Source organism: Panthera pardus, unplaced genomic scaffold (genome assembly GCF_024362965.1).
Source record: "Panthera pardus isolate Hobbes unplaced genomic scaffold, ASM2436296v1 HiC_scaffold_13, whole genome shotgun sequence".
Lineage (NCBI taxonomy): Eukaryota > Metazoa > Chordata > Mammalia > Carnivora > Felidae > Panthera > Panthera pardus.
The window spans coordinates 14,864,837-14,936,925 of NW_026526688.1; the positions used below are offsets into that span (position 1 = coordinate 14,864,837).

At 40.9% G+C, this 72,089-nt stretch overlaps 2 protein-coding genes and 1 long non-coding RNA gene across 3 annotated transcripts in view; 2 read left to right on the forward strand and 1 right to left on the reverse strand.

The window, feature by feature from the left end:
- CDKN2AIP (CDKN2A interacting protein) overlaps positions 1 to 272 on the forward strand; it is a 3,896-nt gene extending 3,624 nt beyond the window's left edge. The window contains exon 3 of the mRNA XM_019422328.2: positions 1 to 272. This exon is cut by the window's left edge and continues 1,848 nt beyond it. The gene's annotated coding sequence lies outside the window, so the exon portion shown is untranslated.
- Positions 273 to 13,943: 13,671 nt separating this feature from the next.
- Positions 13,944 to 47,761, reverse strand: LOC128776486 (uncharacterized). Its single transcript, XR_008421532.1, has 3 exons — positions 47,252 to 47,761; positions 29,804 to 29,968; positions 13,944 to 14,108 (listed from the first exon to the last, which is right to left on the reverse strand). It is a non-coding gene; the product is annotated as an uncharacterized LOC128776486 (long non-coding RNA).
- A 357-nt stretch (positions 47,762 to 48,118) lies between these two features.
- ING2 (inhibitor of growth family member 2) lies at positions 48,119 to 56,378 on the forward strand. The gene is made up of 2 exons (XM_019422326.2): positions 48,119 to 48,496; positions 53,458 to 56,378. Exons 1-2 carry the CDS (start codon positions 48,325 to 48,327, stop codon positions 54,126 to 54,128), a joined length of 843 nt encoding a protein of 280 aa, XP_019277871.1. The 5' UTR covers positions 48,119 to 48,324; the 3' UTR covers positions 54,129 to 56,378.
- The last annotated feature ends 15,711 nt before the right edge of the window (positions 56,379 to 72,089 follow it).

Below are 72,089 nucleotides of genomic sequence, written 5' to 3' on the forward strand. Positions count from 1 at the left end.
GTTGCCTCAGACTATTTTTATGAGAAGTTGTAAGCATTTTTTAGATATAAAGCAGTATAAAGTACTTAAGGTTATTTTATTCTGAAGTTGTTTAAAATTCACCATGATTTTGACCGCTGCAGATTCTTTAAGTGGGTTAATTTATGTTTGAGGTAAAATACAATTTACACTTTTTCTTAAAGACATAAATGTGGGTTTCTATATTAAGCATATTTTGTGACTACTATTAACAGATTGATTTGTTTAGATATTAAATGCTTTAAGCTATTTTACCTTTTCAAGAAGTCGTGTTTTTTTTCCCCCCCCCTAAGTCAGAACCAATTCCTGCAAATGGGCTTCCCACTACTAGTCATTATAAGTTACAGCCGGGTTATTTTTCATAGCTGATATGCAACTTTTTATGGATAGAGAAAATACAGTTTGCAAATCTAGAACTAGATGGTTTTTTGTGTTTTTTTTTTTTTTTTAACAAATCTAGAAGAATACTGGGAACAATGGAGAGCCATGCTGAGCTCTACCGAGCTCGTCCAGTTGCATGACATTTGTTAGTAATGAAATGGAATCCTGTGCCTGACATGATTCTGATTGTATTACTCTATTGTGTGTTCTCTTTCATTTTTCTTCAAACTCTGGCCCAAGTTGTTCTCTTTCTGGCCTTCTATCTAGCTGCTGCACTTTGAGCAGTAGTGGTAATAATGTCCTGAGAAAAATCAAGAAATGACCTTTTATGTGCCTGTTATATTGGAGTGGGAAAATTGAACATAAGTAGCATCATTTTAAGGATGAAGAAGTTATTTCTATTTTCTATTCTAGAAATAGACAAGGGTACTTACACATTCGAAATGATCACCTTTCGCTTTACCAGATAATCTTTAAAAATGACGACATTGATGGGGCGCCTGGGTGGTGCAGTCGGTTAAGCGTCCAACTTCAGCCAGGTCATGATCTTGCGGTCCGTGAGTTCGAGCCCCGCGTCGGGCTCTGGGCTGATGGCTCAGAGCCTGGAGCCTGTTTCCGATTCTGTGTCTCCCTCTCTCTCTGCCCCTCCCCCATTCATGCTCTGTCTCTCTCTGTCCCAAAAATAAATAAAAAACGTTGAAAAAAAAATTTTTTTTTAAAAAATAAATAAATTTAAAAAAATGACGACATTGAGGATATAAAATTAGATACCAAAGTCCATATTCTGTAAATAGGTTGCCTTCATGTTGTGAGAAGCAGTAACCTGAGCGTTAGGAAAGTACTTCTAATTACTCGACTTTCCTCAGTCTTGGAGTGTGTATTTTGTGGGACAATGATTTGCTAGAAAAGCCAAATATTACAAAGGATAAATAAATTTCTGTAATGTGTCTAGTTAGGTGGTTTGGTATTTCCTAAATTGGCTTGTTTCAAGTTAATATAAAGAATATTGAAAATATTTTAAGTTATACTAACCTTTTGATATAGTAGACTTGGAGAAAGCTGCTTCTTATAAAAGCATTAATTTATAAACATTTGCTATAGCCTTATTAACAGCTTATAAAATGCTCTTAATCAAAATGTAAAGAATCCCAGATAGAGAAACAGATTTTACGATAGTTCGAGAAGAAAACAAGCTTTGGTAGGAATCTGTAATTCTTGAGATAGAAACTTGTCTCCCTTTGGGAATTCTGCCTTTTAACTTCATCTGTAGAATAAGACAAATGGCCCTCGAACTATGAGGGTTAAAGGAGATAATACACTTAAAATGCACTATACGATAGTTTATTTGCTTATTTATGTATACTCCTTCCCTCAACCTTATGAGTAATTATTCTTATTTGGCCCGTATTTCAGATGAAACAAAGTAATTTGGCCAAAGAATGAATTCAAGCCTGTATCTGTCTGCAGAACACAAGCTCTTACTATGTTGTCTTAATTCTCATTTCTCTAAATGCTAAGATTTCTGAAACTCCCAGATTGCAGTTTTCTACCAGTTTTATTAAGTGACAACATCTTTTCAAAGCCTTCATTTCCTTGGAATGAGTCACATCAATAGCTCTTCTGCTTATTAATCCTTCTCCTTGGTATTTAACATGTCTTGAATATTCTCAACTAGGGAATTAGTCCCATATGGGTTCAACTGACATTAAAAAAAAAAAACAACCTTAAAATAATTTGCAGTCTAGTTGAGTGAATAAAATTATCAAGATGGGAAATAGTGAATTTCATTTTTAAATCACTGCAGTGAGATGATATTCTAAAACTGGTTTTTCTTAACGGTATTAAAAGCAGGATTTTTTTCTTTTTTTTTAACAGTAAAGTTAGTTGACTTTGAAGAATAGTGATGTGAATTTTTAACCCAAATTCTTGGGGCCTGCCACTGCTTCCATTGGCTATTGTAATTGTCATAAAGGTGTGTAATTCCAAGGCTTTTTATATGTATTATGTACATATTTATATACATTTGTATTTGTATGTATGTATAAAAAGCCTACTCCAATTTGAATTATGTGTGAAAGAAGGACCATCGTTTTTCCTACCAAGGGCAGCTTTTTTGGGGGGACAGAATTCTCCTTGCTGTTTAGATCCCTGAGTAATGGCAGTGAGAAGGTAACCAAAGCATCAACTGGGAACCAGAGCAGTCCTACAACTGTGTTGTAGTTTAAGGGAAGCTTGTAAGCTTTTTCCTCAAAAATTGTGCTAAAGTCCTACATTGACTCACTTCACTGGCAAATCTCTTCGTATCAATTTTAGCCATGACTTTTGAAAAATAATGTAGTTGATGAATAGAAATACTCTTTGTAGCTTTTTATCATTTAAACAAAAAGAGACTGAAGAAGGATTATTATCTGCAAATGAACATTAATTTTTAAAGTTCTATCTGTTGTTTTGCTGTTTATAGAGCAAAAAGGAAAGAAAGAAAGAAAGAAAGAAAGAAAGAAAGAAAGAAAGAAAGAAAAGAAAGAAAGAAAAAGAAAGAAAGAAAGAAAAAGAAAAGAGTAGTGAGGGGGCAAAGTTCCAAAAATAAGTTGACTAACTTGGAAAGGGGGAAAAAAAGTAATACTGAAAAGGAAGGATTACATACTGGACATTCTTTTAAAAACTAGAAATTACAGGGGCTCCTGAGTGGCTCAGTGGTTAAGTGTCTGACTTTGGCTCGGGTCTTGATCTTGTGGTTCATGGGCTTGAGCCCCGCATTGGCCTTTGTGCTGACAACTCAGGGCCTGGAGCCTGCTTGGGATTCTGTGTCACCCTCTCTCTCTGCCTCTCTCCCGGTATCTCTCTCTCTCTCAAAAATAAACATTAAAAATTAAAAAAAAAAGAAAAAGAAACACTAGAGATTACGTATATCAGTACTTAACAGGAAGCAATCAAATACCTTCTGTGATTTAGAAATTTTTATGAGTAGAATCAGAATCCTCCTTGGCAGTCATTAAGGAGGCAACCAAATTAGCGCAAAATAAACAGTAAATACACTGAACTATAAAACCATTATATAGAAGTGGAGTGTATATAGCATGAAAAGGAATATAAAGATAGGCCAAAATGGTAAGAATCACTTAGTGTTTTTCTTATGGCTGTTGTCATGTAAATCAGTTTACCAGGGCTTGGACACTGAAATGATAAAACTCCTGAACATGTAATTAGTGTTCAAACTTGAGCCATATATCCTCAGAGAAAACTGGGAGCCCTGGGTGTATAAGACAGGAGCAGGACGATAGTTCAATGAGAGTGGCCACCATTGAGTTTCTTCCTTAATTCCTGCAGAACCTCTTTGGACCATGAGCAGAAGGGGGTTTAACAACCATGGGACCCAGTGTAGACAAGCTTCCTTCTGCAACAGGCATTAGAAAGTCACTAGTTTACTACAAAAAGAAACTAATCTGTTTTTAAGTAATCTACCATATAGAATTTATAGTTAGTAGGGACTCAGGTAAGGCTTAAGGGACCGTCACATAAGTTAACATTTAACTAATGCTAAAAATAGCTATCACTTAATTTCTTACATTTTTATTATGAAATATAATTGCAGAAGTCCGTAAAGTCCAATAATAATTAATTGAATACCCATATAACATTACCTAGCTCAAAAAGTAAAACTGTCGCCACTGCGAGAACTCCCATGTGAATAGCTACCATTTATTTGGTGCCTACGATGTGTTGTTGGTTTACCTATGTTTGTTGTTTGTTTTTTTAAAGTGAGCCCTATACCCAATGAGGGGCTTGCACTCCAGACCCCAAGATCAAGAATCACATGCTATGCTGACTGAGCCAGCCAGGTGCCCCTACCTATGTTTTATTTGAGCCTCCCTGAACCCAATGGGGTGGGTTGGTATTGTTGATCCTATGTTACAAATGAGAAAATTAATCACCATTTTGAATTGTTTCCCTCAAATAACAGAACTAGTGTCTGGTGAAGCAGGGACTCAAATCCAGTATCCTTACAGAAGACTAAATGATGACTTAGTTCCAATTTGGGGCAGTGACTGTGAATACCAATGAGACACGCTGTCCCATGACATTTGTTTCCTGTGTTCCGGAAAATAGTAAGTGTAATCATACTTTGAGGAAAATTTAAGAAATTTTATTTGACCATTTAAACTAGGAAGCTTCCAAAGAAGTAAATATTAAAGGAAACTGCTCAAGTATGTATCTGAAATAATCATTTCCTAATATTTCCTATAAATTTTATTTGTAGAGGCAATCTACAGAGGCAATCAAAGGGACAATTTACAGAGGCAATGGTGTAATCAGTGATGTAACCAGTGGTTGAGGCAAATTGTCATGAATCCTGTCTCATTACTCTTCACCATGTGTATATTATTATTATTATTTTTTTTTTGGACACTGGCTAAAGAAAAATGGTTTTCACGAAATGAAAAAAGAGGTCCGTGGAAGCATTTCTAGTTTATCTTACCTGTGTGTACAGATAGTGGGCCATACTCAACGTGGGGATTCTCAAATACACTCAATAACCTGCAGTTGGGAAACCAATATGGGGTAAAGTATGTGTGTCTTCTGTCCTTGTTTTTCATTTCAAAATATTCAATGCAGTCATGAGAAATATGACATAGGTAAAATAAGGATACTATTTTGAAAATATTTGTTCCTTTTCCCTTGCAATTCACATCCTCTAGCATTCATTCTGCTATTATAGTTCCTATAAGGAAGGAGAGGATAATATGACTTTAGGGAATAGCAAGGAAGTTAAATCCACTCATTCTAGCCTGGGTAGATTTTGAGGAGGAGAAGGGTGAAGAAGGAAAGCAGGTGTTTGAGACACGTGGGTCCTGATCTCTGGTCTATAGCATGAACTTCAACTGTCAGAAATGAGGCTGCAGTAATGACAGTTTTCATTTAGTGAGGATGCCTTGTTTATCCCAACGGCCATCAAAGAATGCATCACTCCTTAGCAGGATCTGAGAGATCCAAACAAAGAGGGCTTGAATAAGAAATGCTGAAGGCATCAGGACCGAAACTCCAGAGCCACTGAATTGTACAACACCAGGGGGCGTCATTCCCACGGAATACGATGGATGTCATTTAATACAATGAAAGATGTTGTGGAACAAGGTGGACCTTTTTGGAATCCCTGAAATTGTTGTATGAGTAAACTTATTTTTAAAATCATACTTTAAAATTTTAAAATATATATTAGTTGTTCTGTGAAGCATGGATAGCATATAAATTTTAACTGTTCTTGTTAAAGAACGAATGTTAAAGTTATGTCGACCATACGGGGGGCACTTTTTATACATACTTGGTCATGGGTTACTTTGCCCAAAACATTGTTCTATAAGAAGAATTATTTTGAGACCATAGCCTAAAATCAAGTATCAGGTGAAGCAAGGCTACTTGGGTTAAGGATTTTTTTCTCTATTCACAAACCTTGGGGAAAACCTTCAGGAACTAGGCAGATGAAGAATTATGTCAGTTCAGGTATGGAATAACACTGAGAGCCTGCTCGGTGTTCTCTCCTGCAGATAGATAAAGTCCCTTAATTATCGAGTTTGCGTCTATACATTCGATGTAAGCCCACCAACCCTTTCTCAGTTTCCCTTTGATCCGTGTGTCTGCTCCATTAATTCTCTCTCAGTTGTTCCTTTGAGCTAACATAAATCAAAGATTGTAAGAGTTTTACTTTCTAAAACCATGGAAGATAGCACGTACTTCAGAAGTCAGACATCCCATAAATTTCAGTGTGATGTCGCTTCTGGGAGAACAGTGAAAGAAAATTGCTGACCCTTTTTGATCTCTGTCAGTAGGAAGAAAGAGGGGAAAGACTGGTACACGGAAAATAATCTAAGTTCATCTCCATCACCTCTGTTCCTGTGAAATGGATCTATGAATTTTGTGTAGACTTTGGTGGTTTTTTAGAATTTAAATTCTATCCCTTATTTTAAGGAAATCCATGCCATCATCTATCAAAGCAAAGCTTTCCTACTGAGTCTTCACCTACAACAGTCAAACTAAAATAACATTAACAGCATATTGAGTTTCTATTGCTGCTGTAACACATTTACCACAACTTTGCTGGCTTAAACGACACGAATCTGTAGGTTAGGAGGCCAATGCAGGTCTCCGGGGGCTCAAATCAAGTCGTTGGCAGTCCTGCGTTCCCTTCTGGAGGCTCTGAGGAAGAATCTGTTTGCTGGACTTCTCCAGCTTCCAAGGGCTGCTTATGTTCCTTGCTCCTGACCCTCTTCCTCAGTCTACAAAGCTAGAAATGGTGGGGCGTGTCCTCAAATGGCATCACCCTCACCCCGCTTCTGCTGTCACATCTTTTTTTCTGCCGCTGGCATCACCTACTCTTCTTTTTCTGCCTTTCTTTCCCACTTATAGGGACCCCTGTGATATTAGGTTCACACAGATAATCTCCCTATTAAAAATGTTTTTTAATGTTTTTAATTTATTTTTGAGAGAGAGAGAGACAGAATGTGTGAGAGAGAGAGATGCAGAATCTGAAGCAGGCTCCAGGCTCTGAGCTGTCAGCACAGAGCCTGCCGCGGGGCTCAAACTCGTGAACTGTGAGATCGCGATTTGAGCTGAAGTCAGACACTTAACCGACTGAGCCAACCAGGTGCCCCAATTATTTCCCTATTTTAATATCATCTGATTATGTGATCAGAGGATCAACTTTATTAATTCCATTTGCAACCTTAATTCTCCTTTGCCGTGTAATGTAACATATTCACAGCTTCCAGGCACTAAGACATGTTTACCCTGACGGTCCATTATTCTGCCTACCCTATAGGGATTTGAATTCACCACTATCACCACCACCATTTTTCTTAAGAATGTTGGCTTTCTACCTTCATAAGTGAAAAGCGTTGACTACCTTGCTGCTGAGCAAGATGCAGAATGGAAAGTGGTACAGCTTAGAGATGAGTGCAGCTTGATAAATTGATGTGATTAAGACGGATATACTTATTTTAAACAATGTCTGATCACAAGTAGTTTCTCTGCCATTTAATCAGAGTCTAATTAGGGAGTCTTTTTCTACTTCAAGGATCCTTAAATAAGAATGACTTTCTCTTCAGGGTCAAATAATGGAAGTAAAATAACAGCTGCAATGGCAAGCAAATTCTTGACAGTTTTTCAAGACTTCTTTTGAGGCTAGTAGACAGGGTAGAATTGCATCTTTGCCATAATGAGGCTGGTGGGTAGGGTAAGAGCTATAAAATAAATGCTCCGTGCCTAATTTCATGTACATATTGCCTGACCCTGATGTCACAAATGTGAAATGCCAACTTCTCATTGCTGAGAAACATACATGTTTTAGTTTTAATTCATTTATTTAAATTCAAGTTAGTTAACATACAGTGTAGTATTGGTTTCAGGCATAGAACCCAATGATTCGTCACTTACATATAACACCCAGTGCTCACCCCAGTAAGTGCCCTCCTTAATGCCCATCACCCATTTAGCTCATCCCCCCACCACCCTTCCAGCAACCCTCAGTTTGTTCTCATCAGAGAAAGATACATCTCAAATTTTTTTTTTAAGATTTTATTTTTAAGTAATCTCTGCAGCCAATGTGGGGCTTGAACTCACAACCCCAAGATCAAGAGTCACACGCTCCACCAACTCCAGCCAGGTGCCCCAGATACATCTTAAATTTATAGCTTTTAGGTATAGCTGAACAAATAGCCAGAGAGTATATATAATTATTAAAACACATGCTTAGACATTCTTTAGAGCCATAATGGTTAAATACATCCTAGGCATTTAAAAAATCACATTGACAGACTTCAGATATCTAACATTTCATTGTAAGTATTCTAAAGAGGTAAAAGGGAAGTATTCGTGATGAACATGACAGCACATTTTGCTCAACATAATATGTATACTTCTAAAATCAGAGTGGTTTTTTTTTTTTAACATTTATTTATTTTTGAAAGAGACAGAGCACAAGTGGTGGGGGAGGGGCAGGGAGAGAGAGACACAGAAACTGTAGCAGGCTCCAGGTATAGTGATAAACCCATATGTCATTTAAACATTTTTTTAACATTTATTTATTTTTGAGAGAGAGAAAGCATGAGCAGAGGAGGGGGAGAGAGAGAGGGAGACACAGAATCCGAAGCAGGCTCCAAGCTCTGAGTTGTCAGCACAGAGCCCGACCTGGAGCTCAAACTCACGGACCATGGGATCATGACCTGGGCCAAAGTCGGACGCTTAACCGACTGAGCCACCCAGGCACCCCAGAGTTACGTTGTGTTTTTTTTTTTTTTTTAACTGCAAATTTATAGAACACGAATTTTGTGTGCTTCAAAGAAAATCTTTATTTGTAAAGAAGATTTTTATTTCATTATTCTACCATTTTCAAAAAAATTTTAGGCCACCTCTTTTGGAAGGGCCTTTTGTTCCAGAAGCATATTCTTTGGAATTGCCTCAGTTATTTAGTGGTAGAAAATGTCTGTATTTTGTGGATTGATTCAATTTTTTACTTTTACTTGAGCACAAAATGCACTTATCAGATGGGGCCTCAAATTAACTCATCAGTTTTGATGACTCACAAGTTCCCACTTAAGGGCTCTTGTGTCATTTGTCAACTGGCTTAACAGAAAAGTTCTTCAATCTTGCCGTTTCTTGAGTGCCTGTATCAGTTAGAGTTCTTTCATTTCAGGCTACAGGAATTAACTCTAAAATGGCCAAACAAAAATTGTTAAAAAGTTACTCATTGAATCAAAGGACAAGTTAAACCACCAGAGCTCAAGAATTTAGGCAGCAGCTGCCTGTAAGAGACTCATTTCAGACCTAAAGACACCTGCTGATTGAAAGTGAGGGGATGTAGAAACATCTCTCATGCAAATGGATAGCAAAAGAAAGCCCGATTAGTAATACTTATTTTGGGCAAAATAGACTTGAAAACAAAAACTAGCAAGAGACAAAGAAGAACACTATATATTAATAAAGGGAACAACCCAACAAGAAGATATAGCAATTGTAATAGTTATGCACCCAAAATAGAAGCACCCAAATACATAAAACAGTTAATAACAAACATAAAGGAACTAATCAATAATAACACAATAATGGTAGGGGACTTTAACACCCCATTTATATCAATCGACACATCATCTAAGCAGAACATCAACAAGAAGACAATGGCTTTGAATGAATCCACTGGAACCGATGGATTTAACATATATTCAGAACATTCCATCCTAAAACAGCAGAATACACATTCTTTTCAAGTGCATACAGAATAATCTCGAGAAGAGATCACATGTTAGGCCACAAGACAAGTCTCAACAAATTCAAGAAGATTGACATCATACCATGCATCTTTTCTGACCACAATGCTATGAAACTAGAAGTCAACTGTAAGAAAAATTCTGGAAAGACCACACATACATGGAGGTTAAACAACATGCTACTAAAGAATGAATGGGTCAACCAGGAAATCAAAGAGGAGATTAAAAAGTACATGGAAACAAGTGAAAACAAAAACACAGCAGTCAAAATCTCTGGGATGCAGCAAAGGCAGTTCTAAGAAGGAAGTTTATAGCAATACAAGTCTGCCTCGAGAAACAAGAAAAATCTCAAACAGCCTAACTAGAAAAACAACAATAAACAAAACCTAAAACTAGTAAAAGGAAGGAAACAATAAAGATTAGAGCAGAAATAAATGATATAGGGACTAAAAAAAATCAATGCTGCAGATCAATGAAACCAGGAGCTGGTTCTTTGAAAAAATCAATAAAATTTATTTTATTTTATTTTTTTCTTTATCAAGAAAAAAAGAGAACTCAAATAAAATTATAAATGAGAGAGGAGAAATAACGACCAATAGCACAGAAATACAAACAAACACAAGAGAATATGATGGGGGCGTCTAGCAGACTCAGTCAGTAGAGCCTGAGACTCTTGACCTTGGGGTTCTGGATTTGAGCCCCATGTTGGGTAAAGAGATTATTTAAAAATAAAATCTTAAAAGAAGAACATTATGAAAAACTATATGTTAACAAATTGGACAACACAGAAGAAATGGATACATTCCTAGAAAAATATAAACTACAAAAACTGAAACAGGAAGAAATAGAAAATTCAAACAGACTGATAATCAGCAAAGATTTTTGGATCTGTAATCCAAAAACTCCCGACAAATAAAAGTCCAAGACAGATGGCTTTATAGGTAAATCCTACCAAACATTTAAAGAATTAATATCTACTGCTCTTAAAACTATTCCAAAAAGCTGGGGCACCTGGGTGGCTCAGTCGGTTGAACGTCCGACTTCAGCTCAGGTCACGATCTCAGAGTTCATGAGTTCAAGCCCCACGTTGGGCTCTGTGCTGGCGGCTCAGAGCCTGGAGCCTGCTTTGGATTCCGTGCCTCGCTCTCTCTCTGCCCCTTCCCCACTCATGCTCTGTCTCTCTCTGTCTCTCAAAAATGAATACACGTTAAAAAAAAAAAAAAAAAAAAAACTATTCCAAAAAGTAGAAAAGGAAGGAAAACTTCCAAATTCATTCTATGAGGCCAACATTATTACCCTGATACCAAAACCAGACAAAGACACAACTGAGAAAGAGAACTACAGGCCAATATCCATGATGAACATAGATGCAAAAATTCTCAACAAAATACTAGCAAACTGAATTCAATGATACATTAAAAAAATCATTTACCACAATCAAGTGGAATTTATTCCCAAGACGCAACAGTGGTTCAATAATCACAAATCAATCAATGTGACAATCAAATCGATAAGAGAAAGGAAAAGAACCATATGGTCATTTCAAGAGATGCAGAAAAAGTACATCCATTCATGATAAAAACCCTCAACAAAGCAGGTTTAGAGAAAACATACCTCAATATAATAAAGGCCATATACGAAAAACCCACAGCTCACATCATTCTTAATGGGGGAAAACTGAGAGCTTTTCCCTTAAGATCAGGAACAAGACAAGGATGTCTGCTCTCCTCACGTTCATTCAACATAGTACTGGAAGTCCTAGCCACAGCAATCAGAACAAAAAGAAATAGGGGTGCTTGGGTGGCTTAGTCGGTTAAGCACCTGACTCTGGATGTCGGCTCAGGTCATGACCTTTGGTTGTGGGATTGAGCCTGTGTTGGGCTCCACGCTGAGGGTGGAGCCTGCTTGGGATTCTCTCTCTCCCTCTCTCTTTCTGCCCCTCTCCCGCTCGTGTTCCCTCTCAAAACAAACAAACAAACAAACATTAAAATAAAATGAAGTAAAAGACATCCAAATCAGTAAGGAAGAAGTAAAACCTTCACTATTTGCAAATGGCGTACTCTATGTAGAAAATCTGAAAGACTCCACCAAAAAACTGCTAGAACTGATCAATGAATTCAGTAAAGTCACAGGATATAAAATCAATGAGCATAAATCTGCCACATTTCTATATACCAATAATGAAGCAGCAGAAAGAAAAATTTAGCAATCTCATTTACAATTGTACCCAAAATAATAAGATACCTAGGAATAAACCTACCCAGAGGTGAAAGACCTGAACTCTGAAAACTATAAAACGCTGATGAAAGAAATTGAAGAAGACACAAAGAAACGGAAAAACATTCCATGCTCATGGATCGGAAGAAGAAATACTGTTAAAATGTCTGCACTGCCCAAAGCAAACTACACATTTAATGCAACCCCTATCAAAATACCAACAGCATTTTTCACAGAGCTAGAACAAAAAATCCTAACATTTGTATGGAAGCACAAAAGACCTTGAATAACCAGAACAATCTTGAAAAAGAAAAGCAAAGCTGGAGGCATCACAATTCGAACTTCAAGTTCTATCACAAAGATGTAGTAATCAAACCATGCAGTGCCTTGGTGGCTCAGCCAGTTAAGCAACAGACTTAAAAAAAATTTTTTTTTTAATGTTTATTTTTGAGAGAGAGAGAGACAGAGCATGAGCTGGGGAGGGACAGAGAGAGAGGGAGACACAGAATCTGAAGCAGGCTTAAGGCTCTGAGCTGTCAGAGCCCAATGCAGGGCTTGAACCCACAAACCATGAGATCATGACCTGAGCCAAAGCTGGACACTTCACTGAGCCACCCAGGCGCCCCTAAGCCATTGACTCTTGATTTCAGCTCAGGTCATGGTCTCACGGTTTTGTGAGTTTGAGCCCCTCATTGGGCTCTGTGCTGGCAGTGTGGAACCTGCTTGGGATTCTCTCTCTCTCTCCCTCTCTTTCTGCCCCCTCCCAGCTCATGCTATCTCTCTCTCTCTTCTTCTCTCTCTCTCTCAAAATAAATGAATAAAAAAGACCAGTATGGTACTGGCACAAAAATAGACACATAGATCAATAGAACAAAATAGAAAATCCAGAAATAAACCCACAATTAATATGGTCAATTAATCTTTGAGAAAGGAGGAAAGAATATGCAACGGGAAAAAGTCTCTTTTTGGCAAATGGTGTTGGGGAAACTGAACAGCAACATGCAAAAGAATGAAACTGGACCACTTTCTTACACCATACACAAAAACAAATTCAAAATGGATTAAAGATCTGTGAGACCTGAAACCATAAAAATCCTAGAAGAGAACACGAGCAGTAACTTCTTTGATATTGGCTATTGCAACTTCTTTCTAGATGTGTCACCAGAGGCAAGGGAAACAAAAGCAAAAATAAACTGTTGGGACTACATCAAAATAAAAAAGCTTCTGCACAGCAAAGAAAAAAAACCAATAAAACTAAAAGGCAGCCTTCAGAATGGAAGAAGATACTGGCAAGTGACATATCTGGTAAAGGGTTAGAATCCAAAATATATAAAGAACTTATAAAACTCAACGCCCAGAAACCAAATGATCCAATTTAAAAAATGGGCAGAAGACATGAATAGACTTCTCTGGATATCTCCAAAGAAGACATCCAGATAGCCAACAGACACATGAAAAAGATGCTAACCATCACTTATCATCAGGGAAATGCAAAACTACAGTGAGCTACCACCTCACACCTGTCGGAATGGCTAAAATCAATAACACAAGAAACAACAGGTGTTGGCCAGCATGTGAAGAAAAAGAAACGCTCGTCCACTAGTGGTGGGAATTCAAACTGGTGTAGCCACTGTGGAAAACAGTATGGAGCTTCGTCAAAAAGTTAAAAATAAGAACTACCTTATGATGCAGCAATCTCACTACTGGGGATTTACCCAAAGAATACAAGAACACTCATTCAAAGGGATACATGCACACCTATGTTTACAGCAGCATTATTTACACTAGCCAACATATGGAAGTAGCCCAAGTGTCCGTCAGTTAATGAATGGATAAAGAAGATGTGGTATATATGTATGTATATATGTATACATATAAATACACACAGTGGGATATTATTCAGTCGTAAAAAAAGAATGGAATCTTGCCACTTGCAATGACATGGATGGAGCTACAGAAGTATCATGCTAAGCGAAATAAGTCAGAGAAAGACAAAATACCGTATGATTTCACTCACATGTGGAATTTAAGAAACGAAACAAGCAAAAGGAAAGAGAGAGAGACGGCACCTGGGCGGCTCAGCTGGTTGAGTATCCGACTCTTGATTTTGGCTCAGCTTAAAATCCCGGGGTTGTTGGATCGAGTCCTGCATCGAGCTCTGTGCAAGCATGGAGCCTGCTTGAGATTCTCTCTCTCTCCCTCTACCCCTCTCTTCCTCTCACTCACTCGCTTTCTCTAAAAAGTAAATAAATAAATAAATAAATAAATAAATAAATAAATAAATTTTAAAAAGAGAGAGAGAGACAAGTGAAGAAACAGTCTCTTGGGCTCCTGGCTGGCTCAGTTGGTAGAGTGTGCAATTCTTGATCTCAAGGTCATGAGTTTGAGCCCGACATTGGTCATGGTGCCTATTTTGTTTTTTAATATTTATTTATTTTTGAGAGACAGAGAGAGAGAGAGCACGAGCAGGGGAGGGGCAGAGAGAGGGAGACACAGAATCCGAAGCAGGCTCCAGGCTCCGAGCTGTCAGCACAGAGCCTGATGCAGGGCTGGAGCCCACAAACTGTCAGATCATGACCTGAGCCAAAGTCGGGCACTTAATCAACTGAGTAACCCAGGTGCCCCCTATTTTTTTTTTTTTTAAGAAAAGAAAGAGTCTCTTAGTTATAGAGAACATACTGATGGTTACCAGAGGGGAGGTGGTGAGGGGATGGTTAAATAGGTGATGGAGAGTAAGGAGTGCACTTGCCATGATGAGCACAGGGTGATGTATAGAAGTGTTGAATTACTATATCGCACACCTGAAACTAATATAACACTGTATGCGAACTAACTGAAATTAAAATAAAAACTTTAAAAAAACCTACATTATGCTGAAAAAGGAAAGAAGAATCTAAGCAGCAAAGACAATTTTTCTTCCTTCCTTCCTTCCTTCCTTTCAAGTAAACTCTATCCCTGAGGTGGGGCTTGAACTCATGACCCCAACATCAAGAGTCGCGTGCTCTGCCATTGAGCCAGCCAGATGCCCCAGAGACAGACACTTTCATCAAGATACTGTCATTGAAACAATTCAGTTCTGGGGCACCAAGCTTTATGTTCTCAGGAAAGAGAATCCAAGTTGCTAAGCTTAGGTTACATGTCTGTCCCATGGGGTGCGGGTGGGGGTGCATGAATAATTTATGGATCAATGTCAAGAGTACACTTGGCTCCATGAAGGCCCAGACACAGATACCACCTGCATAAATCAAAGTTTACCTTTTTTTTTTAAGTTTATTTATTTATTTATTTATTTTGAAAGAGAGAGAGAAAAAGAACAAGCAGGGGAGGGGCAGAGAGAAGGAGAGACGGAATCCCAAGCAGGTTCTGTGCCATCAGTGCACAGCCCATTGTGGGGCTCAAACTCACGAACTGTGAGACCGTGACTTGAGCCGAGATCAAGAGTCAGATGCTTGACTGACTGTGCCACCCAGGTACCTACCCCTCAAAGTTTACTTTTTTAAAGGATATAGAACGAAGTTAGCACAGTTGGGATACTCTGCAGAGAAATCAACAATATTTTCCGAGGACAAAGAGAAGTTGAAACTTCTGGACCCAGACCCTCAAAAGATAATGTTTTGAGTTGGCGAGGGTCACATCAGACCTTCTGAAGGCACAGCTGCATCCCTCGGGCCCCCATTTCTGTGGCAGAGGCGAGAGGTCTGAGATGCAGCCTGTCTAATACGTTGAAGGCTGCCGTACCCGAACCAAATGCGCCCCATGGTAGAATTACGTTATGCACACTATGATTTCTAGGGCTCAATATATAGTACTTTTAGGCCTGGAAAAACTTCATCCGTTGTCTTAGCTTTCCCAAGACAACATGGCTTGAACAAGAACATACTTGAATTCAATGCTGTAGGACCAGAACAAAGTCAGTTACTTATGTGTCCCCAGGACTCTAGCCCCTGGACCAGCTGATGAGGCTGTCCTGAGCCAGGCACCTGGACCGATACCTCCTTGAGACCATATGGCGGGGTGTGGGAGCAGGCAGGGGTGGGGTACTGGCGGGGGTAGGGGAGGAGAGTTTTTCAAAGTCCTCGTTGCCTCGAGGATTCTTCTCCAGAGGGATGTTTTAACTACAAAAAGGGAAAGATGTGCTGGCCAAAATAGATGTCCTGTGGAGTGACTTATGTGAATAATTGGCTGTCGGGACCTCCCACAAGTTCTTCCTGTGCGCCACACTATAAGAAGATAGTCATTAAAACCAGCCAGCTTCCCGGGTCCCAGAGCACACTCTCTCCCCATTCTCAAAGTCTTTTCTCCCTAAAAGGAGCCCAAACAATTATGTACCAGAAAAAAAAAAAAAAAAAGTAGGCAAGAGATGTGCCTCGGAAACTCCCCCCAAAACCTGATGAGAATAATGCAGTGTGGGTGCTTTCCCACGATGGATTTTCCTCACCATGGTTACTGTGGATTCCCTTCTACTGGATTTCGAGCTACTGTCACATCTAGCTGACGCAGCTCTTTGCTGCTACCCTAATTTTTTGGTCGTCGCTGACTTCCCGGAGAAGCTGTTCTCACTAAAATAATCTCCAACGTTTTCTTCCAGTCCAACAGTTGAGGGATGGGAACCACAAACACACTGCATGCTCTTAAATCTGATATAATCTGTGAGAAAGAATAAAGTATTCACTCTTCCCTGCTTTATCAGTAAAAGGTACTTGTGATGGAAGTCACAACTGAAGGACAGCACATAATGGACAGGGCTGCCTCCTTGGGAGAGGAGAGAGGCAGCCCCAGAGGATTACCTGCTTTCGGGAAAAGTCCATCTCACGAGAGTCCGATTCCAGCCTAGCTCTTTAGCGTTTCCTACCTGCCAGGGGAAAGTCTTCGTGTTGCACACAACACCCCCATCTTACGGAGCTGGGGAGAATACTTAGCAGACAACTCATGAGTGTTCTTGAGGCACAGGACATGTAGCGCATCCTAAGCACAGGCTGACTTGTGTCTTTAGCACTCAGCCTACCATCAGGCATGTTCGCCCGTGTGATCCAAAATACTTACTCTTCCTCAAAGGGATTTTTGTGCCTGAAACTTAGCAGCCTGAGGAACCCTGAGGTACACAGCAGGCATAATAGACCCAATGGGTCACATTACAGCCAACGAAGTCAGTCCGAGACACGTTTGCATTTGCTAAGAAATCTAGCAGCATAAGAGCACTAATTTGGGGTATGAAAATGAAAATTCTATAAAGCTATGGAAAAGACTGCAATTGTAAATTCGCTAATTGGGAAAGAATTCACAAAGACGAGCTATAGAAAAGCATGGCCCATAGTAGCACAGATGGAATAAACATAAAGCCTTCCAAGGTAAAAATTTAAATGAAATTGGCACTTAAATTAATGTGTGTAATTTGGGAACAAATATGAGTTATGCATCGTGTGTTTATAAGGTTTTGTTATAATACAGAGCAATTTCCAGAGTTTGAAGTTGATGGTGTGAAGCTGGCATGGGGCACTTATTTTCCAGGAAATAATCCAAAACCATAAGAGAAAATGAGCAAAAAATAAAAATGTGTGTGTATGTGTGTGTGTAAGATAGGGAAAGAGAGAGAGAGAGAGATTAGGAGACAGCAGAAATGCCAGATCACAAAATAGTAGAGGGACCGTGGAAAGCAGTGGGGATCAATCAGGGATGAGCATAGAAGGATATAGAGAAAAAACACCTACGGTGTCGTAAAGCCAGCAAACTACACTTACTAAAGTGAGGATACACCATGAAGCGCGGAACTTAAATCCTTTGTTTTGATAGTGGAACAGGGTACGTGCACCAAAAGGTTCAGTTCTCATGGAGGAAGCAGCCTGTCTCTGTAGCAACAGGAGAAAAGAGATACGGCATTATGAAAACAAACAAAAAAACCCACCTAAACCTACAAACAAAACTGTAGGTTGTAAGAAAAATCCCAGCCAGGCAGCAACATGGTTTGGGATCCTCTGCAACAGAACTTTCTACAAATAGCTGGTCCAGAAATAATTTGTCTGTTTCAGAGATGAGTAAGCAAAAAAAGAAAAAAAAAAAAAAAGAAAAGAAAAGAAAAGAAACCATATAGGATCTATAAAAGTATACCTCAGGAAAAAAATTAACAAGATAAGGAGGAGAAACAGAAAGAAAAAAAAAAAGCAATAGTCAACAACTGCAGAAGAAAAAATGTTTGCATAGAATGGATAAGAATTTGGATCATTGCATAACTTCATGAATTAAAAGCAACAACTTAATTATTTTTTTAATGTTTTAATGTTTTATTTATTTTTGAGAGAGTGCGAGCGGGGGAGGGGCAGAGAGAGAGGGGGACAGAGGATCCAAAGCAGGCACTGCGCTGACAGCAGTGAGCTCGATGTGGGGCTTGAACTCATGAACTGCTAGATCATGACCGAAGCCAAAGTAGGATGCTCAACAGACTGAGCCACCCAGGTGCCCCTAAAGCAACAGCTTTAAAAAGCAGTTAGTCCTCTGAAGCAGCAGCTTGAAGCAGAGATACCATAACTTGGACAAGAAAGAATGAGGAATGGGAAAGAATACATAAGACAGAAGCTGGGGGAACTCCGGGAACAAGTAGAAGAAAACAGGACAGCCATCAAAGGAATGGAAGAAAACCGGTAGTGGTGAAGGGAGATTAGACGCAGCGGCTGACACAGGAGCACAGAGAGCAGAGAGCATAAACGTGGGTGGAAGGAAATGCAAACCACGGTTAAAATGGGTTAGAGAGAGAAAATGACAGACGGGGAGAGCAGAGAAAGGAGATTCACCATACGCGTAGCTGCATTGTCTCGAAATGAAAGTCCAAATAGTTGGACAGGACAAATGATAACATTTCAAGAAAACATTTATGAAATAAAAGAAAGCTGGAATCGATATGTCAGAAGAGGACACTGCTTTTCAGGGAAAACTGATCCATAGTAGTAAATATTTAGATATATCCTAGTAAACTTACTGGACTTGAAAGGTTTAGAAAAGAATCCCCTGGGTGTCCAACCAAAAAAGATTAAGTCACTTATAAGAAAAAAGTTAGAGTGACCTCAGACTTCTTCACAGTAAGTCAGCACTTAGAAGACATTAAACAGGAAATGTGACCCAAGAATTTTTTATCCAGGGGTGCCTGAGTGGCTCAGTCTGTTGAGCATATGACTCTTGATTTCAGCTCAGGTCATGATCCTGGGGTCATGGGATTGAGCCCCATGTTGGGCTCCACGCTGAGTGTGGAGCCTGCTTAAGATTCTCTCTTGCTCTCCCTCTGCCCCTCTCCCCTGCTCATGCTTTCTCTCTCTCTAAAAAAAAAAAAAAAAAAAAAAAAAAAAAAAAAAGAATTAAAAAATTTCATATCCAGGCAAACAATGATTCTGATATAAAAGAAAAAGACAAACAATTTTTAACATCCAAGAATTCAAGGAATATTGTCCCTATGAGCCCTTCATAAGTAATATACTAGGGGAAAATTTAACCAGCAAGCAATAACCGGGAAAGCTAGGGCATAGGTATTGGCAGTGATCATTGACTCTATTTAGTAGTATAACAAAGATGAAAGCAAACTTGAAGATTAAAGTGGCAGAAACAAAAGTAAATATTACATTTTTTGATAACATAAAAATGATATAATTAATGAAAGTCGGGCCAGAGGCTGAGAAAGAAGTTAGGAGGTAATAAGTATACAAATTTCCTCATCTTTAATAGATGGGCTCAAAGGTTGCCAAAGTTGGCAAATCAAATAATGGATTTTTTTTCAAGTGTTCAAAGGTAAACATTGAGAAAGACATTCAACGAAATTTGGGAATAGTATATATAATAGTGTGATGGTTAATTTTGCCTGGGCCAGGGGGTGCCCAGGTATTTGGTTAAACATTGTCCTCGATGTGTCTGTGAGGGTATTTCTGGATGAGATGAATATCTGAATAGGTAGCCTGAGAAAGCAGGTTGTTTTTCTCCACTCTGGGTGGGCCCCAACCAACCCATTGAAATCCTGAATAGAACAAAAAGGTAGAGGAAGAGAGATTTTGCTGTTTCTGCCTGACAATCTTGGAGCCAGGACATCAGTCTTCTCCTGCCTTCAGAATCAGATTTGGATTGGAGATCATACCCCTGGCTCTGCTGGTTCTCAGATCTCTAGACGAAGGACTAGAACTGTACCACTGGCTTTCCTGGGTTTCCGGCTTGCTGAGTGCAGACCTTGGGACTTCTCAGCCTCCAAAACCATGTGACCCAATTCCTTACAATAAATCTCTTCATAATGTACATATATTCCTATTGGTTCTGCTTCTATGGAGAACCTTCACTAATACAAGAATTAAAAAATACTGCCGAAAGAAGTCAGAGATTAGAGCATACTATGAAGTGAGAAAGGTAAACTCTGAGAAGAAACTCAAATCTTACTTCCTATCACAGGAAACACACACACACAAAACAAAATAGATCATATGCATCATCTTGAAAAAGATTTAAAAAGAGAAAGCACAAGGGAAATAGGACAGAACCAACACCAAATATATCTTATCAAAAAATGTTAACGAATCAATTTACTGCTTTTTAAAAATAGATGTTTATTTATTTCAAGAGTGTGTGTGTGTGTGTGTGTGTGTGTGTGTGTGTGTGCGTGCACTCTTGAGGGGGGGAAGGGGCAGCGAGAGAGGCAGACAGAGAATCCCCAGCAGGCTCTGTGTTGTCAGCGCAGAGCCTGACTTAGGGCTTGATCCCATAAACGGCGAGATCATGACCCGAGCCAAAATCAAGAGTCTGAAGCTTAACTGACTGAGCCCCCTGCAGGCGCCCCTATACCTTTATCTTTTGAAGAAAACATTTTTCAGAATGCATCACGAAGCAAATACAACCCTATGGGGCACTCAGGAGACATGACTAAAACAAAATTATGCCGAAAATTCAAAAATAAAAGGATGAGCAAAAATATATAATCAGAGTAAAGAATATTAAAGGGGGTGCTATGTGGGGTGTTTACATTGCTTTGCACATAGAAAGTACTAGGAAAGTGACAAAAACCAAACTACCCAAGAGAGCAGGAGTTGAGATGTTATCAGCCAAGAATGCAGGTGTGCCCTCGAATGGCCTTGCTCAAAAGGAAAGACGTTCATTAAATCTTGTCTGGTGACTTATTCGCAAACTGAAAGGCAGGAAAAGGATTAATCTTTCTCTAAGACAGGAATTCAGATAAATACATCATGTATTAAGCCAACTTGGAATGGTGTTAGCAATTGTTGGCCTTGAATATAAACAACTTGACTAACGTCACCCATCCACATATCCGTGCGTGTATACTAATTACACTGGTATTAAACTACGGCTGTGGCGATATTTAGGATTTTCGTTTTTTGTCCTAAAAACAATTCTTTCACATCGGTAACTCTTTGATGGTTTTTACCAGGGACAACAAAATACAAACTCCGTCCTAATTTTTTTCTTCCGTTGCATACAGGAAGAGTGTCTGGTCTGATAGCAATTCTACAGCATTTCCCTATCCATTTCCAGGCTGATCACAGCCTGTGGCTTCACTGCTAGGCCGCTGTACTCCAAGACAGCTAATTGGTGCAGCACCAACACCCCCTACACGTGAAAAAGCGCTTGCAAAAAACCAAGCACAAACACTGCTTTAGTCTCTCCCAAATGCTGGAGCTTTCCTAGGTCTTTGGAGAGCGAGCCCACGGTGTTCGAAGAGTAAACACTGTCTTGTGTATATCCGAAGCGGTCTTGAATTCATTTCCATCCACGCTTAAATGTTTTCTGGGATCACAAAATAATGAAGGGAAAGAATACAAATAAACTTTGAAAGAAGCTGGAGTGTCCAAGGTTGATATCGGGGTATTCCGATTGACCAAAGGCCTGATACGTCATACCTGCGGGTCTCAATTCATAAGGCACCTCCCCAGAGAGGCCTAGGCTGGACCACATCATCAGTCAAGTAGTTCCCATGCACCCGCGTTGTCTTTGAATGGTTTCTCAACTGGCATGCGGGGTAGGAGGGGGGCGGTGCTGGGTTCTGCAAAATGTCGCTAGGGGTCCTATAAGCGCGTGTGACTGGAACAGAACATTTGTTTGAACTTTGCATGCTGTTCAACCTCAGCACACATAATGATCAATTGTACTATTAATTTCGTTAGAGGTCTCTGAGCCCCTTACGGCAGGGCACAGTCGGACAGTGCTCATTTAGTTGAGTCCATTCTCCGTTTTTGACACTGGATAAAGGGGTCCACTGATAATCTGATAATCAGTAGGCACTATTGCAGGGGGGCAGTGGGGTGAGGGGAAGACCGTAGGCTGCTGACACCAGCTCCCCAGTCTCCCCTTACATGCCACCGACGGACAGCAGCAAATGTGACTACTGGTTAGAGTATCGCGGCGAAGGGGCACCTGTGTGGCTCAGTGGGTTAAGCGTCGGACTTCGGCTCAGGTCACGATCTCACAGTTCGTGGGTCTGGCTCTGTGCAGGCAGCTCTGACCCTGGAGCCTGCATCAGATTCTGTGTCTCCCTCTGTCTCTGCCCCTCCCCAGCTTGCATTCTGTCCGTCTGTCTGTCTCTCTCAAAATAAATAAAAATTAAAAAAATAAAGACTATTGTGGCAAAATGTCCTTTCAAAGGAAGGAATCTTGATGCGCTGTGACTCAGCTGCCCACCCCCGCTGCTTTGCTGATGTAAATGCTGCAAAAGGTAGATCGTGCAGGTAAAAGTGAATTATTACTTTCTTGTGCTTGCAATTCTCTCGTTTGGTTTTTCACTATGCCCTTCTGTTTCATATTCATTTCGCTTTTTGTGTGACAGCCTAAGGTAGCAATTTTGTTCTGGAGAATAGATGAGATTGACGGACATCAGTTTACACGAATGGACGATTCTAAATAAGGGTTCGTACAACTCTCTGAGCCATTTCACCGCTAGTGAAATGAAGAATACCCAAAAAGTAACAGTGAGAGTTATTTGTCAATGGGTTTTAGGGGGGCTGGCAATCCAAGTTGGCCTCTTTGTATGTTGTCAGACAACTTAAAAATGCAGCAGTGGCTCCAAAAAAAGTGAATAGAACTTAACTACAAACCACGGCTGTTTGAAAGGTACTGACAATGTCCCAACACACTGCTTTCTTCACAGAGAGGTGCCGAAGTGAAATGAAATGATAAAGGTTCGGAGTGATTTTACAAGAAGAGTAAACCGCATTTAAACAAAGCCCAGTTCACCTGAGTATGTTCTCAGAACTGAAAAATCGGGACAAAGGCACATAAGTCTGGTATATAAAGCAACCCGGCCGCTTAGCAGAAGGAGAGTTCCCAGCCTGGTTGTCTGAGTTCAAAGGGGGCTTGCAGAAGGACTTTTGAGAAAACAATAAGACAGATTTTCCTGGTGCTTCAAAGATAAAGAATGTCAGCAAATACTGCATCACATGAACTAGCCGAATGAGCATCTACCAGGCCCTGGAGAAAATGTTTCCACTTCAAGTAACAAGATTCCTGGGTTTTGGTGTTTTTTTTTTTTTTTAACATTTATTCATTTTTGAGAGAAGAGAGAGAGACAGAGAGTGAGGGGGGGGGGGGAGGGGAAGAGAGAGAGGGAGACCCAGAATCCGAAGCAGGCTCCAGGCTCTGAGCTGTCAGCACAGAGCCCGATGTGGGGCTTGAACTCACAGACCCAGAGATCGTGACCTGAGCCGAAATTGGACACTTAACCGACTGAGTCCCCAAGGCGCCCCACATTCTTGGGTTTAAAAAGAAACTGAATTTTTGGAACAATCACACTGAGAAGGAAAACCTTGAAATGTTTCCACTGCTGTTTGGCCTTAAGAGTGAGGAAAGATATCAGTAGGTCTCAAGTTTTCCTGAAAGCCACCCGGAAGAACCCACGGCAGAACAGGGGGAACAGTGCCTTCCCTCCCTTTCAATGCCACCGAACACCTGGGGGAGGGATCCTTTCTCTGAGTCTTCTCTGCTCAGCTTGAGAACTTGACTTTGAGACAAGAGAAAGAATTTTGTCAACTACAGCCTGAGGGTACACTCTGGATGAAATTCCTGACCTTTTCCTAGACGTGTTCTGGATGTCTGCAAAAGAAAAGTATCCTGACTCTCATGGGCCAGCAATGAAAAATTTGCCGCAATAGTCGACTTCTTTCTTTTATGAGTAAGCTTTTTGTAGCTTAACAAACATCAAGGACAAGGACAGACAGATGTGGTCCTGCTTCAACTGAAAATGAAATCTGTGGGTACATATTTCAAATTCACTCCAGGATCAAGTATTTGCATAAACAGAAATAAGCACTGGTGTCTTTTAAAGAAGGAAATTTTAGTCTTTCTTTTTAGTTTCAAAAATATTTTTTATGCACAAATAGGCCTATAAGAGATTAAGAAACCAACACACGTCAACAATAATTTTGTAAACTGTTGTGCTGATGTGATCATTTCACTCAATAAGGAAATGTTTTTACCGAGTCTTCTATAAAATTGTGTTCTGGAATCTATTTTTATTAATATTGCTTTGACTTCTGGTTTCCATAGCTTTGCTATTCAACATGGTCAATACATTTTCATGTTAAGGAACATTAATTAAAATTGATTTATAACCTTAAGTTAAAGTCATTCTACTGAGACTCCCTTTTAAAAAATTAAACCCCAATTTTGGCTTCAGCCAGTTACTTATTTTACTGTGTTTGCCTTATGACTTTTAAACATTTATGAAAAAGAAAGAATGATTTATCTTAAGAAAGGAAAGCTAACTTGAACTATTTTTTAAAAGAACATTTGGCTAAAAAGTAACTTTTCATTTTAAAATGGGGGAGACTACTCTTGCACATAGCCATATTATATAACATATACCATATCTTATTACCCTCTTAAGTAGTAGAGATTTTTAACAAGAGTTGTAGGCCAACTTGGATGAGGTTTAAAAAAATCAAGTATGAAATTAATAAGAAGGAAAAACTTGTTTATTCTACCTACACTACTGTTATCCTACAACAGCCTTAATATCTCTTCGGGGAGAGGAAAACCACAAGTCAAACACAGAAGCTCGGTGCCCGGCCAGGAGCATTGCCTGGGAAGAGGTTAGGCTTGGTGAAATGTCCAGTGACAAGATCCTTGAGCCACCAGGGGGCAGCATTAGGGCGTTGATTTCTTAGGAACTAAATGAAGGAAAAGGCAGATACACATCTTATTCAACAAAAATGTATTTGGCATCCTACGTGCCAAACACTTAAGAAGTGTTTACTGCAGAATGAAATGGTGTTATAGCAGGTATCAAAAGCAAAGTTCCCTGCTTCCAATTTTGCCGGTAGTTTAGGTCAATAACATCGTCTCTTCCCAATACTCATGTCAGCCTTTTAACAAACATTGTGTTTTTCTCTTACTTCTCACTTTGAGCCCATTTTTATGTTATTAGTCCCACTTTGGAAAAGACGATAGTTCAGGCAAGGCTATGATCATTTCTAAGTGGAACAAAGAGAGTGTTCCTTTGGCCTCTCCTTTCTTAAAATTATATGTATCATTATAGAGTTTTCTTCTACCAATGCCATTGTAGGAATTTATTTATATATTTTTTCCCACTAGGCCTTCAAAGCCTGCATTGTTATTAAAAAAAATTTTTTGAGGTTTATTTATTTTTGAGAGAGAGAGAGAGAGAGAGAGAGGCAGAGAGAGAGGGAGACACAGAATCCGAAGCAGGCTTCAAGCTCTGAGCTATCAGCACAGAACCTGACATGAGGCTCGAACCCCTGAACCGTGAGATCATGACCTGAGCCAAAGTCAGACGCTTAATTGACTGAATCACCCAGAAAGCCTACATTATTTATCATCTGGTGCCATACAGAAAAAGTTTGCCAGCCCTTGACCTAACCCACTATTATCTCTTCCTCGCACAAACTCAGAAGATTCCAGACCATGTACCATCTGGCTTCTGTCTTACTTCTTCACTTACCATGGCTGCTTTTCTCTTCCTCAAACACATTAAATCCTTCCCCTCTTCAGGACTTTCATATTTGCTGCACCCTTTCCCTGAAATGCCTTTAAAGGTTCATTGTCATTCTTTAGGTCTTATCTCAAATATCACTAACTAGAATGACTATTTCTTACTCCCAGTTATTCTTTCTACAAAATCACCCTCTTCGTTTCCTTAATCATTATCTCAATTATCTATCTTTTGCTTAGTCATTGTCTGTTTCCTTCATGGGAATGGAAGCTTCATGAGACCACTCACCTTATTGTCTTGTTCATCAGGCTGGTACATAATAGTACTTAATACTTTTTTCGTTGTGCTAAAATACATAGAACATGAAATTTACCATTTTGAAGCGTACGATTGATTCAGTGGCATTAAGTAAATTCACATTGTTGTGCAACTTTTATTGCCATTTATCTCCAGAACTTTGTCACCCCCCACCCTTCTACTACCAGCCCCTGGCAGCCACCATTTTACTTTCTGTCTCTATGAATTTGACACGGCACGAATAAGTGAAATCGGACAGTGTGTCCTTTTATAACTGGCTTATTTCACTTAGCACAATGTCTTCAAGGTTTATCCATAGTGTAGCATGTCCCAGACTTCCCTTCCTTTTTAAGACCAAATAATATTCCTTTGTATGCACACACCACATTTTGTTAATCCGTTCATCCATTAATGAACACCGAAGGAAACTTAATTAAAAAAATAATCTTACCATTAACGAACACCGAAGGAAACTGTTAATTAAAAAAATAATCTCATCAACAGTAAACTTTCCCTGGGTCACTTAAATTAAGCTTCACATTACAATTACAATTAATGTACAGGTATTTATTTTTGACAGAGACAAGAGTGTTAGTGGGGGAGGGGCAGAGAGAGAGGGAGACACAGAATCCGAAACAGGCTCCAGGCTCTGAGCTGTCAGCACAGAGCCCAACGTGGGGCTTGAACTCACAAACCATGAGATCATGACCTGAGCGCTTAACTGACTGAGCCACCCAGGCATCCCAACGTACAGTTAGTATATGCTTAATTCTATATTTAAAATTCCCACTAGCAAAACCAAGAGAATAATCAGCAACAAACCCCAGAGATTTTATAATAAGACAGCCATTAGAAAGCATTAAGGTGGGCAGCTTTTTTTTATTCCAATTTTTTTATTATGGAGTTTATCACACATACATACAAGTAAACAAAATAATACAATGAACTCCCATATAATCATCACTTACCTTGACAACTACCAGCTCCCTGCCAATCATATTTCATCTATAACTTCATCTGCTCCCTATATTATTGTGAAGCAAATCATTTTGTCTATAAATATTTCAAATGTTTCCCTAAAACATAAGTAAAGGGTTTTGATTTCTTAATACTTTATTAGGAGGATAAGTTTTAGCTGAATTTGTTTGTGGTGTTATCAGATACATGTCTGTAAGTTTGTCATACAATTTGATGGAAAGCATTCCTTAATAAAACAACTTTTGAATTGAGTATTTTAAAGGGATTTATAAATGCCTGAGTATCTCAAGAATGCCAACCCTGAAGGAAAATATTTGCCAACATTTGGCCACAAACAAAAATTTTAAATGTTGGGCTACAAGGTGACTGTACTTATTCAAATGACTGGCACCTGAGCAGGGACCTGGACACGAGGTCTATGGTTCTCTACCTCAGTGAGTAGAAAAGTCATGAAGAGCTTGGTTAAAAAGCAGATTCCAGGGCCCTGTTTTTCTGGATTTCTGATTTAGTAGGACTGGGCAGAGATCTAGAAATATGCATTTTTTAAAATGTTTGTTTGTTTGTTTGTTTGTTTGTTTATTTTGAGAGAGACAGAGAGCGCGCACGCGAGCAGGGGAGGGGCGGAGAGAGAGGGAGAGAGAGAAGCCCAAGCAGTTTCCGCACTGTTAGAGCAGAGCCCGGTGCAGGGCTCGATCCCACGAACCATGAGATCATGACCTGAACTGAAATCAAGAGTCAGACCCTCAACCGACTGAGCCACTCAGGTGCCCCGAAAAGTGAATTTCTAATAATTGCTGGAGATAATTCTGACGGAGGACATCCAAGACTGCCTAAAAACCCTATTTCAAACTTTAGGACTCATTTGCTGGATGGTTTTGCCATGTAACATTCGTGCCTTTTAGTATTCCCTTCGGTAAAAATTTTCAGGCACTGACCAAATCAATGTACCACAATCTAGCATTCCCTCCCTTTTAATTCTCTACTTTGAATGATATGCATTTTCTCCACAAGTTTATACATGATCATATATGGGTCTCCCTTGTGAGTGTCATTAGTTTTCACGGGCTTTGGAAATTTTGATTACTTTATTGGTTTCCAGAACAACAATCTTGGTAAATCAGGATGACATTGGCCTGAACAATTTACAATATGAATAAGAAAATATTATCTGTTTTGGTAATATTCATAAGTTCTTTTGTATCAGACTATATTTATTGTTACAGCAGAAATGAATACAATTTGGCTCAATTTTCTTAATTTAAAAACTGTACCTAAATCAGCAGTGCTTGTTAGTTATTAACAGCAATCTTCTTAGAAAATCATTTTATGCTACCTAATTAAAATTTCAATTTCACAGTGACGTAGCCAAGGCAAAAGGAAAACCTGAAAGAATCAGTGGCCTAAACATGAGAAAAAATGTAACAGAGGAAAATAAAGAATAAAGGGAAGCTGGATTTTAGTTACTTATATAATTGCGTTAAATGGCAGCGGTAAATTGAAGAGGGTCATAATATGCCCCCCCCCAAAATATGCCACTTTGGGATAAGGGTTATTTTGAACTGATAGCAATGGAGACTTTCTGCCTAAAAGCAAGGCATAAATTTTCCTTTGTGAAGGTGTCTCCTGTTGTACCAGAAAGGGAGAAACCTTTACCACAGGAGATGGAGAAAGCACCGAGACAAGTCTGCATAAACAAAACCATACTAGGAGCGCCTGGGTGGCTCAGTCAGTCAAGTATCTGACTTCAGCTCAGGTCATCATCTCACAGTTCATAAGTTCGAGCCCCGCATTGGGTTCTGTGCTGACAGCTCAGAGCCTGGAGCCTGCTTCAGATTCTGGGTCTCCCCCCATCTCTGTCCCTCCCTTGCTTGTGCTCTGTCTCTCTCTCTCTCTTTCTCTCAAAAATAAATAAACATTAAAAAAAATTTCAAACCCATACTAAATAACCCTATCTTCCAGTAGTTTCCCCTGTATATTTACTTTCCCACAACTTACCAAACCCCTTTTACTTTGTCACTTCTCCACAATTCATTACCTTGGTTAGGATGGTTTATAAGCCCCCTGAGATTAACTACTTCTTTGGATTTTCACTTTATATGAAGACCACCATGCACATAAAAAAATTGAAATATTAACATCAAATAAAGTGTGTATGCCTTTTGTGAATCTTTTTCAGTCTAATTCTCAGGCTCCAGACATGAACCTAAGAGTGTAGAGAAAGTTTTTCCTCCTCTACATATTTATTTAAGAACTTAACCCACTAGGCATTTGTTCACACAGTTTTTCCTTTAACCGGGTACAAATAGTGGTATAGTAGAAAGAGCTTTGAAGTTAGACTAGCCTGGATTGAAATCTTGAATCTACTATGTCATGCATGACCTTGGGCATTTATTTGAACTCTGTATCTCAATTTCTTCATCTATAAAACAAAGGTGATAAGACCAGCCTAATGTAATTGTTGTAAGGGTTAAATATTTGAAGTACAAGAAATAGCTGGCACAAAGCAGTGGAGCCTCGGTAACACTTAGTTCCTCTAAATTTTGATGTGTATCTCTGTTGTTAAAGCAGAGGCTGTTGGGAAGAGATAAGAGTTTAGGAAGAAGGATGGACAGAATGTGAACCTTGAGCTTCTCTCAACCACCCAGGCGCCCCACCCTCATTTTTATAACCCCTCCCCTCTTCAAAAAACCCACCACCACAACAAAAAGTATTCAAAAACTATATACACGGAAAATACCTGTAGTGAAGGCATTCTTTGTTATTGATTAAAAGGAGATCGAATCACTTCAGGTTTCAGATTTGTAGGTGGCAAGATGGAAATTTCCGGATGTCGGTTAAAGAGCCTGAGATTTGTGTTTCGTCCAGCGGGAGAGGGCCTCCTCTGACTCCACACGGAGAAGGCCTGCAAAAGAGAGTCAATACCCCTTCAGTAGTAGATTTAGAAGGACTTGAGCCAGAAAAAGCCCTTAACTGAAGCCTCAGATTTCTGTATCTTAAAGTATGGAAGAGAGAATCCTGGCTTAGACCTTGAGGGTAACTCCACATTACCATAAAAGGCCTTGATACGACTATTAAAGAACACTTGATTTTGAACAGGACTATATTCATACGTTTGGTCATAAGAGATTTAAACCTTATAACTACATCAGATGACTTCTCATTCCCTGAACCTGGCAAGAGTTTAAAACTGCTTCTTTCTTGGGGCTTCAGATTCTCTCTCTCCCTTTGCCCCCTCCCCTCTGTGAGTGCTCTCTCTCTCTCTCTCTCTCTCTCTCTCTCAAACAACAGACAAACAAAACCCAACAAAAACCAAAAATTGTTTCTTCCTGTAGCAGGTGATTTTGTCCTTCCAAGACCACTACTAGGAATATGTGACTGTATTTCCCACAACAACTCAGGCAATGTGTTTTCCTTCTCTTGCCATTTCTACCATTCATAGGGTCTTACATGGTCCGCTGCACAGGGACTTTTTCTTTTTGGAGCTCCATTAAGTGCATTTATTTATTTATTTTTTAGTAATCTCTACACCCAGTGTGGGGCTTGAACTCACGACCCCAAGATCAAGAGTCTGATGCTCTTTGACTGAGCCAGCCAGGCACCCTGGTCAGGATTTTAATTAACTCCAGGCTCTATGGCCCTCATCTGATCCTCAGGAACTATTCAAGCAACTTTAGGCTGGACACACTTAAGAATGGTGGGCTGATCCCAAAACATCAACAACCCCATCTTCCTTCCTTCCTTCTTAGGAACTAGCTATCTCTTCTTTGTTTTTTAGATTTTCTAGGTGTGAGTTGGTTCATGTACTGTGTTTCCTTAATGACAGGTGAATATTTTAGACTTTCTGAGACTTTCCACTGAAATCCCTTTCTCTTGACCTTGAGTATTCCCCACTCTTACTCTCTGGATGACTCCACAGCACAGCCATTTCTAAAATAATCTCCACAAATCATTCAGCTTTTTTGAATCCTTAATCTATGCTGAAATTTTGGCATGGTGGTCTGTTTAGAAGAAAACTTACAAAGAATTCCTCCCTCTGCTAAAATTTTGACAGGAAGAGTGTCATTTAAACATTCTATTATGTATATACCTGTATTACATAGAAAATTTCTGGAAATGTCTGATGAGAAATTGGCTTTCTCTGGGAAGAGAAGCTGGGAGGCAGAGGTCAGGTATGAGGCTATAATTCTGTTCACTGTATATCCCTTTTTACTACTTGGATTTACTATGTACATATTTTTAAAAAATATTTTTGAACGTTTACTTATTTTTGAGAGAGAGGGAGAGATAGTGTGTGTTCAGGGGAGGGGCAGAGAGGGAGAGAGGAGACACAATTTGAAGCAGGCTCCAGGCTCTGAGCTGTCAGCACAGAGCCCAAAGCAGGGCTTGAACTCACGAACTGTGAGATCATGACCTGAGCCAAAGTCTGACGCTTAACTGACTGAGCCACCCAGACGCCCCACATATATATTTTTTTAAATATTTGAGTTAAGAAATTTAGAAATAAGGAGGTAAGAAATCCTGCATATATGAATATTACTACTATGTTCTTGGTTGGGACAACATATTTTAATTGTTCCGTTCACTAAATTAATCTATAAAAAAACTAATCTATAAAAAAACAATTGTAAAATTGTTCAGTTCACTAAATCTATAAATTTAGTGCAATTCCCAGCAAATAGTTGCACTTAAAGAAAATGATACTTTCATAAAAATCTAAACTTTATAAAACTAAGTAAAATGAGTATTTGCACTAAAAGAGTCTTTTAATTTATATCAGGATAATGGGAAGATTTTTATTAGAAACCAGAACACCTGGCTCCACCATTCAATAGTTATTTGACCTCAGACTAGTATCTAGCCTAATATTTACTTAAGCTTATTCCATCACTGTGAAATGCTGTCTACTTTAGCATCAGTGTGAAAATACGCATGAAAATATTTTGTGAAATATAGAATGTTGTAAATAAATATCCGAGGAGCTACTAAAACTCTGTTTTGATGTAACATAGCAGCTTCCCTAATAATTTTTTAAGAATGGATTTATAAAAACTGAATTTATATATAATTTAAAGGGAAATAGGGGTCAATTACTTTCGAGCAAGGTAGGAGGTAAAATTATACATATCAGAAGATTCTGAAGACTTTAACAATAGGGTTGGTAGTCGGCTATGAGCAGCCCCTATCTGCTCTTTAGAAAGGATCATTACTTCCTTCAGTGAGAAATGTTCATAGTTTCAGGATAAGTGTTATTTATCACCGTACAAAGTAGGTCAAATTTAGGAAAATTTTATTTTTTTTAATGTTTTTTAACATTTATTTATTTTTGAGAGAAAGAGACAGAACATGAGGGGGAGAGGAGCAGAGAGAGAGGGAGACACAGAATTGGAAGCAGGCTCCAGGCTCTGAGATGTCAGCACAGAGCCCGATGCGGGGTTCAAACTCACGAACTGTGAGATCATGACCTGAGCTGAAGTCGGACAGACGCTCAACCGACTGAGCCACCCAGACGCCCCTAATTTAGGAAAATGTTAAATGTAATCAGCCAAAGAGAGGAATGGAAATTTAACTTTGTAAATAAAAATATGATTCAACAAAAGGAAAGATGTCCATCTCCAAATTCACAAATAAAAATTTTTAGTTCATTCTTCTGTAGTTGTTAGCCAACAGTTAGGTGTTGGGTTGTTGATGGGACTGTTAACACCTACCTATCATCCTTTCTTTTGTTCTCCCTCTCTTTTCTCCCTTCCTTCCTTCCTTCCTTCCTTCCTTCCTTCCCCCTCTCTCTTTTTCCTTCATGTTCTATCAGTTCTAGAGGAAGAGATGTTAAAATTACCAATTTTGATTATGGAATTGTCTATTTCTCCCCTTAATTCTGTCCATTTTTGGTTCATGTATTTTGAAGCTGTCTATTCATGTTTTCTGCCCATTTCTTAACTGGATTATTTTGGGGGGATGTTGAGTGTGTAGATTTTGGATACTAACGCTTTATCTGATATGTCATTTGCAAATATCTTCTCCCATTCCATAGGTGCCTTTTAGTTTTGTTGTTTCCTTCACTGTGCAGAAGCTTTTTATTTTGATGAAATCCCAATAGTTCATTTTTGCTTTTGTTTCTCTTGCCTCTGGTGACATGTCTAGTAAGAACTTGCTGCATGGCGCCTGGGTGGCTCAGTTGGTTTAGCGTCTGACTTCGCTCAGGTCATGATCTCACGGTTCGTGGGTTCGAGCACCACGTCGGGCTCTGGGCTGACAGCTCAGAGCCTGGAGCCTGCTTCAGATTCTGTGTCTCCCTCTCTCTCTGCCCCTCCCCTGTTCACGCTCTGTCTCTTTCTGTCTCAAATAAATAAATAAATAAATAAATAAATAAATAAATAAATGAATCGAGGTCAAAGAGGTTGCTGCCTACATTCTCCTCCAGGGTTTTGATGGTTTCCCGCGTTGGGCTCTGTGCGGACAGCTCGGAGCCTGGAGCCTACTTCAGATTCTGTCTCCCTCTCTCTCTGCCCTCCCCCCCCCCCCGGTCACACTCTGTCTCTCTGTCTCTCAAAAATAAATAAATAAATAAATAAATAAATAAATAAATAAATAAAACAATAAAACTTGTTGCAGCTGAGGTCAAAGAGGTTGCTGCCTACATTCTCCTTCAGGGTTTTGATGGTTTCCTGCTAAGTCTTTCATCCATTTTGAATTTATTTTTGTATGTGGTATAAGAAAGTGGTCCAGTTTCATTCTTTTGCATGTTGCTATCTAGTTTTCCCAATGCCATTTGTTGAAGACATTGTCTTTTTTCCATTGGATATTCTTTCCTGCTTTGTCAAACATTAATTGCCCATATAGTTGTGGGTCCATTTTTGTGTTTTCTATTCTGTTCCATTGATCTATGTGTCTGCTTTTGTGCCAGCACTATACTGTCTTGATGACTATGGCTTTATAAAATATAGCTTGAAATCTGGAATCGTGATTCCTGCAGCTTTGTTTTTCTTTTTCAGGATTGCTTTGGCTATTTGGTGTCTTTTGTGGTTCCATACACGTTTTAGGATTATTTGTTCTAGTTCTGTGAAGAACTCTGGTGGTATTTCGATGGGGATTGCATTAAATGTGTAGTTTGCTTTGGGTAGTATAGATATCTTAACAACGTTTGCTCTTCCAATCCATGAGCATGGAATGTTTTTCCATTTCTTTGTGTCTTCTTCAATTTCTTTCATACGTGTTCTATGGTTTTCAGAGTGTACTAACAGTTGTTTTAAAATCCCTGTCTCTAGGGGCGCCTGGGTGGCGCAGTCGGTTAAGCGTCCGACTTCAGCCAGGTCACGATCTCGTGGTCCGTGAGTTCGAGCCCCGCGTCAGGCTCTGGGCTGATGGCTCGGAGCCTGGAGCCTGTTTCCGATTCTGTGTCTCCCTCTCTCTCTGCCCCTCCCCCGTTCATGCTCTGTCTCTCTCTGTCCCAAAAATAAATAAAAAACGTTGAAAAAAAAAAATAAAATCCCTGTCTCTAATTCCAACATCTAGTTCGTTTTGGAGCTGATCTCCATGGATTGACGTTTGGGTCACATTTTCTTATTTCTTATTATATCTAGTAATTTTAGACACTATACTGAACATAGAATGATGTACTTTAGAGATGCTTGGTTCTATTTCTCTAAAGAGCAGTAATTTTTTGTTTGTTTCAGCAGGCAGTTGACTTTGCCTAAACTCAAACTCTAACTCAGTGCGCTTCTTTTAGCCTTATCTGTGCTTCTTGGAGTCCACCCTACACATGTATAGTCTAGGAGTTAGCTAGAGATTTGGGAAGTTTCTGCAAAAAATTTAAGCATCCTCTCTCTGGCTCTCTCTTTTCTGGAAACTCTCTCCCCCACTTTCCAATACTGTCTGGTTTAATTGCCTTCTTTTCATCTCATTGGTAAGGGAAGGGAAGAATTCCCACCCTATGTTTATGGGAGTCACCTAACACGTGACACCCAGCACTGGACAGATAAGATCAACAGTAGTTTACTAGTACATATATTCACAGCCTGATTGGAAGATACCAAACCCCATGTAGGGCCACATGGAAATTATACCCAGGAGTAAATAACCAGGCACTGTGGGAGGCAGGTTTTGTAATACCAAAAGGATGAGGTAGCCCCTGGGTTCCATGGAAGGATGTGACTGGTTTGAATAATTCCACAAGCTTGCAGGGATAAGGAGGAAATATACCGGGTTTCTGAGACAAAGGAGGGTTATTTGACGAGGGGACCTTATCCACAGGAGGAGAGTGGAGAAGGGAACTTGGACTTAGGCCACTGAAGACATTCATGATTTTACCAAGGCAGTATATGTTAATTTTAGACCCTATAAGACACTGTGGTTGCCCTGGACTCCGTTCTCTGGTTCTCCAAGTCAATATGTCTGCAAGTTTCTAAGTTTGGGTCAATCTACATGACTGGATGCTGCAGGCTAAAAGACATAAAAATAGGAAACTCTTGAAGTGCCATTTCATTCTTCCAAGTGTTGACTTCTCTTAAGAATTCGCCTTCTTTTGCTTGCTCTCCAGTGTCTTTTCGGTATTATTTTTATATATTGACCTGATAGGAGCTATTTGGCCATCAAAGAAGAAGAGCTCTTAAAATTCATTCTTAATCTTTGGATAGAAGCAGTCTAAGTAAATAGCTACAGAAATTATCAGATATTGTTTATTGATGAAAACAGGAATTAGCGTGGAGTTTGGAATGATACTACATAATTCATAGGTGACATAACTATAGATCTCAAATAATCGTTACATAAAATATTTTAATTTAGTACAAATTTTTATTCCACACAAAAAGTTCAGTCAGACTTGAGGTGGACTAAGCACTTACCAGATAAAACCCAGAAAAAAGCTTTTTATTTTACATTTTTTATATAGTGCTTTATATAGAAGTATAAATGGGGGAAACAACGAAAGCTACTATTTGACAAGCTGGTCCCATATTTCTTCTTAAATATGCATCATCTCCCATAAATCTTGACTGACTCTAACCAATGTTAATATTTTAATCTGCCTTCCTTCTACATTTATCTCTAATTTGCTTTTATTTATACTTATGCCCCTAAGCATTTTTACCAACACTCTGTGTCCTATATCCCTATAGAGACTATAAATGTCTCCTGGACATGAGCCAAAGACTTGATTTAGTTTAAATCCACACACACAGATACACACTCACATCTGTTAATTTTTTTTTTCCAGTAAATCCTACCAAGATTTGGATGGACAAATTGGGTTTTAAATTTCCTCAGTACTTTGTGTATCTGTGCTCCCAGAAGGACTCACAAGACTCAAGAGGATGTTATACACATGACTAAAATTTATTACAGCAAATGGCAGAGGGCCAAAGCAATGGGAAAAAGATCCATTGGTGAAGTCCAGAGAGGTTCAGCATAAACTTCCAAAGTCCTTTGCCTGAAACTATACAGGAACGATCTCTCTCTCTCTCTCTCTCTCTCTCTCTCTCTCTCTCTCTCAGAAAACTATAGGCATCTGTGGAATGTCTCTGCCCATGGAAACCCATTTGAGTTTCAGGGTCCAAAGCTTTTATGGGGGCCGGTTAATATACATATATTCTGCTACGCAATCAGCCATGGCAACTGAAACTCAGGACCACAACAATGAAACCAAGTGCACACGTTTGTGCAAAGCAACCTGACAAGCCGGTATGGCATGATCCATTGTTCCAGGTGTATGTAACAAAATCATCAACGTTAACACAAAAATACTCCAAGGCCAAATTCCCAGGGTTGGCCAAGGGTCAATCATGGTTCCCTTGGAGATATGCAAGGACTAAGCAAATACCGGCTGCATTGACTTTTTCCTCACAAGGGTCTATATATATCCTTGATATCATCTATTATCAATTCCTGACTTACTAATAGAAATAATACAAGCTAAGTCCTGGCATATGGGAAGACATTTTTAAGACAACTGTGTCTCTAAATCATTTCCTCTAGTCTCTCTGCCCTTCCCAACACATTCCCAGCCTCCAATTTCTATACCTGGGTGTTCTTTACAAACAAACAAGCTGTTCAGAGGAAGCAATAATTTGTGCTGTTTGGAAGAGGAGGCCTAAGGTTGATAGAGCCCAAAGATGTAAACACTACAATTATATTCTTGTATGACTTAAATTCGTATCTTCCCCCCACGAACCTGCCTTGCCTCCTGGATTTCTATTTCACACAGTATTGCCAGGATCTGCTTATGGCCCCAGCCACAATTCTAGATGACTTTTCTCCCATCCCTGAAATATAGTCACTAAACTCAGGTGATAATACCTCCTAGAATTTTCCTGAATCTATTTCATTCTTTCCATATGACCTCATTTCCCTGTTAATTGCTCCTTTCATGCTTCCCCTTGCCTCTCGCCATGGGCCATTATTCATTACGGCAGTGCTGTCACTCCAGTTTTTTTCTAGAAAGCAACATGCCATACACTGAAGAGTAACTTTCTGAAGAAGATCTCTTCTGTAAGGTATTGTAATCACTCAGGTCACTATGCTCAATTGTTTTCCTGTATGTTATGTATCTACTAATATCTATTTTATTGGGAAAAATTAATCTATATCCCAAATTGAAAAATATGTCTGGTGGGACAGAATTAATTTCTTGGGAGTTCTTTGAGTCATGCGACAGAACAAATAAGAGCTGCTTCCTGTACATCATCCTCTTTGCTTTATGACATCTGGGCTCTTCTCCCAATCTTTTTCCTTTCTCATCTGCTATGTTCAGAGTCTTCTTTATTAGATACTTCTGTTACATTTCAATCCCATAGAGAAGACCACAGCTCAAGGGAAGGACTCTTTCTTGGGTAGATATATTGCATAGGTCCCTTCTGAGGTCATAGGCAGAAGTTACAGATGGCATTAATATATAACATCTACCTGAAAAGGGATTGTCAAACATTCAATTCATAAAAATTGATAAAAAAAATTTATCCCACCTTAACATAAAGTACGCAAGTGACATCACACAGAAATTTAAAAAGCTCTTAAGAAGTTGAGGGCTATACTGAATGAGAAAAAGGTTATACGCAACATCTCTTAAACTGCTAAAAAACCTTCACAAAAAATAGGTTACGGATGCAAAACCGCCCAGATTAGTTCCTAATGTGGGAAGTCTTTAAAAGCTTCAAATTGACCAATTGTATTTCTTGGTTTTAATTTACATAATAACATATGTGTAATTACAATGCTAGTATGCTAAATGCAGACAGTACTAACAGTGGTGATAGAAACATTCTCATAAAAGTGAACTGAATCTAAATATTTAGATTATGTGTCCTTTCCTAGGAGGTAGTATACATATGCATTTTGTTATTCCAGAATGTACAGAAAGTTTTCTTGCTTCTTTTATATTTAAAATAAACAAAGTTTAAAAATAAAATAAAGTTTAGATTTTATTAAATACATGTATCAAAAAAATTAAATGCAAAAAAAATTAAACGCATAGCATAATGTATAAACTTGTCTGAATCCCTACACTGTATACCTGAAATCTGTGTGACACTGTGTCCATTATATTCAAATAAAACATTTTTAATTAAATGTGCAAAATGGCATTTGTGAAAACTAAGTGTCTCTCCAACTCCAGATCCCCAGGCCCTAAATTAAAGGCAACTATTATCAGTATATATTGCTGGACAATTCTTCCAGAGACATTTACCTGGATATAAAAAGTTAGGGGTATTCTAAAGATAACACCATATAAGGAAGTCACTAGGCTCTTTTGAAATTATTTTGGAATCAACATAACAATTTTCAAAGATTAAGTTAGAGAGACTATTCGCCCAACCCTGTGTTACAACTGTGTTTTTCACTGCATAGTGAAAAAGAATAAAAGAATCACAACTAGTTTCCATAGAAATAATTTGCATATCATGGTCCCTAAATTTAATTCTAATGTACTACCACCATTAATGACTTAAATAGTCATTCCTTTCTCCGATTCTTCTACTTTTCTGTAACAGAAAGCTTTTTAAAATGTATTTAAAAAAATTTTTTTTAATGTTTATTTATTTTTGAGAGAGAGAGCGAGACAGAGTGTGAGCGGGGGAGGGGCAGAGAGAGGGAGACACAGAATCGGAAGCAGGCTCCAGGCTCTGAGCTGTCGGCACAGAGCCCGATGCGGGGCTTGAACTCATGGACCACGAGATCATGACCTGAGCTGAAGTCGGACGCCCAGCCGACTGAGCCACCCAGGTGTCCCTAAAATGTATGTATTTTTAAGTTTATTTATTTATTTTGAGAGAGAGAGAGAGAGAGAGAGAGCGCGTGTGAGCAGGGGAAGGGGAGAGAGAAAATCCCATGCAGGTTCCATGCTGTCAGTGAAGAGCTCAATGCAGGGCTTGATCTCAGGAACCATGAAATCAAGATCTGAGCCAAAATCAAGAGTCAGATGCTCAACCGGCTGAGCCATCCAGGTGCTCCCAGAAAGCTGTTTAGCCTCTAATATTTTCCACTCAAAATTTCCCTCCATCTTTTATATCTTTGACTTTTTATGCCTCTAATTCTGGTGCTTACTTCAGCCAGATACCAGAAGAAAACATTTCTACTGTCACTTGTGGGCATTTCTTCAGAGCTTTCTCCCTGACGATGGCGTTTCTGTGACCATAGGCTATCATGCTGAAGCATCTGGAATGTATGCCACAGTGAGAACAAGCAAAAGAAAGTACACCTAGGCTGCGGTTAGATAAGGAGGAGCATGAACTGTTTTCTCAAGCAGAGTGAGACACTTGAGGCCATTCTAGTAAATGAAAGAAAGCCAGATGAGGTGGGTCTTTTTTTGTATTAAATAAATATTTTCAAAACTTGGATCTCTTGTTTTATAGAACTGGCACATTGCATATTACTTACAGCAAAATGAGGTTTGAGCACAATTTTCCAGAAACACATACATTGCATAAAGTGAGATCTATACTGGTTTGCGTATATAAAAGAGTCTGAGAGTGGAGGGGGGATGAGTGAAATAAAGGAGATTGAAAGGTACAAACTTCCAGTTATAAAATAAATAATTCACAAACATGAAAAGTGCAGCAAAGAGAAGTTAATCAAAAATATCGTGATAATGTTGGGTGACAGATGGTGACTATACTTATTGTGGTGAACACTGAGTCACTTACAGGACTGTTGAATCAATGTTGTACATCTCAAACTAATAGAACACTGTATGTTAATTATACTTCACTAAAAAATAAAATAAAATGCTTGCTCTCCCCCACAAAAGAGTCAGAGAACTTCAATTTATGGAACTAAAACTGGATAAGCAATTTTTAAAAAATTGTCACCCTCAGAAATCAATAGTTACCAAATGCTGGATTAAATTAACCACGACAAGAGTGATTCATGTAGCACCAGCTCCAATAAAGCCTCATTAAATAATCAATTAGAAATAAGTCACAGGGAGGGGCGCCTGGGTGGCTCAGTCGGTTAAGCGTCCGACTTCAGCTCGAGTCACGATCTCGCGGTCCGTGAGTTCGAGCCCCGTGTCGGGCTCTGGGCTGAAGGCTCAGAGCCTGGAGCCTGCTTCGGATTCTGTGTCTCCCTCTCTCTCTGCCCCTCCCCCGTTCATGCTCTGTCTCTCTCTGTCTCAAAAATAAATAAAAACGTTAAAAAAAATTAAAAAAAAAAAAAAGAAAGAAGTCACAGGGATAAAAAGTAAAACAAAGGGACTAATGTAATAACTTTGTATGGTGACAGAGGGTAACTACACTTTTCGTGTTAAGGACAGCCTAATGTGCCTAATACCTACTGTGGAGCCCCTATGCTGTGCACCTGAAACTGATATAACATTGTATGCACACTTCAATTTAAAAAGAAGACAGGAAAATAACATTGAAAAAATATTTAAGTGAATAAAGTTAAAAACCTGTTAAGTAAAATATATTCCATCCTTCTAAAAAAGAGAAAAACCAATCAGAATAATTTAAAAGGAACAAAGAATTTAGCAAAAATCTCCTGGCCAATAGTATGTTTTATTCATTAAAGAGTAGAGCATCCTGGGGCACCTGGGTGGCTCAGTCAGTTAAGCATCCAACTTCAGCTTAGGTCATGATCTTGAGGTTCACGAGTTTGAGCCCCACGTCAGGCTGTGTTCTGATAGCGTGGAGCCTGCTTGGGATTCTCTCTCTCCCTCTCTCTGCCCCTCCCCAACTCACTCTCAAAAATTTATTATTTTTTATTATTTATGAGAGAGAGAGTGTGTGAGCAGGGGAGGGGTAAAGAGAGAGGGGGACAGACGATCCAAAGCAGGCTCAGCACTGACAACAGAGAGCCCCACATGGGGCTTGAACTCACAAGCAGTGAGATCATGACCCGAGCAGAAGCCAGAGGTTCAACCTACTGAGCCACCCAGGCGCCCCAAATTTCTAGGTGTACGCTTAATTCATAAATTGCCATGTGACCCTGGGCAAATGAATTAACTCCTCTGGGTCCCCAAATCATCATCTGTAAGAAATGTTGGTCTAGAGGTGATCCATTAATAGGGATCCTCAACCCCTTCCCCATCATTACAGCCATGATGATTATGATAAATTACTATGAGCGGCGGAGGCTTACCCAGCTATTCGGAGAGACTATGTGTTGTTGCCTCTTCTTTTTCCTTGATGGGAAATCGTTGATCTAAGATTACTTTTTGCTATAAAAAGTCTATGAGTCTAGACTGATCATGAGATTAAAAATAACCATCTGCAATCCCGCAACCTCGAGGTGCACTTTTTAATTTTCTTTTCCTGCATCTAACTTCTATTTATTGAGCACTGTGCAGGGCTCTGATAACAGACATGGTTCCTGAATAAAATCATCATTTTTGTGGTTCTTAGTAAAAAAAGATATATATATAGATATATATAGATATATATATCTATATATATATATATATATAGATATATATAGATATATATACACACATTTAATTTAAAGATACGGTTTAGTCTATGCTACCACAGCTTTCAAGTTTCTTTGTTTTGTTTTATTTTTTAAAGCAGGCTCCCCGCCCAACGTGGGGCTGGAGATCAAAAGTTGCTGGCTCTACTGACTGAGCCAGACAGGTGTTCCACTACCACTTTCAAAACATTCCCTCCCTCCACTTTTCTCTATCCATTGATGAAATTAATAGGAAAATCTCTATGACCAATTAAGAGTAGCATCTGACGCCAAGCTGTGATCTCAAGCTTTCAAAGAAGGTAAGAAGTCAAAGTTTCAGTTTACATGTGATTTGGCTACTCCAAGATTCTAGGCCATTGTTGGGTTTACTGATTACCTGCAGAAACATTTTAAGATAAGATGGCTCACTAAGATAAAAGAGGGATCTTCAAGGAATGCATTGGCAACTCCTACCACACTTGTGAATCTAGCCATTGCAGCATTTGAATAGATTGAACAATTTATACCCATAGTATCAACTATTTAATTTTGGACAAAATTTTAAGTTTCACTGGCAAACCTAGACCACGATTTCAATTTTGAACATATAGTATAAATCTCTCTTCCCTAAATTTTAAATGTTTTCCCGTTTTTAGGAAGCATAATTGCATAATTCAAACTCCTTCAATACTGTGACCTAGTTCCTCCTCTTGATGTTATAAACAGCTCATGTAACTATGGTAACCACCTAGGGAAAACTGAATGTTTTTCTGGTCAGCGATATGCAAAGTATACCATATGTGTTATTTTTTTCTGTCTGGAATAACCAAAGTAGATAATATGTGTTTGCTTTTCTTCTTGGCCATGGGAATGATAGTTCATGATACTGAATTTTCTCTTTACTAGTCCCAGTCATTCATAGTCCCTTCATTTTTGGCTGTGATCATCTTCCACGGTCAGTAGTCAGAACCCATAGTGGGATTGACTGCATACACCCAGTTTTAAATCCGTGCTGTCTACCTCATAAACTAAATGTACAGACCAACACTGCTCAGATTTCTAAAGTTCCAGCTTGAGAATCTGGTATTTTCTTAACTTTATCCTTTAGTCCTAGCCCAAGCATTTCCTTAAAGCAAAAAACTAAAATGCAATTATATACTTAGATTCCGAGAAGAGTTTTATCTCCAGTTTGTAGTGACTTTTATCTATCTTCTTTCTAGCTCTATTTTTGTTTTTTAAATACAATTAGTGTGTACCACTTATGTAATAAAGCAATTCATACTTTAAAACTGAGTTCAATGGAAACAGACTGCTTTGTTTGTTTCGTTTTTTGGTTGCCTATTGTGCTAATGAATTGATTAAAAGTTTTAGGTTTTTTCAATACAACTTACAATGCTTCACTGGACCTTCTAGAACAAGTAAAATATGAACTCTTAGATTTGTAATGATTTATTTATTTGCATTAGGTACAATTGCATTTCTACAGTGGGCTATCAATTGGTGACCTTTTAATATGAGGATTTTTATTTAAAGTGATTTTCTTTCTACTTATTTACTTTGAGAAACACGAGTGGGATGGGAGAAAGAGAGAGGAAAGAGAATCCCAAGCAGGCTCCACACTGTCAGTGTAGAGCCCGACGTAGGGCTCGACCTCACAAACTCTGAGATCATGACCTAAGCCGATATCGAGTTGAAGGCACCCTAAAGTGCTTTTTTTTTGAAGTTTATTTATTTTTAGAGAGAACATGTGCATAAGTGGGAAAAGGGCAGAGAGGGAGAGAATCCCAAGCAGGCTCTGTGCTTGTCAGCTGACAAGGAGGGGTGCGGGGTGGTGGCTTGATCTCATGAACCAGGAGATCATGACCTGAGCTGAAATCACAGGTAGGAAGCTTAACCCACTGAGCTAACCAGGAGCCCTAAAGTGATTTTCTTCGATTTCCTTATACTTTTAACAGTGTTTTCTAACTATCCAAATACCCTCCTTACAAAAACACTGCTATTTGCTTCACTGAATTAAATAGGAAATTAACTGCCTGTTTTTTTTTTTTTTTGGAAATTAACTGCCTCTTACTGGTTTAGAAAAAAATCTAACCAAATGCAAGATATGGAACTTGTGTGGATCCTGCTAAACCTGTAAAAAGATATTGAGACAATGGGGAAATTTGGACATTTTAATTGTCTGGATATTAAATGATAGATAATTGTCTTGATGGGATAATGGAATCGTGGGTATGTTTTTATTTATTTATTTATTTATTTTTAATTTTTTTTTTTTAACGTTTATTTATTTTTGAGACAGAGACAAAGCATGAATGGGGGAGGGTCAGAGAGAGGGAGACACAGAATCTGAAACAGGCTCCAGGTTCTGAGCTGTCAGCACAGAGCCCGACGCGGGGCTCGAACTCACGGACCATGAGATCATGACCTGAGCCGAAGTTGGCCGCTTAACCAACTGAGCCACCCAGGCGCCCCTGTTTTTATTTTTTAATGTTTATTTATTTTTGAGGAGAGAGACAGAGCAGGAGTGGGGGAGGGGCAGAGAGAGAGGGAGACACAGAATCCAAAGCAGGCTCCAGGCTCTATGTTGTCAGCACAGAGCCTGACACAGGTCTCGAACCCCTGAGCCGTGAGATCATGACCAGAGCTGAAGTCAGAGGCTTAACCACCTGGGCCACCCAGGCGCTCTAGTGAGCATGTTTTTTAAAAAATTCTCTTATCCCTCCATATTTAAAGTATTTACAGGTAAAATGAACAGTCCAGCAGGAGATAGGAAGTGTGGAAGGCTACAGATGAAATAATATTGGCCATATATTGATAAATATTCAAGCTGGTGAATAGTGCATTAGGATTTCTTGTATTATTACCTCAATTTTTGTGTGTGTTTGAAATTTTCCATAATAAAAAAGTGTTAAAAACATTAAGAAGTAGAAAGAAGAAAAGCATTTCAAATTTAATTGGCCTGACTTAAGCAATAGCTGAAATTTTCTCAGGTGGTATCTTTAGGAATCCTTCAGAACTATCTGCTAATTTTCTTTTCTTTAAGTTTTGCATTTTTTAATGTTTATTCATTTTTGAGAGACAGAGAGAGAGATAGAGAGAGAGTGCACAAGCTGGGGAGGGGCAGAGACAGAGTGGGGGACAGAAGATTCAAAGCAGGCTCAGCACTGTCAGCTCAGAGCCTGATGCAGGGCTCGAACTCACCAATTGTGGTATCATGATCTAAGCTGAAGTCAGAGGCTTAACTGACTCAGCCACCCAGGCACCCTCCCCTGCTAATTTTGTTTTCAATGAGAGTTTGAAGCTATTGCCCTCCCCTCTCACAATATAAATAAAGCTTATAAGACAAAGGTTTAGAGGCATAAACATTTCCCACCAGGGACCTCTTAAAAGAAACTGATTTCAAAATTACAGGTAATCCCAGACACTTGGTACTAATCTGGGGGAGTCAGTTACTTATCTTTTTTAGGGTTACTTAATGGTAGAAAACAGTTTGAAGAGCAAATAATATGCCTTTTTGCTTTATCAGAGGACTTGATATCACCAATTAATTCCTACATTGCAAAGAACTGGGGGCTTTTAGATTTTGCATTTAGCAGAGTAAGGGAACCCAATGTGAAAACCCCCCAAATGTCCAGGTAAGTGATTACTGAGAAGAAAAGAACATCATAAATAACCAAAGGTCAAGAATTGAGTTTAGGGACTACGGTGATTTCTTTTTTTTCCAAGTTAGTACTCTCTCCACACAGTGTGCTCTCACAGGTATGGTAGGAAGAAGCCTTTGATTAGCTTATATTAATTTAGCCAAAAAAAAAAAAAAAAAAAAAAAGGCACGTCTGAAATAATTCACACCCCCTCCCCCCATATTAGAGTGTTTTTTACACGCTTAGGCCAACACAAGCTGAAAAAAAATCACCATTTGGATTTTTTGCTTCCTTTCAGCCTGTTTAACAAGAGTCACGAAAGGTGAAAATAATGTATAAAAGATCTCCATTACCATACTCAGCCTCTCTTCCTCTCTTCTTGCTCTAGCTTCTTGGACCGAATAGTCTAAGCAGCCTGCATCACTGCCTTTCTTGCTTCTGGTTTCTAACCACGTGTCCTATCTGCCAGCGGATTACTTCTCAGGCTGAATAAAACCCATAGGCGCATTCAGTGTCTAACCTGAATCGGTAAATAACAAGGCATCTTGCATTATTTGGGGCTTCCAATAAGGACTCGGTGATTCAAATCCATGAATAAGAAAACAGTAGGGTTCAGGTAAAAACCAAAACATTCAATTTTTAACAGTGACGGGTTTTTGATAAGACCTGTCTGCTTAATCTGAAAGATTTTAAAGAATGACAACAATGAAATCCCTAGACGATTCTCAGAAACACATCACCTGTACTGCCTGGGTCGGTTTAATATTCAAGTAGTCAAAACCACAAAAGTGTCACAGTATAGTAACACGAGGCAATCTCCGAGTCCCGAGCAATATTTTTATTATTCCCAAGACGCCGAATTTCCTGGAGGGCTTTTTGTTTGAAATTTAGCATTTCCAGCAGATCAGCGTCTAGATTTCTCTTTGCATGTCAATGGGTACTTCTACTAACAGATGTTTTCAAAGTGCTCTAAATAGGTCACCGTACAGGTGTACCACCGCTGCGAACGAACTGGATAGAAGGAGAAATCCAAGTTCAACACCCACTTACGTTTCCTTTTTAATTCAAAGCTACTACTCGGAATAGGACTTGTGTTCATAGACACTCTACGAAAATCCTCCGCGGATTCGTTCTATTTACAGCCATGTCTTTCAAAAACACATGTTAGCATATACTCTGAGAGTCCATCTGGAATTAAAAGGAGCTCTTCTGCAGGGCGTTTCATTTGGCACTACGCAAAAATTAAGCCCTGAAAGTCGATCACGTACACAGGGACGCGGGCCTGATTACAGATTAGGCTTTTATTCTTTCGCTTCTTCCCGACCCCGTGGTTTTCAGTCTTAGGATAAAAAGAGATGAAAAGGGGGTGCTGCGCCCCTCACGCCTTCTGTAAGCGTCGCCTACGTTGCATGTCTAAACGTTCTGACACCGGGAGGGGGGAAAAATTCTTTCTTAAAGGTGGCCTATTGGACGAACACGTTTCTGGGGGCAGATGCAGCCTAAACTAAAGAGGAATCCTGAAGGTGGACAAAACCTGCGAGGCACTTCGGCGGCGGCGGACCTCCCGCGTCTGAGAAAGGGCGGAAAACACTAAAGCCAGGAGGGAGATTTAAAAGCGAGCGGCCTAAAAGGGAAGGAAAACGCAGGGGGCACGCGGGAGCTCCGCCTACCTCGGCTACCAGCCCTCCCCGGCGCTCCGTGAGCCCGAAAGCCGCGGCGGGAGGAGGGCCGGGGCCCGCGGGCAGCGCTGAGGCGGCGGCCGGGCGAGCCGCGGCGGCTCGGCGGGAACTCCGCCGCCGAGCATGCCGGGAGCCGCGCCCGCTGCACGCTGGGTCGCGTAGTTCCCGCAGGCCTTACTCCAGGTTGTAGCGAAAAGCGGCCGGCCGCCTGCTGCTCTTTTAAGGCCTCGCGAGCTGCCGCGCCAGATCCACCTGATGGGGAAAATGTCGGTAACGCCCGGCCGAGGGAGCTGGACCAAGATTCCCCCGGCCTGTGGGAAAGACGAGAGGAAGGACTCAGCCACCTTCCCGCTCAAGTCCCATTCAGGCATTGAGCAAAGAGGCGGGCTTGACAGCGCTTCCCCTTTAAGAGGGGGCGGGGCGCAGCCTGCCGTTTGGCCGTCCTCCGCACCCTCCCTCCGGGCCGAAAGTTGACAGACCAATCGCCCGGGTGGCGGAGGGAAGGCGGGAGAATGCGAACCCTTCGGTAGGGCGGTAGGGGCGGGCCCCCGGCCTTATTAGGAGTAAGTCCTGCGCAGGCGCAGAGGCGGCCACAGGCGGAGGGGCGGGGGCAGTCCAGTGAGAGACTCTCCTACAGGCACGGAGGGTGATTGGGAGAAGAGGGGGCAGCGAGGGGCTTGTCATGGGGATCCGTGCTACGAGACGGCATTGGTAGCATCTGGGGACTCCCGGGGGGACAGGAAGTGTCAACGCCCGGGACCCCGGCGCCAGCTCCGCTGGGGGGATCCCCGCTGCTCTAGTCTTTGGGAGGGAGGGGAAAAAGGAGGGAGCCCTGATCTCGCCCCGCCCCTGGGCTTGTTACCGCGGGGGCGGGGAGTGAGGGCTTCTTTTGGGGGGAGTGGAGATCGGGGGACTCGACTGTGCCCTCTTGAGCGGCGGCCGGTGTCCCCGCGGCGCCGGGCTGCCGAGCAGAGGAGCCGCGGCGGCCGTGGCTGTTGCATGTGTGGCTGCTGGATGCGGAGGCGGCGGCGGCGGCGGCGGCGAGGAGCAGCAGCGGCGGCAGGATGTTAGGGCAGCAGCAGCAGCAACTATACTCGTCGGCCGCGCTCCTGACCGGGGAGCGGAGCCGGCTCCTCACCTGCTACGTGCAGGACTACCTCGAGTGTGTGGAGTCGCTGCCCCACGACATGCAGAGGAACGTGTCTGTGCTTCGGGAGCTGGACAACAAATATCAAGGTAGGGGGCCGCGGAGCTGCGTGTGCGGGTCCTCCCCTCAGTCGGATTCGCTGGCCTCCGGGCACTGTCGCTCGGAGGCTGCCCGGGGAAGTGCCACTTTCCATTTCTCCTGTGACAGTCTCCCCGAGTGCACAGAGGGGGTCTGGTGTGTGGGACGGGGGAGAGGGACTGGAGACCGCGTTCGGGGCCCTCCCTTCCCCCGCTGCGGTCGGCGAGGACCTCTGTGGGGTATCACGGGTGGGGGTGGGGGCCGCTCGTCAGCCCCCGCTGCAGACCCAGCGGCTGCAGCTGGTGTGGAAAGGAATCAGCCATTTTAAGCAGCATTTGTTCCGGCGCTTGCCTGCCCGGTGCCGCAGACCCTCCTGCCCCGGCGAGGGAGCGTGCAGCCGGGCGGGGGGCTGTAGGGAGTGAGCGGCCGGCCGCAGCCGGACACCCGCTGGTCTCCCGGGCCTGGCTTTCCCCGTCTCCTCCGACCCCCACCCCGAGAGCAGATGCATTGGAACGTGCGGGGGGGGGGGGGAGGGGGCGGGAGAGGGCCGCGAAGGCGGACTCGGGGAGGTCCCTCCCTCCGCTCTCCGGCTCCCGGCTCGGGAATTGAGTTCGTTCCCTTCTCCCGCCCCAGGGAAAGTTCCGGGCCGCAGCCTTTTCCTCTGAGCCTTCAGCCAAATGGTTAAAAGGGGAGGAGTCCTCGCGGGGAAAGGAAGAGGGGTGTGTGTGTGGCGGGGAGGGCCTCCGTCCCTGGGGGCGGGGCCTGAGGGCGTGACGTAGGGCATGGGAGGGGCGCGGACGGGCGCGCTCCCGCCCGCCTCGAAGATGGCTGGTGCCCGGAAGGTTTGGGCGGAGTTGGCTGGTTGGGAGGTGTCGGAACGTTGCAGGACGTTAATTCGTCCCTAGCGCAGTCTCGATGTTGGGGTTTGGGACATATTTGTCGTGGTTTTTCGACTCTTTCTCAACCACTCAATCAGGACGAGGAAACATTCAGCTAACTAGGACCATCGCTGGCCCTAGCACCGCGTAGGTTCCGGGCCTTGCGTCACTTCCGGGCCCCAGGTGGAAGTGGGTGGTTGACAAGGCAACCGCCTGGCGTCCTTTAACCCGTGGGTCCCTCCTTCGCCAAGTTTGAGTAATGAGGCAAAAGCCACCCTTTGTGGTCAGAAAACTAAGATAGGGAATCAGCCTTTCCTGCAGAGAGTATCATTTATCAGCCACTGTTGGTTGACTTTGGCCTGCTACTAGGAGGGGAGAAGTTTAGATGGGGAGCCGTTTCGCGTTTTCTAACCCTGATCAAGGAACAGACCTTGGACATAATGTGGGAACAGCCATACGGACTTCAAAAAGATAACTTTTGGACCCCATTCTTTGTTTTTCTAGGCCCTCCACTAATCTTATGATTTAGTCTCAAAGGAACCCACTTCTGGGGTGACATTTTCTGACCTGTAGCATATTAGAATATTTAAGTGCCTCTGTGTTTTTGAATCTATAACTTATTTCTTTCTTCTGAATCCATACGATAGGGCTGATGATAGGACTGATCTCTGTTAGGGGGAAAGAGAATTAAATAGTGATTACTTACTGGGTGTCATTGCTGTGTCCGATCCAGAACATTATTTCATAATTCTCTGAAGTAAACATTTATTTTACTAAGGAGTTAAAATTTACAAGGAGTTTAAGTCACTTGTTCACTTAATTAGGTGGGGAAGTAGCCTGGCTCCTCCATGTACACAGCCTTGTTTTTAAACTATTAACGTTGTATACAAGCTTTTTTCAAGCACTCTAAAGGTATTTTCTACAGACAATGGAGCACATACATGAAGTATAGCCTGAGAATGACACATATGTGCTTAAGAATTGTATATTGGGGCGCCTGGGTGGCGCAGTCGGTTAAGCGTCCGACTTCAGCCAGGTCACGATCTCGCGGTCCCTGAGTTCGAGCCCCGCGTCAGGCTCTGGGCTGATGGCTCGGAGCCTGGAGCCTGTTTCCGATTCTGTGTCTCCCTCTCTCTCTGCCCCTCCCCCGTTCATGCTCTGTCTCTCTCTGTCCCAAAAAAATAAATAAATAAACGTTGAAAAAAAAAAATTTAAGAATTGTATATTGAACATTTTTAGTTTTTCAGATAGTAACTGAAGTTTGTAAAGCTTGCATGTTTTTGCATTTCTTCACAGACATATTTGCCTTCACAAGAGTTCAGCTATTTTCATTTTAATTGGGGAGGGAAAATTGGTTACAGGGAAATCTGCCATGTTGACCATCTAGAATTGTGCTAAGTAGCTCTGGTAACATGAGAAACAGTATTAGGCTTTAAAAGATTGAGAGATTATAAACATTTTCAGCTCTCTTAAGATTGTGGTCAGCTTCAAGATTAAGGTAAGACAAGTATCTGGTTTTCAGTCTGTGCCTGTGCTTACCAAGCTCTGCTTCCACAGGTTTATGTTCATTAGCTTTATATACTTCTGTGTTCTTGGTTCAGATTTCATATGCTTTTTGTTTCTTTGCTAGTCCTTAGGCATTTTCTGTTTTTGGATGTAAAACTTACGGCAGTATTTAGTGATATGAATTATACGAGAAGTCAAAAAAATTTCTCTCCTATTTGAGACACCTTCAGAAATTACTGGAGAATCTTAAAAGTAACCTTAAAGACTTTAAAAATAGAGAAATGAAGAAAACAATTTCACAATCGAAGTATTTATTATAGGACCTGGTTATTAGAGAACCTCAATTTTTGTTACAATATTCTTGTTCCTAATGTCTTGGGCAAATAATCATTGAAGAAAAAATTAATACTTAATTTCAAGTGCTTTCCGTGCAGCTTAGTAGCAAATGGTTCAAGGGCAGAGCCAGACATACGTATGTGGCAGAGTTCAAAGTCTGGGGTTGTTACCTCTTGAACTTCATTTTCTTCACATATGGAAGTGATAGCGTCCACATAAGGTCGCTGTGGGGATTAAATGAGAAAATCTTTATCACATACAAGGGCCCTAGTAAGTGTTAGTTTCCTTTCTTCTTTCACTACGTAATTAAGATGTCTTAGAAATGTGAATTTTTCTCATGCATAGTATCATATCAGTGTGCTTGTATGGTATGATATAATTAGCCTCAAATCCTGATAGTTAGGTACAGAATATTTAAAATAAGGTTTACCTTTACTTTTTAATCCTCAAATTTTGTCTGCGGGGAAAATATGTAATGTCCTTATTTTTCCTGGAGAAAAATTACGTTCTTAAGAAAGTCACCCAGCCAGGCAAATGGGCTAGATGTGAACTTTGTTTTAAAATATGCTGTGCAGGTACGAGTACCCTCAAATGTGCGGTGGCATTTTGTCACGTATCCCGGGTTAAGCAGTTGTCCAGCACATGTGAGTACTTCTAATTTCTAGGGAGGAGTTAATTCATGAGAGTTGTGTTGAATGCCTGCTTCGTGTTAACATTTCTCGGAGACAGCCTAATGTATGCATTTTACTCGTCTAGCATTTCTGTTCTTGTTAAAGTAATAATATTGGAAGGCAAAATGATGGTATGCCATGTGCTGGTAATAATATTAGGATGTAAAACAGTGATATGCCATGTGGTGTGATCAATTAGAGTTAATTTTTGTTTCTCTCCCTTTAGTAAGACAGAACTCAGCGTTGTATCTCAGAGGGACAAGAAATAGAACAATAGAATAGAATAGAAATTTAATCTTACGTAAATTTTTGGTGACATCTGGAACTCTATTTTCAGATTTTTGTATGCCTTCTAGTGACTCAGACATTTTTAATTGATTTAAATGTGTCCCACATGCTATACAATACCAAAATCAGCAGTTCAAAAAGCTTAGAACCAACTGCTGAGTTATCTACAAAAGCAGAGTGATCCGGTGCTGACTTGACTGTAATTGTATTAGTAGCTTCGTCAGTTGATGCCAGAATGGGAACCTAACCCCACTTTGTAAATAGCTTGGTTTTCAGAATCTCCCCTATGGTAAAATAAGAGAGCCATTAAAACTAATATGGGGGGTGGGGGAAGAGTGACTCGCGTCTGCTTTGTTTGAGTGTCCAGGGATATGATACGCAAGTAAAGGTGTAATGTCTCTCTGGAGTCATGTAGCAAGTCATTGATTGAGCTGTAAATCCTGTAAACACGGTTGGACAGTAGTCTGTACCCAGTTTTAGAACCTAAGTTTTACAGTTGAAGTCTGGCATGTAAATTTCATTACAGTGAGTGTTTTGAGGTTCACGTGAAGTGTAGGTGACTTCACTAGGTGGGCTATAAAGTGGCATACAGTGTTCTTGCCCATGTATTAATTAGTGCATACATCTCTTATCCTTGTTTTTTTTTTTTTTCCTCTTTAAGTAAGTTCAGTGCCCAATGTGGGGCTTGGACTCATAAGCCTGAGATCAGGAGTCACATGCTTTACCAACTGAGCCAGCCAGGCACCCCCTCTTATCTTTGTTAATATAAATTACTGAGTATTAGAAAGCTTTGTAAAAAATAAACACATAAATAAATAAGAAAAAAGAAGAAAAAGAAAGCTTTGTATTCTTCTTATTAGTTTATTTCTTTAAAAAAAATTTTTAATGTTTTATTTCTATTTTTGAGAAAGAGAAAGACAGAGTATGAGCTGGAGAGGGGCAGAGAGAGAGGAAGACCCAGAATGTGAAACAGGCTCCAGACTGAGCTGTCAGCACAGAGCCTGACATGGGGCTCGAACCCAGGAGATTACAGCCTGAGCCAAAGTTGGACGCTTAACCGACTGAGCCACCCAGGCACCCCTTATTAGTTTATTTCTAAATATACTTTCATATTGGATAACGTCTGGTTTTTCTAGGGGAAATAATTTTTTTAGTGTATACATACCATAGAGGAGACTGGTTTTATGATTTGAGTTCATTCAACTTTACCAATTCTGTGAACCATAACTAACTTGAAAAATATCACATGTGCTAATGCACAATAATGTTCTGGCTTTTCTCTTCTGTTTTTAGAAACGTTAAAGGAAATTGATGATGTCTATGAAAAATACAAGAAAGAAGATGATTCAAACCAGAAAAAACGCCTACAGCAGCATCTCCAGAGAGCATTAATCAATAGTCAGGAATTGGGAGATGAAAAAATTCAGATTGTCACGCAGATGCTCGAATTGGTGGAAAATCGGGCAAGGCAGATGGAGCTGCATTCACAGTGCTTTCAGGATCCTGCTGAAGGTGAGCGCGCCTCGGAGAAGGCAAAGATGGATTCCAGCCAACCAGAAAGATCTTCCAGAAGACCCCGCAGACAGAGAACCAGTGAAAGCCGTGATTTATGCCACATGACGAATGGGATTGAAGACTGTGATGATCAGCCACCTAAAGAAAAGAAATCCAAGTCAGCCAAGAAAAAGAAGCGCTCCAAGGCCAAGCAGGAGAGGGAAGCTTCGCCTGTTGAGTTTGCAATAGATCCCAATGAACCTACGTACTGTTTATGTAACCAAGTGTCTTATGGGGAAATGATCGGATGTGACAATGAACAGTGTCCAATTGAATGGTTTCACTTTTCATGTGTCTCACTCACCTATAAACCAAAGGGGAAATGGTATTGCCCAAAGTGCAGGGGAGATAATGAGAAAACAATGGACAAAAGTACTGAGAAGGCAAAAAAGGATAGAAGATCGAGGTAGTAAATGCCATCCACATTTTAAAAGGTTATTTGTCTTTTATATAATTCTTTCAGAATTTACTTTCAGAAAATGTTTTAGGGTAAATGCATAAGACTATGCAATAATTTTTAATCATTAGTATTAACGGTGTATTAAACGTTGTTGTACTTTGTCTGTGACCTTAATTTTCTGCACTGAATTACCAAATATTTTAAACCAGGTAGTCTTTAGATCGCCTGACGAAAGGAGCAGGGAATAGGGAGAGGGTGGTGTGAGCATTAGAACTTCACAAACCAGGCCTATTTCATTTTCATTGAAAACTACAATGCTGTTTCTGAGGTAAACACCAAAGTTTTGCTAGTATTTTAGTTCTCTGTGCTTTAAAAATTTAGACGAAGTTGGAGTTCTCTGTAAGCATTCAGATCATCTTGGGTAATTTAAGGTATGAACACTACATTTAAAGCTTCTTTCTCCCTAGCCCCATTTATACATACACTTGTTCATCTCTAGGCCTCCATGAATTTAAGGAGCTAGAGATAAGAATAATTTGGGATTCCATGTGGAATAATGTGCTCTTATTAGAGTATTTGCTGCTGTATTTTCCTTAGTAGCATTTTGATACACTGTCAGTAGCCCATTTGTAAATGCCTTCCTGCTGCATCATAGATACATTTAATCTAGTGCTTAATAAGGGAGTTGTGTTTTGTTTTGTTTTAATTGGGACAGGCAAGCATAGTTAGGATACCAAAAATGGTGCCATTGGCTTATATTGGAAAATTTGGGGTTCTGTAGTATCATGGTTCAAGGTTGAGCAATTTAGGAAAAGCATCTTCTTTAAAAACATTTTCCACGTGACCCACTGCTGAGTTGCCTAGCCACGGGCCTATCAGTGGGGACAAGGGCATATACTAGTCTTTAAATATTGCCTTTATGTCAAACAGGAGTTTCAATAGTTTTGCTAGTGGCTATAGTTGATTTCTGTCCCAATCAGTGATTATATATTATTTTAAGTAATAGTGTATTCACTTTCACTTTCTGGTACTGGTGCTGTTTGATGTTTTCATGTTTAATGAACTAATTTCATTATAACAATGCAATTAATAATGTATTTGTAAATTGAATTTTCCAAGATCCTGGTACTTTAAGAGTAAGCATATTGATGGATATATATGAACATATATTCGGAGAATTGTTTGGTCTGGGGGAGGAGGCAGATGATTGACCAGTCCTTTAAATCTGTGTGTAATGTAACTTTTTATTCCTCATTTCTTCCTAATCTGATGATCTCGATTCTTTTTGATTAGCGTGAAAAATTCTGTCTGCTTGTTTGGAACAAAAAAAAAAAAATTGTTTTTTCTTCTTCTGACTCTCCTGTGTGACTTTTAGGCATGTTATTTCCTCTCATCTGGGTGTCCGGCTACACATCTGTAATACAAAATACAAGGTTGGCTTCAGTATCTCCAAGGTTCTTTTGAAATCTATAGTTTTTGCACTATGGTAAGGATTTTAATAATCAAATGACTTGTTTTTCTCTTTTGTTAATTTTGTCCCTCATCCTGAGATATGAAGATACTTTAAAGGTGATCTTTGAGATAGGTAAATGCACAATATTTGATTAACTTCTGTCCTAAGGATATTTTGCTTGATGACTGGAACTAGTTGGTTATATTACTTCTTGAGCGAGAAGTATTAGACAGCATGATGAAGAATTTATTTGTTGTAACATAGTTGAGTTGTAAAGACATTCTTTTCTCTCTTGAAAATACAGCATTTTGTCTTAGTGATGACATCCTTATTACCAAGATAGAGCTGTTTACCTGACACCATTAAAAATATCGGTATGTACAAAGTCTCCAAAAGCTTTCAGATGTCACTATATGGAAGTCACCGCTTTTTCATACGTTAAATTTCCCTTAGCTTATGGGGAAAACAAAATCAACTTCATAACAGAGGCCCCAAATTTGGATTAGGCTTGCTAGGAAAACAGACATGGAAAATCCTGTAAAATGTGCTCTCTTCAAGACCTAATGTTTGAAACAGTCTTATTCTTATGAATTTTTTTGTTTGTTTTCTGTACCATACCACACAGGAAATAGAAGTCTTAAGTTGGCATAATATTTTGACTGGGATTTCTTTTTTAAGTATTCTAGGTTTCATATACTATCTCTTATCGTGGTTATTAACTCATGCTATAAACCAGGGGTTCCTAAACTTGTCTCATATTAGAGTTACTTCAAGAGTTTCAAGAAATACAGATATCTCTCTCCCACACCCAACAATTGTGATCTCATTCATTTGGAATGTGGCTGAAACATTAGAATTTTTTTTTTAATCCCCAGGTGATTCTAACATACAGAAAAGTTTTAGAACCACTGCCATATTATGAAAATTTGAACCTGTTCAAAACTGGGTGTCTTCTCTACATTCAGACTTATGGGACCCTGAAGCACATCTAAGTTCTGAAACACGTGCAAGAGGTTGTCCCTCGCACCCAACAGTCTACCAACACTTGAAGATGCCACACTCGAGTGCTGCTTGTGTGCTGTTCTAAGCAGTGGCGGTTTCGAAGACAATCCTTGCTCACACACCAGACATTCTGATGGTCAGATATATGTAATGGTAGGGAACGGTTTAGAGGGGAGTAAAGCAGAAGAACAGAAAACGGATGGAAAGAGAGGTGAGTCTTAATTGTGGTGATTAAAGAAGGTCTCGAAGGAAGTGATCTTGGAGCTGAGGCCAGAGGGGGAAATAAGGGAGGCAGGCAGAGGTTTAAGGGAGAGAGGGGTAAAAACAAGCTCATCAGTTTAGCTAGAACACTTGACACAGTGTGGAAGGGACTAGAAACTGCTGACTCTCGAAAGCCATGGTAGGAAATTGGGGAAAGGTTTATATTGAAGAGTTTTTTGACGATCACAGATCATGCTGCACTCAAAATCTGGGGAGCCTTAGTGAAAATAGGGAGTCTCAGGAGACTCAGAAGCCTTTGCACAAGAAATATTGATGGCTTACGGTAGGACTCTGCTTAGGTCTTCGAGATTTTTTATTTTTTAAATTCACAGGATTCCTATAGTTGCTTTTTTAGCTTCAAATGGATATTAGCGAAACTTCAAGGATTTTGGCCCAGTGATTGGAAAGCAAAGAGATGACAAGGGTGACTCGGGTTTTGGGGTTGTGGGGAAAGATCAAGATTTCCGTTTGCATTTGGGTGTGAGATTCCTGATAGACTTCTTGTGGGATCCAACGTGGAGTTGAGGGAGGGGCCGGGAGCTAAACATGTAGAAATTAGCCTGTGAGTAGAGTTTAAAGCCATGTGACTAAAATCACTTGTAAACACATGATTGCCTCTCAAATTTTTTTAAATGTTTGTTTGTTTATTTATTTATTTATCTATTTATTTATTTTGAGAGGGTGAGGGAGAATCCCAAGCAGGCTCCACGCTCAGTGTGAATCCCAACCTGGGACTCGGTCTCAAGACCTTGAGATCATGACCTGACCTAAAATCAAGAGTCAGGATGCTTAACCCACGGAGCCACGGAGGCACCTCGAGTGCCTCTCAAATTTTTTTAATTAATTAATTAATTTATTTATTTATTTTTTAACGTTTATTTATTTTTGAGACAGGGAGAGACAGAGCATGAACAGGGGAGGGTCAGAGAGAGAGGGAGACACAGAATCTGAAACAGGCTCCAGGCTCTGAGCTGCCAGCACAGAGCCGGATGCGGGGCTTGAACCCACGGACTGCGAGATCATGACCTGAGCCAAAGTCGGAGGCTCAACCAACTGAGCCACCCAGGCGCCCCGCCTCTCAAATTTTAATGTGCACGAGTCACCTGTTTTTGTCAAAATGCAGACTTGGATTCAGTAGGTCTGGTATGGGGGCCTGAGATGCTACATTTCTGACAAGCTCCTCAGTGGGGCTGATGCTGCTGGCGGGGGGGGGGGGGGGGGGGGGGGGGGGCGAACCTACATTTTGTGGAACAACTGGGTGGATCCAGAAGAGGGAGGGGTGGGCCCTGTGGCGGTGGGAGGGGCGGAGAGGGAGCAAGAGAATCCCAGGCGGGCCCAGCGCTGTCAGCACAGAGCCCCGCACACCCGCCCAGGGCTCCGTCTCATTACGTGGGATTGTGACCTGAGCCGAAATCAAGAGTGGGAAGCTTAACCGACTGAGCCACCCAGGCGCCTCAAGTTTTGGTGCGAAGGGAAGCATGATTGTAGCTGAGGTGAGCGAGCTAAGGGAGGATTGTAACCCCTAAGGAGACAATATAGCGTGACCATATTGGAATATTCCATTAGAAGGGGACGGATGCATGCTGTCAGGAGAAGCGGGTTATTGCAACAGTCACATCTGAACAGGCAGGCAACAAGGAGTGAGGGAGAACTGAGACTCGTGACGGGTTCATCTCAAACAGGCACAGGGACAGCTCCAGTTAATGTGTCAAAAAGGAAGGTGGTTTTTCAACTCACTTGTTAAGATCTGTATTTGCTCATCTGTTACTTACAAGGCACTGTTTTTAGGCCTCGGGGAATAAAAGTGATCGAGACGACAAAAATCCGTGTAACCTGGTGGTACTCAGGTTCTGCGAGTGAACAGGTGTGAATGCAGGCAGCTCGCTAGATTTGGTATTGAGAAAAGAGCTCGTTCTCTTCTAACAGCTCCCGCTTTCCCCGTGAAGGGCTGACACCGGGAAGGGACATGGGAAGTCTGCAGGAGTCCCGAGAGGTGTGTGCGAACGATCGCTGGGGACAGTGGGAGAGTGGCCGGGGAAGGCCAGTCCGATCCGGGGGTCAGCTGGAGCCTCGGGTCACAGCTTCAGATGAGCTGATAACTCATTCTTGTTGCCTGGATGCAAGCATGACAAAAGAGACGGACAAAATAGCAAAATTTCAAAATATCCCTACAGCGAGCTGGAAAAATTGCAGCCCTCCTCTCCTTTTTATATGCCCAGTAGGTGGCTTCCTCGGAGGGCTCTGTCCTCATTACCCCCACCCGACCTGGAGAAGGGGCTGTCTTCAAGGAGCAGTGAGGGTAGAAATAAGCCAGACAGCTCTTCAGCCCTTCCTGAATCAAGTGCTTATAGTTTGATGTATACTTTTATGTTTTAATTTTTTTTTAGAGGCAGAAAGAGCGCGCGAGCAGGGTAGAGGGGAAGAGGGAGAGAGAGAATCTTAAAACCCACCCGATTGCACGACTCCATCCCACAATGGAGAGGTCATGACCTGAGACGAAAACCAGGAGTCGGATGCTCAACCCACTGAGCCACGCAGGCGCCCCTGAAAATGTGTTTTAAGTAAAGTGTAAGTTACCTTGGAATTCGCTCACCATGTTGCCTAAACTCTATACATCAAGTAGAGAGACCAAAGGTCCCTGTCCTGTTCTACATGCGAGGTCAGTACCCTGGCCGAGGACTCCAGAGATGTGGGCTTCTCTGGGGTCTGCAGTGTGTTCAGCCATAAAATGAGCGATTTAAGGTAAGGTTATGCTAAAAACGTGGTTATTATTAATCACATACCTTACAATTGATAGGAAAGAGTTCTTCTGGTCACAAACTTACTAATCGTGGAATTTGTAAAACAAACAGTGTTTAGTTCATGTATGTGGTAGCTAGACTTTACAACAGGGTTTTCTAAACTTCGGACAATAACATGATCTTGATGGGTTTTTCCACGTCCACATCCCATTCTAATTTTATATTTATAGGAATTTACTTATTCAAGACTTTTCTTTAAAATGACTCACTTTTGGATGTCAGTTTATGTGTAAAAGAAAGCCTGTCACTTTGGTAAGTGGAAAATTGTCAAAGTATCACTTTGATTGGATTCCCTTAAAATATAATGAAAACAAAGTCATGTTATTAAATTCCAGCTAGGTAGTATCATTGTGAAAACAGAGCCCCAAATCTGCTCTCCCTTTTTAGACGTGTGATTAGTAAATAATATTGGGTAGGGGTAAAAGAGACAAATAAACACCGAGTCAAGTCTCTTCTGCATGATGTAACCAAAAGGATTTGAAGAGAATATCGAGGGGCGCCTGAGTGGCTCAGTCGGCTGAGCGTCCAACTTCGGCTCAGGTCATGATCTCATGGTTCATGAGTTCAAGCCCCGCTTCGGGCTCTGTGCTGACAGCTAGGAGCCTGGAGCCTGCTTTGGATTCTGGGTCTCCCTCTCTCTCTGCCCCCTCCCCTGCTTGCACTCTGTTTCTCTCTCCCTTAAAAAAAAAAAAAAAAAAAAAAAAAGAATATCGAGCACTACGTCACCATCCTGCTCCCGGAAACACTTTAAGCAACAGCAAAGGTTAACTACCGCACTTTGTCGGCAATGCTAACGTGTCTTCGAGGCACCCGTCTACTACGTGCAGATGGACTGACTGTGCGTTGTAGTAAAGGTTTCTGTAAAACCCCTAAGGTATTGGCCAGCACCACCGCCATTGCTATGAGGGTAACTGACATTATCCTGACTCCACTAAGTTTCCGGACTTGTTGGTGTTTTTAAGCTCAGGATAAAAAAAATCTGCAGCTCCTCGAATACCAGGCTGGGAGCAGAGAGAGCGGTCCTAGGCAGCCTCGTCTATAGTTTTGGGCCTGGTAGTCCAGCCTTAAAAAAAAAAAAAGAAAAAAAAAAAATCCTTGGAATTTTCCAGATAACTTCCTCAGTCACCCACTTGCTCGGCTTGGCGATCTTCGTTGTAAAAAAAAAAAAAAAAAATTCCAATTTCCTTATGAATTAGATAACAGCAAAATGTCCTAACACTGCAGGACTCAGATTTCTGGTATTTGTGTGTTTTGGTGTGGTGGGTAGCTGTGCCCCCACATGCAAAGTCGTCTTTCACCTTTTAATTGTATTAGATAAAAATTGTCCTGCCCCCTTAAATACATCCTTCCATCCTTTTTGGCAAGATTTGATGCCTTCGTACTTTGACTCAGCACCGTGTGCATATCCGGGGATTTCCTTTCATCTTGGCCCAGTCTGGAGGGCTGTTACCTCTCTACTTGCCTCGGATGAGTTTTTAAAATAAACGTGGCTGCTTTTAACGCGATTGGTTCTTTCTTGCTTCTAAAACTGCCTGCCCAGCGCTGGAAAAGCATTTGGGGAAATTTGTGCCTAGCTGAAAAATAAATACATTCTAAGAGAGAATTTCGTGCTTGAGCTTTGATGTGTGGTTTTGGTTTTTTTATGTAGGTGGATTTCCCCCCCCCCCCCCCCGTTTTTGACTGTGTTCAGATAACAGTGTTTTGCTATATTCTTGCTTTGAGCAGCAAAATCGGATAACTGTGACCGGAGTCCTTAATTTATTTGTATAGTGCCTTAATCTTTGAAACTTCCCACATAGAAACAAAGGTGTTAGACCAACCGGCTAGTTTTCGCTCCAAAGATTCAGGTTTTAGACTAGTAATACGGAATCATGTCCTCAGTGGGAGGTAAGGATTTGGGTGCTAAGAATCTGCTGTTATACTTACCGAGGTTGTAAAATGGTAACATATAGCAATTCCAAGCCTTCAAGACAGACTTTGATTGCATTTTTGTGCCCCCCTGAGGCATGGTAAATCCCTCAAATGTCAGAAAATGTCCCCCAACATCTTTGGAGTGCATTTGGTTTTTTGGTCATAAACTTACATTTCTCACCAACTTGAAAAAGAAAACAATTCTCGGATTAAGAAAAGCCATTTATAAACTGTAGCAAATTAGTGCCTGAAAAGTTCCTCAGTTTTGACTGCAAAACATTTCCAGTAGCTTTGGCCTTGAATTTATGATGCTTGGGTATCGCACTGAAAATTTTCTCCGCCTGCATCAGTTTAATGTTACTTTGGAATAATTCTGTCTAAATGTAAGGTGTAATTTAGTAAAAGTGACCGTCTCGCACTTTTCTAACTGTACAGTGGAAAATAAACCTTCCATGGCTAGTTAGAAGGATGTAAATTATTTTTTCTGTTTAAGACTTTACCAAAATCCACCTGAAATTATATTTCTCTTTCCAGTGCAGATCAAATGCTTAGTTATCTGGCATTGAGAGATTAAAAACCTTTTCATATGACTTTCATGTCCTTTGAAACATCTGAAAACAAGACTTTGACCCTTTCAAGCTAACAAGAGTGAGTTCAGGATGTTGGTAAAGCGTTGTAAAGAAGTACTTTATGTGTGAGTTTGTAGCGTCTGCTTAAATAACCAATGATTAACTCAGTGAGTTGATAAATAGTAGCTAAGGATATTATTTTGCATGCAGGGTTAAGGTAGATGATTTGCTGGGAGTTTTTTTGTTTGTTTCTTGCTGCTTTTTGTTTGTTTGTTTTTACCAGATAACCCGAATCTTTGTTTCACTCATTATGATCCCACTGGAAGCCACGCTTCTGGGGGGACAGAGATGCAAATACTATGCTACGAAAGAAAATTCAGTAGTTTTGGTAGCATTCCCACCACTGTTTAAAGGGACAAGGGCTTGCACCTTCTTTCTGGTTGCTAGGCAGTCCTACTCAAGCTGGCGGAGGAAGTGTGTCAAACCTTCCCAAGTGAATCTGATACAACAAATAACAATATGGTTCAAGGAAGAATTGTCTGTCAAATATCATTGGGTTATGTAGCCTATCAGCTCAACTTTGAAAGTATTGTGCTCAGTTTCCCGATTGGTAACATTGGCCTTGATTTCTTAGGTAAAAGGGGCTGTAACCTTCCTATTTGATCAGAGAAATTCTAGAAGAGGCCACTTTTATAATCTTGCACTCATTTCTGGGAGAAGCATGGACTACAGAGAGCGAGCAATAATGAAGATGTGAATTCAAGCCCTGTTTTATTATTACCATATGAGTCAACGATATGAGAACTGACTGTTGGGGAACAATTTTCTGTTCCCAGTGGGCTCTGACATTGATTAGGATTTAGTGTCGTGACATTCCTTTGGCTCTAGAACCTATAAAGATCAGGCCAACTGTTGTCCTTGGAGATCTAGTTGTTTCAAAGTCATATAATTTGCTTCTGTAAAATGCAATGACTGAAAAGGCGGAATTGCTTAATCATTGTCATGGTCAAAAATTTCTGCGAAAGGGTAGAGAAATACCTTCTGTAGACAGAACTGAAACCTGAATTGTGTATGAGGCACAGGGCCTTTGGAGAAAAGGGGTAGCCAGTTGCCCAAGACTTACAACGCCAGACAGTGATTGGCAGAGTTCCAAATTTATCATTTCTAGCACAGTTCAGTTGAGAGAGCAGGAAATCTTTTTGTTCGTTTCACCTTGTTATTAGTTGGGGTCTTTAGGAATATCAAGAGCCATGAAGAATCAGATAAGTAAATTATTCCTGGAACCAGGAGATTAAGCTAAAGCAGTATTTGATATGCCGGCCTCTATATCCTGAGAAGCAACAGACTCTCTGTTAGTCTCTAGAAATGTGTTTGGTAACGCTCTTTTGAGAATAGGTTGTTTATTCAGAAGAGAATGATGTGTCAAGTCCAAGTGAGGGTGATAGGCAAAGGGAAAACTTCCTTTCTGCCTTTTCACAATCATGCTCATTTTACAAAAGAGGGAAGGAAGGAAAGAAGGAAGGAAGGAGGGAGGGGAGGGAGGAGGGAGGGAAACCTCCTTTTCTTAAAGCACCATAAAACTCACTCTTTGTCGTGTTTAATACAGTTTTACTTATTTTTAATGAATTATCAATTTTATAATGTTTTAATCAATTGTGAACTAGTAATTGTAATACTAACAATTGAGAAGAAAGAGGCAGATATTTGTTGCAAAGAAGTATGATACGGTAACCAAACAGTTCTTTTTTTTTTAACTTTATTTTTTAAAATTTACATCCAAATTAGTTAACATATAGTGGAGCAATGATTTCAGGAGTAGATTCCTTAATGCCCCTTACCCATTTAGCCCCTCCCCCCCCCACAAGCCCTCCAGCAACCCTCAGTTTGTTCTCCATATTTATGAGTCTCTTCTGTTTTGTCCCCCTCCCTGTTTTTATATTATTTTTGTTTCCCTTCCCTTATGTTCATCTGTTTTGTCTCTTAAAGTCCTCATAGGAGTGAAGTCATGATTTTTGTCTTTCTCTGACTAATTTCACTTAGTGTAATACCCTCCAGTTCCATCCACGTAGTTGCAAATGGCAAGATTTCATTCTTTTTGATTACTGAGTAGTACTCCATTGTGTATATATGCCACATCTTCTTTATCCATTCATCCATCGACGGACATTTGGGCTCTTTCCATCCTTTGGCTATTGTTGATAGTGCTGCTACAAACATGGGGGTGCATGTGTCCCTTCGAAACAGCACACCTGTATCCCTTGGATAAATGCCTAGCAGTGCAATTGCTGGGTCGTAGGGTAGTTCTATTTTTCGTTTTTTGAGGAACCTCCATACTGTTTTCCAGAGTGGCTGCACCAGCTTGCATTCCCACCAGCAATGCAAAAGAAGTCCTCTTTCTCCGCATCCTGGCCAACATCTGTGGCTGCCTGAGTTGTTAATGTTAGCCATCCTAACAGGTGTAAGGTGGTATCTCATTGTGATAATCAAACAATTCTTAAGAATAAGAATGCATCCGGGCGCCTGGGTTGGTTGGTTAAGCATCTGACTCTTGATTTTGGCTCAGGTCATGGTCTCATGGTTCGTGGGATCAAACCCTGAGTTGCGTTCTGTGCTGACAGCGTGGAGAAGCCTGCTTGGGATTCTCTCTACCTATTTGCCCCTCTCCTGCTCACACACTCTCTCTCAAAATAAATAAATAAGCTTAAAAAGAAAAGAGTAAAAATGCATCATTAGGATACTATTTTGTGGGGAAAGTGGAATGGACATACAATTTCGAGAGAAAAAGAACGTTCAACTCTGTGCAGTAAAAATGTGCGGTATGTATATTCCATTGAATGTATCTGAGCGACGTAATGATTTTATTTTAAGGTGCCAGTATAGATTACACGCTGGAATTTTTATTTGTTGCATTCACACAAGCTTAGAGGTCAAGTTATACGTTTGAGAGGATATATAGTTTTTCAAAAAAAAAAAGTTTAGTAGATTTGAGAGCACAGCCAGAAATCATTGACAGAGATAATCTGTTCCATATTGGCCTTGACCCTCTCACCTCAAATGATTTATCCCGCCTTCGCCTTAGACTTTGCGATTACCAGAATCTTCGTGTGACTACTACCAAAGAAGCCATCGTCGATTTTCAGCATCTCATCCTCTAACCGCCACCTTCTGTCATTCTCACTCCCTTCTCTACTCCGACTGGAGCCATCCTTCAGCACCCGCACCTCCAAAGTATCCCCACCAAACCTTCCTACTTGCTCACCTCCTCAGGTGGGTGTCTGCCTCCTTACCTGACACTCTGTGGCCCATCACTAATCAGGTGTCTGCACGCACAAAGCTCAAGCGGGCCCCGGGGCGGCCTGACCCACCTCCTACGCCTTCTGAGTGCACTTCTCCCTCTCCGAGCTCCCTGTTCTGCGAACATGCAGTACCGTCCTGCTTCTAATCTAATCACAAGCTGATTAATTCACTTCTTACTTCACCAGAAACAGGAAGGTTAATCAGAGACCTCCACCTGCTGTTCTACCCGAGGTCTTGGCCCACCCGCCTGGCGTCTCCTTCTTCTGGGTGAGCGTCTGTTCCAAAGGTCTCCACCTGCACAGGGACTCTGTCCCGACATTTACTCCCTCCATCCTGATGATCCCCGTTTTCTCCTTCCATTGCACTTTCTATTGGCATGTGATGTTGTTGTATTTCCAATCTGGCAGCTTTCAACTCCTTTGATACTCTGGTGGCTCCCAAATGCACATCAGCAACCCGACCCTCATCTCGGCTTATGTACCCAACACCCCTTGCAACACATGCCTTTGTCTAAAGCGTGCCTCAAACTAAACACGTAAGCCCTGGAGTTTTTCACTACCCGCCCCCCCAGCTGCCAACCTACTCTTTCCTCGTCTTTCTCTACGCAGTAAAGGGCAGTTACATCTTTCAGTTGCAAAGATTGCGAAAAATCTTGGAGTCATCTTTGATTCCCTGTGTTCTCTTACACGCCCAAACAAATCTGTCTGCAAATTCTGCCAGTGTGATGTTCAAAATATATCCAGCGGCTTGCTCTCCGCTGATCTTTTACTTCATCTAGACCACCATCAATCACTTCTGCCAGAACCATTGTAATCGCTTCCCAACCAATCTTCCTGTTTCGGCCTTTGTCCCTATGCGTGTTTTCTACAAAGCAGCTCAAGAGATTCAGCAAATCAGTCTCTCCTCTGATAAACGTCCTTCAGTGGCTTCCTATCTTAAAGTAAACTCCAAAATCTTTACAATGGCCTAAAAGGTCACATTTAATCTGGCTCTGAGTGCTGACCTTTCTTAGCCCTTTCCTTTTCCTCACTCTATTCCAGCCACATCAGATCGGCCACCTTGCTGTGCCCTGAATATATATCTATCACCCCAGCCACAGGGCCTTTGCGCCTACTGTCTCCTCTGCCTACAAGGGTTTGCTCTCAGATTCCCATTTCACTTGCTCCCTCTATCACTCTGCAAATACCTATTTTATGCTGTAGAATGCCCTGTGTTTCTCTCCCGAAACTCTTCATGAAACTCCAGCTAGATTAGAAAAAAGACCAAACTTTGTGAAATTCTAACTAAAGAATGATTATCTGACCTGAACCTTCTTACCAGCATTTTAATATTGTTAGTCCTGCTAGTGTGATATTAATTCAAACAAGTTTTGAATTTGTGGAAATTTGAGATAGTATATGAAGAAAATTCAAATATTAAAAAAAGAACCCTAATAAAAAGAGAAAATGTTCCACTGACGTCTCTTCCCGCTAAAATATAAGCTCCTTGGGAGCAGGAACTGCTGTTTTGTTCACAGCTGTATTTTCAATGCCTAGAACAGTGCGAGCACAGCATAGTCCTTAATAAATATTTTTTTGAATGAATGTCATGAAGCTTTTGTTAATCTAGCCCAGCATCTTTGGTCTTTAAACATATCATCCCTTCTCAGTAGGCCTGTTTTCTTTTCTTTTTATTTTTTTGTTTTTTTTTATGTTTATTTTTGAGAGGGAGAGAGAGAGAGACAGCACGAGTGGGGGAGGGGCAGAGAGAGAGGGAGACACAGAATCCGAAGCAGGCTCCAGGCTCTGTCAGCACAGAGCCGGATGAGGGGCTCGAACTCCTGAACCCTGAGATCATGCCCTCAGCTGAGGTCGGTCTCCCAACTGACTGAGCCCCCCGCAGGCGCCTCTGGGCCTGTTTTCTTGGAATGAAGCTGCTGGGTGGACCCAGGGCTTGTTCATATGACTGAGTAATCAGTGATTCTGGCAGGGACCTACTTGTCAGGGCATTAAGGGAACATCAAGCTATTGTGTTTTTTCTCTAAAATTAAACACTGATGCATTTAGTTCATGTTTTGGGGGGAAAACGTGTTTGAGAGAAAAGCGCAAGAATGCTTTTGTTTCCATAGCAAGAAGTAAAATATGATGTTGAGTAGAGGAAATGTGAAATTAATTTTAATAATGCTTTAGTGCTTCAAGGAATAGGACGTAGCACAAACCTGTGATAAAGGCATTAAATGGACAGTGACCATCACAAAATGCCCATTGCCTGTTGGGCAGTTCGGTCTGAATAAAGGAAGACAAGGCTCACTGAGTTTTCACTTGAACTTGCTATCACCTCGGAAACACATTTGTCAGTTTCTGTAACGGTCAAGCCATACAGATCAGCTTGCTGCTTATTCACTGGGAAAGATGAGGGGTCAGCTTACTACCCTTGATTTCCTGTGTCAAAACATAGAAAAGCGTGTTCTGCTATCCAGACAGGAGAACTGTATTACTTTAATCGGGAAGGACCTTTCCCGGTTGCTGTCCCTGGCGGTGTACAAATGCTTTCTTTTTCAGGGTGATGTTCTCCACCTGAACAAGCTGAAGATAAGACAGCAAAGGTGCAAAGTCACAGGTAGGTTAGAAAAAAAATGTCCAAGATGTTATATCCCTGGAAGATACGGATTGGCCACAGCCTTGTAAGATTTGGGGAAAGAGAGGTATAGAAACAGCAAATATCTGGCAAGAGCGTTGCAGTTAGGGACCCATGCCAGACATCACTAATTTTTTTCCGGCATTCTTTACTGCTGAGTTTCGGTGACCTCAAAAGGTCTTCTCGATGCTGACATCCGTTGATTGATGTTAGCACCAAAGATCAAGCCTATCTGCTATTGCAGTTTGAATGGAACTTTAGAGATTCTTTCTGACAGGTGTTCTGTTTTCTGATTATAATTCTATGCGGAAGATCAAAATGAGTTCTTATTATTGGTCAACTCATCGTTGACTGGGTTAAACAGTCATAAAGACTGTTCTCATAAAGAGACATTCTCATAAAGAGAATTTAGCTTTCTGTTTGCTCGATCTCCAAACTACGTTGTTTATTCTTTTCTTTCCCCTCTTTCTTAGTTTGTAGTAAAGTACTTTGAAATTTATGGGCTACCTTGAGTTGGGAAAGCAGAGACCAGTGCTTCTAGATTAGATCCTGTGTTAAGCGTATAACACAGGCTCATCATCAACAAATTGTGAAGGGAGGGACGTGCATGGTTTCCCTTAAGTCATTACTCTGCCCTTGGAGTTGGGACTCCGAAGACTGGCTGGTGTTGGTGGCGGTGGTGGTGAGTCTTTCTAAATAAGTCGGCATCTCTCTCCTACTTCCTTTTCAAAGACTCCACATTCTTGTCGACTTTTGTTGTGCTCAACAGTATTGGCATTCCTCGAAACTGTCTGATTTCGCATTCACTGAAACTCTACTCTGTTTGCTTTTATTTCCAGGGCTCTTTTCTTCTTTGTGTCACTTCTTCTTTGTCTCCTTAACCAGGAATGTCACCCCACGCTTGGCCATGGCCTTCCATTTCTCTCCACACTCTTCTGAGATCTCGATCCTTAATGACTTCACCCATCACCTCCTGGATCTATATCACCATCCCTTAGCCTGACAACCAAGCCTTCTCAGTCCGCTTGCCCTAGCTAGCTCCTCTTGGATGGTGAAGTATCAGCTCACAGCAAGGCATCTTCCCCTTGACTGGCCCAGTTCCCCCCCAATTTCTGTGTCAGCTAAACTGCCTCTGTATCATTTCCATCCACTTCCCATCCACTATAGACGCCAACACCACGGGAGATGAAAAAGAAAAAAGCATCTTCTTGAAGTTCTAGAAAGCCAGTTGATCCTATGCTAAAAGAAGGGGAGAAGCAGGGCACGCCTGGATGGCTCAGTCAGTTAAGCGTCCGACTCTTGGTTTCAGCCCAGGTCATGAGCTCACAGTTTAGGAGTTCGAGCTCTGAATCGGGCTCTGTGCTGACAGTGTGGAGCCTGCTTGGGATGCTCTCTCTCTCTCTCTCTCTCTCTCTCTCCCTCTTTCTCTGCCCCTCCCCCCTCAAAACAAATAAATAAAAAAAAGAAGGGGAGAAGCTATGAACCATGGAAAAGATAGCCTTTTCAGCAGGCTCTCAAACAGAAATGCATGCCTCCATGCTGGTCATCCCGTCCCAAATCTATATTATATTACATATTATGTGACACTACACATATATTAATAATTATAGTATACATTATATATTATTTTCCTTCTTTTTAAAGTGTTGATCCTACTTTTCCACTTGAATATTCTTGTTACGTGATCTAATGTTTCAATAAGTTTGAGATTCATTTGAATTAATACCATGTGATTAGCAGGCTTAATATTCTAACCTAGATAGATATGGAAAGAAGAGTTTGTTGGTTTGTTTGTTCGTTGTTTTTTTTTTTTCCTTAATTTTTAAAAATACAATTTATTGTCAAGTTAGCTAACATACAGTGTATCCAGCATGTTCTTGGTTTTGGGGTTAGATTCCCATGATTCATTGCTTCCATACAACACCCATTGCTCATCCCAACAAGTGCCCTCCTCAATGCCCATCACTCATTTTCCCTGCTCCCCGCCCCCCATCAGCCCTCAGTTTGTTCCCTGTATTTAAAAGTCTTTTGTAGTTTGCCTCCCTCTCTGTTTGTAACTATATATATATATATATATTTTTTTTCCCTTCCCTTCCCCCATGGTCTTCTGTTCAGTTTCTCAACTTCCACATGTGAGTGAAAACATATGATATCTTTCTCTGACTGACTTATTTCACTTAGCATAATACCCTCCAGTTCCATGCGCATTGTTGCCAATGGCTGGATTTCATTCTTTTTCATTGCCGAGTAGTATTCCATTGGATATATAAACCACATCTCCCTTATCCATTCATCAGCTGATGGACACTGGGGCTGGAAAGAAGGGTTTTGATTGGGCCAGAGAAACTTAGGGCAATCTGAGCACACTCTACAGATCTTTTGGGATAGCTATGTAATAGCGGCAAAGCATTAGGACAGCTCAGAGGGAAAGATATTGGAAAGTGAGAAATGGCCGAAAAATAGGTAAGAGTTTGGGAAAAGGAACGGGGCGCATGTGGTTCAGCTCCGTCTGGATTCTTCCGTCAGTCCCGTCTGCCAGCAGGGAGGATGCATTCCTGTCTCCTCTCTGCCACGCTATCCATAGGGGTCTGCCCTTGTGGGACAGGGGGACCGGGTAGGTAATGGGTCTAACCCACTTAGCAAGATCACTTAGCGGCAGTTACAGAGTCATTAATAAGCTCTCCACCAGCTTATTAATAATAAGGCTGGCATGTGGTCTGCCTTGGCCCATTTCCTGTTCTTCTTTCCGCATTAGTTCAAGCACGCGTGCGTGGGAGAAACCAAGGAAAGGTGTTATTCGCCTCCTGAAACTTCCACACTTAGTTACAATTAGTCCTCAATAAATAGTTGTTGAGTGATTAAGGAACTTTCCCATTGTGCAAATTCTCCCCATCTCACCTCGTTTGGCTTGGTCCAGCATAGGACCAATTTGAAATGCAATCTGGCTAGCCGCATGAGAAGCTGTGGCCTGGGTTAGTGTCTCTGGGAGAGAGAAAAAGCGCATAGGTTTGTTGGGCAGATTTCTGGCACATATCTTGTCCCAGGGCCGGGTGAAGTAACATTAGGAGAGCTCTTTCCCTGAGGATCAGGCCGCTCTGTCCTCAGCCGGTTCGTGTATTTGACCTCATCTAGCTGGAAATGACCCCGGGAGGACTCTCATCCTTTCAGGAACCACCTTTCTGAATGCAATTTCATTTTGGACAAGATATTTCTCATCTTCTCATCTCTTCCAAGGGGAAACTAACAAATGCCAAGGGACTTTTTATCAAGCAGTTATTGAAATGTTTCCATTTTCTCTTTCAGTTCATTTTCCAGCTGTCTTTGTCTTCAATTTTCCTATCACTTGGAGTCCCAAAAGCTGAAATGATACAGCGGGTAAAGGAGAGTGATTTAAAGAGGCCCATCTACTCCCAGTGGCCGGTCCACACAGCCCAGAGTTTCTAGAACCAGGCCAGTAGCAAGCCACAGCTGTTGATATAGTAGCTAGCTTCACATCTCTCTGCCCACCCAGGAGCAGGAAGGCACTCCGCACCTTTATCTCAAAAATGCTATCAATACTTGTCAAGCCCACACTTGGGAGGATCCTCAAAATAGAGGACTGACTTCATGTGAGTCTACACCTAGTGACAGAGGATGCTAATTCCGTCCGGGTCCTCAGCTTGTATTTCCCATCTCGCTCCTACTTTTGCTTTCGTCCTAAATTTGGAATAGTCCACTCGGTGCCTCCTTCCAGTAACAGATCATAGATCTGCTTCTTGGATTCTCAGTTCCCAAAGGACTTAAAGTTTTCAAGAAAGAATCTGGGGGCCCCCACATGGTCTTTGCAGAAATAGTGTCAGGGATACTCACTGATCGGAGGTCATTAAATATGTCAATATGAAAGTGTTTGGGGGCCACTTGGGTGGCTCAGTTGGTTAAGCATCTGATTCTTATTTTCAGCTCAGGTCATGATCTCACAGTTCATGAGATCGAGCCCCACGGTGGACAGCAGAGAGCCTTCTTGGGATTCTCTCTCTCTCTCTTTCTGCCCCTCCCCCAACTCTCTCTAAATAAATAAACAT

Coding starts and splice junctions, on each gene's coding strand:
- ING2 (XM_019422326.2), top strand. CDS start 48,325: ATGTTAGGGCAGCAGCAGCAGCAACTATACTCGTCGGCCGCGCTCCTG. Junction 48,497..53,457: donor GCTGGACAACAAATATCAAG/GTAGGGGGCCGC, acceptor TTCTGTTTTTAG/AAACGTTAAAGGAAATTGAT.